Source organism: Balaenoptera borealis, assembly GCF_965194805.1.
Source record: "Balaenoptera borealis genome assembly, chromosome: 14".
NCBI lineage: Eukaryota > Metazoa > Chordata > Mammalia > Artiodactyla > Balaenopteridae > Balaenoptera > Balaenoptera borealis.
Genome location: NC_138875.1, coordinates 22,070,810 through 22,142,898, shown reverse-complemented (window position 1 = coordinate 22,142,898; position 72,089 = coordinate 22,070,810). Strand labels below are relative to the sequence as shown.

At 40.1% G+C, this 72,089-nt stretch overlaps 1 pseudogene across 1 annotated transcript; it reads right to left on the bottom strand.

Annotated features, from left to right (window-relative positions):
• Nucleotides 1-29,003: 29,003 nt before the first annotated feature.
• Nucleotides 29,004-41,155, bottom strand: LOC309610720 (phosphatidylinositide phosphatase SAC2 pseudogene; annotated as a pseudogene). Its single transcript has one exon. The product of its transcript is annotated as a phosphatidylinositide phosphatase SAC2 pseudogene (transcript).
• Nucleotides 41,156-72,089: the final 30,934 nt, after the last annotated feature.

The window sequence follows — 72,089 nt, the reverse complement described above, 5'->3', positions numbered from 1 at the left end:
TGATGAAGAGGCTTAAAGGGGAAAGAGAGATGCAATCTTAAGCTCTGCCAGACACAGAGAACTTTGGAAAGAGTCCAAGTCAGCTTGGTGTAGATTGGGTCACCACTGCTGCTAAAATAATTTCGGTGAAAATCCAGAGCTATAGAAAAGATATAAGTAAAAGTGAATCCAAATAAGGTATTGATCTTACTTCCCACTCACCTCTCTTCTGGTGATAAATCACCCTCATCTCAAATTGCAGCTCCCCTATGATGCGGAGAACTTTATTTCTTGACCACGAAGACTAACACAGTGGTCTCATCCCTTGTGTGAAGGGGCCGGGCATTTCAGTGATTGAAATGGAGGAGCTGAGGGCAGGGCAGTGACGTCTTGCAGAGCCCCATGTGGTGGCAGTGGTGGGGGCCTCTGTGAGAACAGCTGCACTTCCATGAGCAGTCATGGTCCCACAGTAGACGTCACCACATGGTGCAGAGCTAAAGGGCTGGGGCAGGTGCTTGGGCCCCAAGGGGAAGACACTGTTGGTTGCCTACCAACCACTGTCCGACCTGTCTCCGTTGTCCTCAAAGTCTTGTCTGGACCAGATAACAATGCACTCAGCAAACAGTGGCCCCCCTGGGCTATAGCTGATGCACTACGATTGATTTAAGCTAATTGTGGTTACCTTGTTTTCCTCTTCCTGTGATTGATTTAGCTGCAGGCACATGACATTATTCTGGCCTTAGAGACCTAAGGAGAAATTCACTGGAGCCTCCTGGGAAAGATCTTCCTACCTAGTTTTATCTTTTTAAGGAAGGGGATTATCAATGGAGGAGAAGAGGTTTTCTCTCTCAGAATCTGTTGTATGAGAAGGTGATACCTGGGTCTGAGACTGTCATTTTGTGACTGTATTAGTTTCCTATAGCTGCTGTAACAAATTACCACAAACTTGGAGGCTTAAAGCAACAGAAATTGATTCTCTCACAATTAAGGAGACCAGAAGTCCAAAATCAGTATCACTGGACTAAAGTCAAGCCCCTGGAGGCTCCAGGGGAGAATTCTTGCCTCTTCCAGGTTCTGGTGGCCGTCAGCATTTCCGAGCTAACGGCTCTATCACTCCAAGTTCCACGGTCGTTATCTGAAAATCTTTCTCTGTTCTGTCTTCACATCTTCTTCTCTTCTATGTGTTGCCAAATCTCCCTTTGCCTCCCTCTTATAAGGGTACATGTGAGTCCATATAGGGTCCACCTGGATAGTCCAGGATAATCTCCCCATGTCAAGATAGTTAACTGAGTCATATCTATAAAGACCATCTTGTACTATATAGAGTAATAGTCCCAGGTTTCAAGGATTAGGACGTGAATTTTTTGGGGGAGGGGGCATTTTTCAGTTTGCTGCAGTGACTAGGAGGATAGAGCCAAAAAAAAAAAAAAAAATCACTTAGAAGCCTCTCTGGAAACCTAGTGCCGCTGAGTTTTTCAGTTAAGCAGCCTTGGATATAGCTACCACTGGACTTCAGGGGTCACACGGTTGAGGAACCATCCAACATCAAAGATGACCCCAAGGGTCTTGGGGACATCCAGGTTATCTGTACAGGCCTGGGCGTCATCCAGGGGCAGGTGCACACCTCAGTGAGCTCAGCCTCCTCTGCCAGGCACCGCACCCTATCCCCCCATGCTGCCATCCTGGGCGTGTGTCACCTCTGCGGAGAACGTATTCTGGCTGGAGCAGTCAGTCCCACGCCAGACTTGGTTGTGGCTACCCGGTTGTTGATCAGATCAAAGGGGGCCAGGTGGTAGCCGCGCTCCTCCCACGCCTCCGTGATGGCCCTTTTTCTCCAGCGAGAGCCCGGGCTGGTCCACGAGCCTCACAGCTTGGATGTCACCTGGGCCGGGCAATGCCGTCCACAGCTCCAGAGCCTGTCAGGGTCCTCGCCTGCTTAGCAGCTAGCCAGACCCGCTTTACCAATACCACGCTCCTCTGAGGAGAGTTGGACACGAGAGTGGTCATGCTGTCATGTTTTGATGAGGTCCCATGGCCTCAGGGTGTCACTTGGGCCGCAATGCAATGTGAGAAGCCACAGGTAGGGGCCGCACGGTATGGGGTGCAGCACGGCCTGGGGCGGACATGGGCAGGGTCTGCCCTGGACTCCAGCCCCTCGCAGCCTTCTTTTTATATACGATAATCTACTCTCATTTTTAAAACCATGGTTTATGAGATATCTTGCTACTTGAACTTGAAAATACTTGGCTTGGGGAAAAAAAAAAAAAACATTTGAGATAACTTCTTGGCAATATCTTAAAATATCCAGGGGAGAGCAAGGGGAGGAAGTTACATTTTTGAAGCTGGTTGATTTTTTTAGCATATAAACTGTTAAGAGTTGAGCAGAGTTTCTCAAAGCTGGCACTGTTGATACTTTTTAACCAGATGATTCTTTGTTGTGAGGGGCCGTCCTGTGTGTTGTAAGATGTTTATCAACATCCCTAGCCAGTAACATCTCTTTCCCCAGTTGGGACAACCAAAAATGTCTCCAGACCTTCCCAAATGTCTTGTGGAAGGAGCAAAGAGGGGCAGGATTCTTCCCGGTTGAGAACCACCAGGCTAATGCGATAATATTGGAGATTCTTAACTGAAATATGTATATATTTTGTAATAAGAGATGCCTGACATCAAAACACTGAGATAACATTTGGAGAATACAACTTCTTGTTGAGGGACTAAAGTGGACTTACGTGGAAAACGTGCCTGAGGTATGAATGCCACAAGATTACTTGTGGTAATACAGGTGTAAGTTAGTTGATTGTGTTTAGGTATACACAACTAAAAGTAATTACATTTGGTTGTATAGAAATATTCATTCAGTGTGTTTTCTCTCGAGCTGTTGTTATGCCTCATGCATCTCTGGAAGATGGGAAAACTATCCGAGGACTATTGTGTGTGTGTGTGTTGTTTTTTTTTTAACATTTTTATTGGAGTATAATTGCTTTACAATGGTGTGTTAGTTTCTGCTTTATAACAAAGTGAATCAGTTATACATATACATATATCCCCATATCTCTTCCCTCTTGCGTCTCCCTCCCTCCCACCCTCCCTATCCCACCTCTCTAGTTGGTCACAAAGCACCGAACTGATCTCCCTGTGATATGCAGCTGCTTCCCACTAGCTAGCTATTTTACATTTGGTAGTGTATATATGTCCATGCCACTCTCTCACTTTGTCCCAGCTTACCCTTACTCCTCCCAATATCCTCAAGTCCATTCTCTAGTTGGTCTGCATATTTATTCATGTCTTGCCCCTAGGTTCTTCATATCCATTTTTATTTATTTATTTAGATTCCATATATATGTGTTAGCATACGGTATTTGTTTTTCTCTTTCTGGCTTACTTCACTCTGTATGACAGACTCTAGGTCCATCCACCTCACTGCAAATAACTCAATTTCGTTTCTTTTTATGGCTGAGTAATATTCCATTGTATATATGTGCCACGTCTTCTTTATCCATTCATCTGTTGTTGGACACTTCGGTTGCTTCCATGTCCTGGCTATTGTAAATAGAGCTGCAATGAACATTGTGGTACATGACTCTTTTTGAATAATGGTTTTCTCAGGGTATATGCCCAGTAGTGGGATTGCTGGGTCGTATGGTTGTTCTACTTTTAGTTTTCTAAGGAACCTGCATACTGTTCTCCATAGTGGCTGTATCAATTTACATTCCCACCAACAGTGCAAGAGTGTTCCCTTTTCTCCACACCCTCTCCAGCATTTATTGTTTGTAGATTTTTTGATGATGGCCATTCTGACTGGAGTGAGGTGATATCTCATTGTAGTTTTGATTTGCATTTCTCTAATGATTAGTGATGTTGAGCATCCTTTCATGTGTTTGTTGGCAATCTGTATATCTTCCTTGGAGAAATGTCTTTTTAGGTCTTCTGCCCATTTTTGGATTGGGTTGTTTGTTTTTTTGATATTGAGCTGCTTGTAAATTTTGGAGATTAATCCTTTGTCGGTTGCTTCATTTGCAAATATTTTCTCCCATTCTGAGGGTTATCTTTTCGTCTTGTTTATGGTTTCCTTTGCTGTGCAAAAGCTTTTAAGTTTCATTAGGTCCCATTTGTTTATTTTTGTTTTTACTTCCATTTCTCTAGGAGGTGTGTCAAAATAGATCTTGCTGTGATTTATGTCATAGAGTGTTCTGCCTATGTTTCCCTCTAAGAGTTTGATAGTGTCTGGCCTTACATTTAGGTCTTTAATCCATTTTGAGTTTATTTTTGTGTATGGTGTCAGGGAGTGTTCTCATTTCATTCTTTTACATGTAGCTGTCCAGTTTTCCTAGCACCACTTATTGAAAAGGCTGTCTTTTCTCCATTGTATATTCTTGCCTCCTTTATCAAAGATAAGGTGACCATATGTGCGTGGGTTTATCTCTGGGCTTTCTATCCTGTTCCATTGATCTATATTTCTGTTTTTGTGCCAGTACCATACTGTCTTGATTACTGTAGCTTTGTAGTATAGTCTGAAGTCCAGGAGCCTGATTTCTCCAGCTCTGTTTTTCTTTCTCAAGATTGCTTTGGCTATATGGGGTCTTTTGTGTTTCCACACAAACTCTGAAATTTTTTGTTCTAGTTCTGTGAAAAATGCCATTGGTAGTTTGATAGGGATTGCATTGAATCTTTAGATTGCTTTGGGTAGTATAGTCATTTTCACAATATTGATTCTTCCAATCCAATAACATGGTATATCTCTCCATCTATTTGTAACATCTTTAATTTCTTTCATCAGTGTCTTATAATTTTCTGCATACAGGTCTTTTGTCTCCTTAGGTAGATTTATTCCTAGATATTTTATTCTTTTTGTTGCCGTTGTAAATGGGAGTGTTTTCTTAATTTCACTTTCAGATTTTTCATCATTAGTGTATAGGAATGCAAGAGATTTCTGTGCATTAATTTTGAATGCTGCAACTTTACCAAATTCATTGATTAGCTCTAGTAGTTTTCTGGTAGCATCTTTAGGATTCTCTATGTATAGTATCATGTCATCTGCAAACAGTGACAGCCTTTAGTTCTTCTTTTCTGATTTGGATTCCTTTTATTTCTTTTTCTTCTCTGATTGCTGTGGCTAAAACTTCCAAAACTATGTTGAGTAATAGTGGTGAGAGTGGGCAACCTTGTCTTGCTCTTGATCTTAGTGCAAATGGTTTCAGTTTTTCACCATTGAGGACGATGTTGACTGTTGGTTTGTCATATATGGCCTTTATTATGTTGAGGAAAGTTCCCTCTATGCCTACTTTCTGGAGGATTTTTATCATAAATGGGTGTTGAATTTTGTTGCAAGCTTTCTCTGCATCTATTGAGATGATCATATGGTTTTTCTCCTTCAATTTGTTGATATGGTGTATCACATTGATTGATTTGCGTATACTGAAGAATCCTTGCATTCCTAGGATAAACCTCACTTGATCATGGTGTATGCTCCTTTTAATGTGCTGTTGGATTCTGTTTGCTAGTATTTTGTTGAGGATTTTTGCATCTATGTTCATCAGTGATATTGGCCTGTAGTTTTCTTTCTTTGTGACATCTTTGGTTTTGGTATCAGGGTGATGGTGGCCTTGTAGAATGAGTTGGGGAGTGTTCCTCCCTCTGCTATATTTTGGAAGAGTTTGAGAAGGATAGGTGTTGGCTCTTCTCTAAATGTTTGATAGAATTCGCCTGTGAAGCCATCTGGTCCTTGGCTTTTGTTTGTTGGAAGATTTTTAATCACAGTTTCAATTTCAGTGCTTGTGATTGATCTGTACATATTTTCTATTTCTTCCTGGTTCAGTCTCGGCAGTTTGTGCATATCTAAGAATCTGTCCATTTCTTCCAGGTTGTCCATTTTATTGGCAGAGTTGCTTGTAGTAATCTCTCATGATCCTTTATATTTCTGCAGTGTCAGTTGTTAACTTCTCCTTTTTCTTTTCTAATTCTGTTGATTTGAGTCTTCTCCCTTTTTTTCTTGATGACTTTGGCTAATGGTTTATCAGTTTTGTTTATCTTCTCAAAGAACCAGCTTTTAGTTTTATTGATCTTTGCTATCATTTCCTTCATTTCTTTTTCATTTATTTCTGATCTGTTCTTTATGATTTCTTTCCTTCTGCAACTTTGGGGTTTTTTTGTTCTTCTTTCTCTAATTGCTTTAGGTGTAAGGTTAGGTTGTTTATTTGAGATGTTTCTTGTTTCTCAAGGTAGGATTGTATTGCTATAAACTTCCCTCTTACAACTGCTTTTGCTGCATCCCATAGGTTTTGGGTCGTGATGATTTCATTTTCATTTGTTTCTAGGTATTTTTTGATTTCCTCAGTGATCTCCTGGTTATCTCGTAGTGAATTGTTTAGCCTCCATCTGTTTGTATTTTTTACAGATTTTTTCCTGTAATTGATATCTAGTCTCATAGTGTGGTGGTCGGAAAAGATACTTGATACAATTTCAATTTTCTTAAATTTACCAAGGCTTAATTTGTGACCCAAGATGTGATCTATCCTGGAGAATGTTCCATGAGTACTTCATAAGAAAGTGTCTTCTGTTGTTTTTGTATGGAATGTCATATAAATATCAATTAAGTCTATCTTGTTTAATGTATCACTTAAAGCTTGTGTTTCCTTATTTATTTTCATTTGGGATGATCTGTCCATTGGTGAAAGTCGGCTGTTAAAGTCTCCTACCATGATTGTGTTACTGTCGATTTCCCCTTTTATGGCTGTTAGTATTTGCCTTATGTATTGAGGTGCTCCTATGTTGGGTGCATAAATATTTACAATTGTTATATCTTCTTCTTGGATGGATCCCTGGATCATTATGTAGTGTCCTTCTTTGTCTCTTTTAATAGTCTTTGTTTTAAAGTCTATTTTGTCTGATATGAGAATTGCTACTCCAGCTTTCTTTTGATTTCCATTTGCATGGAATATCTTTTTCCATCCCCTCACTTTCAGTCTGTATGTGTCTCTAGGTCTGAAGTGGGTCTCCTGTAGACAGCATATATACAGGTCTTGTTTTTGTATCCAATCAGCCAGTCTATGTCTTTTGGTTGGAGCATTTAATCCAATTACATTTAAGGTAATTATTGATATATATGTTCTTATTATCATTTTCTTAATTGTTTTGGGTTTGTTATTGTAGGTCTTTTCCTTCTCTTGTGTTTCCTGCCTAGAGAAGTTGGATTTGGCCCCACCTCTGCGTGTAGGTCACGTGTGGGAGTCTGTTCTTCGCGCAGACAGGATGGGGTTAAAGGAGCAGCTGCTTCGGGGGCTCTGGCTCACTCAGGCTGGGGGGAGGGAGGGGTACGGAGGAGGCGGGGCGAACCTGCGGTGGCAGAGGCCGGCATGACGTTGCACCAGCCTGAGGCGCGCCGTGCGTTCTCCCAGGGAAGTTGTCTCTGGATCACGGGACCCTGGCAGTTGCGGGCTGCACAGGCTCCTGGGAGGGGCGGTGTGGAGAGTGAGCTGTGCTTGCACACAGGCTTCTTGGTGGCGGCAGCAGCAGCCTTAGCGTCTCCTGCCCATCTCTGTGGTCCGCTCTGTTAGCCATGGCTCACGCCCATCTCTGGAGCTCGTTTAGGCTGCGCTCTTAATCCCCTCTCCTCGCGCACCCGGAAACAAAGAGGCAAGAAAAAGTCTCTTGCCTCTTCGGCAGCTCCAGACCTTTTCCTGGACTCCCTCCCGGCTAGCTGTGGCGCACTAACCCCCTTCAGGCTGTGTTCACAGCGCCAACCACAGTCCTCTCCCTGGGATCCGACTGAAGCCCGAGCCTCAGCTCCCAGCCCCCGCCCGCCCCGGCGGGTGAGCAGACAAGCCTCTCGGGCTGGTGAGTGCTGCTCGGCACCGATTCTCTGTGCGGGAATCTCTGCGCTTTGCCCTCCTCACCCCTGTGGCTGCGCTCTCCTCCGTGGCTCCGAAGCTCCCCCCTCCGCCACCCGCAGTCTCCGCCCAGGAAGGGGCTTCCTAGTGTGTGGAAACCTTTCCTCCTTCACAGCTCCCTCCCACTGGTGCAGGTCCCATCCCTATTCTTTTGTCTCTGTTTTTTCTTTTTTCTTTTTCCCTACCCAGGTACGTGGGGAGTTTCTTGGGAGGTCTGAGGTCTTGTGCCAGCATTCAGTAGGTGTTCTGTAGGAGTTGTTCCACATGTAGATGTATTTCTGATGTATTTGTGGGGAGGAAAGTGATCTCCATGTCTTACTCTTCTGCCATCTTGAAGCTCCTCTATTGTGTTTTTATGACACTTGTTTTTTAGACTTTGTTCCATAGCCTTGCCAACTCCTCTGGCCAGGATGATAAAGATTCTTCTGGCTGTGGAATAATCTCCATGTCAAATTTCTACACTTCCATACTTGTTTTGCTTAGGATAACAGATGTGCAAACTGGATTATCTGCATATATCTACCAAACTCCATTTGTAAATGTCTGTCCAGTGTCCCCATCTCCGAAATTTGTTTGTTTCCTTTGAGCTGTCCTTCTGTGTAACTGAATTCTGGGCATCCTTCAGGAGCTGGCTATGCCTGTGCTCACTGCAGAATGTTTCCTGATAACTCCAGTCAGTACTGCACTCACACTATTTACTGCTTGGCATTTGTACAACTTCTTCACGTTTGATTGGAGATTTGAGATGGATATAAATCTTAGATTTTTCTTTATTTCCTGTGTCCAAGCCTTGTTTTCTCTGCCAAAGCATCAGCTCCTTGATGGAAGGACTCCCTGTCTTTACTATAATAATCTGTAACCCTCACTCCTAAGCAACTCTGATTTAAAAAGAGTGCTGAGCACATGGAAGTTACTCCCCAGGCAAGGTACTTGTTGAATGAAGACTATCTTACTAGGGTAGCAGCCTGGATTTTTATTTCACTCAGAAAAGACTGCTTCCCATGGTGACTGTCTAGCGTGACTCTCAGTCAAGAGTCCTGTTGGAAGTAAGCTGAGATGGAAGGGTTTTATTCCAACCTGGGATAGGCTCAGGTGAAAAAGTTTGACACATAAATATTACACGGCATATCAAAAAATAAGTCTCAAACCTTCAAAAGGCTGAGTTTGCTGAGCCTTATGTGCTACCAAAGCAGTTGACTAGAATCATCTATGGCATGATTATTCCTGAGGCAGCATCAAGATGAGCAGCTCAGGATTTCGAGGTGTGGTTTCCTTCTCTCTCAAAAGGAGAGTCTCCTTCAAAAGTATACTCCAAAAAATTTTTAAAAAACAAGGTTTTTAATCTCATAAAAGGGCTTTGTACATTGAGAAAGGGTACCCTTCTATAAACAAAAGTGTGGTTGTCCTTAAACTCAGGGGCATTGTTTCCCTGTGAACTCTCAGCAACAGTAAATGAAATTTCCATATTTCATCAACTCCGAGACACATTTGAGAAATATTTTTACATGTATGAATTAGGGTACATCTTGCAATCATAATAGGCCAGTGATATTGGGCTACAGCGGTCATTTTGCGGCATGCATGGACATCAAAACTTGCAGAATGAATGAATGTTAGGGACCTGGCAGAATATCCTAGAGATAACAGTTCTTCAATTTAAAAATCAATTTTGGGGCTTCCCTGGTGGCGCAGTGGTTGAGAATCTGCCTGCCAATGCAGGGGACACGGGTTCGAGCCCTGGTCTGGGAAGATCCCACATGCCGCAGAGCGGCTGGGCCCGTGAGCCACAACTACTGAGCCTGCGCGTCTGGAGCCTGTGCTCCGCAACAAGAGAGGCCGCGATAGTGAGAGACCCGTGCACTGCGATGAAGAGTGGCCCCCGCTCGCTGCAACTGGAGAAAGCCCTAGCACAGAAACGAAGACCCAATATAGCAATCAATCAATCAATCAATCAATCTTTAAAAAAAAAAAAAATCAGTTTTGATGAACTGAGTCATGGCACAGAGTAGAAATGAACACGTATAATGGAGGAGGCATGAAGTGACTGTTAAGAGTCAGATGCAGAATGTGAAGTAGTGATAGAATTGGCTTATTTTTCCTCTTGCTGGATGCCCAGAGTGATGTATGGAAACTGGCTAAGTTTAAGTGAGCTTAAAAGAGCTCCTTCTATAAAATTCTGCTTTTAGATGATACAAAATCATTGGACCATGTTTTTTTATTGGCAGAATTATTTCTTAGTGATACATCCCGTAATGGTACATCTAACATGCAGTGCTTTCTTAGATTCAGTGAAATTAGCATCAAGGGGGTTTTAATGACATGAAAAAATGAGTCAAAATTCTCATACAGTAAAAAAGACACAATACCTTAAGATTTAGGCATAGAATTTAAGAACCGGGAAGGAATCCCAATTTCTAATATCCTTAGTTACTATTTAGCAAAGATGTTCATCCTCTGAATGACTCTTTCTTTTCTCCTTGCTTAAGATTCTTGTATTTTAATTACTTCTGTTAATTGGGATTCCATTGCTATCATTAATAAGAAGGGAACTAGTAATGTTGGTGGGTCTTCTATGTTTAAAATGTGTAATCTTAGTACTGAAGTCTCAGCTGTCCTGCTTGCTGTGATTATAAAACAGAGCTTCCCAACCATGTGCCATGAATCAGTTCAGGTAGAAGAAAATATTCATCCCTTTAGCCATAGAGTCTGGGGTGTCCAGAACACATTGGCAGGCTGCTTCTGGCCACATAGAGCCTATATTTTCACTGCAGTATTGTACAAACATTAACCTTTTTTAGGTACATCCTAACATGGAAAAGGTTGAGAAGCACTGCTCAGATGGACAGATTGCTAGTGGCTGCTCTGAAAGAATATGGAATAGACAAAATGAAGAATGCCTTGGTCACCGAGGCCGTGCCACTGATGGCACAGGTTATGTCCAAAAGTTTCCCAGTAAGAGTCCATACCATTACTCCACTGGTCCAGGAGTATTTGTTTCCACATTTGCAATCCCGAGGAAGTCAGATAAGAATTTATACTCCTTTTGCCACCAGAGTGGAAGGAGGAACTTTGGTACTAAGCATGAAAGTACTGAAACCAGCATTAGTTCTACAAAGGGGGTCCTCAGAATGGGGTCTTTGGACCAGCAGAACTGGCATCACTGGAAGTTTGTTAGAAAGGCAGAATCTTGGGCCCCAGTTCAGACCTCTGAATCAGCCACTCTGGGATGAGATCCCTTCTTCTATCCTTTAAGAAGCTATGCAGATGGTTTTGATGTTTGCTTAGGTTTGAGAACCACTGACCTATAGTTTCCAAAACATAAAAGATAACGGAAAAAATAGAACTCTTGGTCTCTTGCCTGAAAGTCCCTGGAATATGGGCCCTAGAATAGGAGTCATATTTCTCCTGTCTTTTTGTGTGACTTTGGGCTAATTACTTAGCTTTATTGGGTCTCAATTTTTTTCCAGTGTAAAATGAAAGCATGTGATTAGATCTTTTTGTTCCTTGTCATTTTTTTCATCGCCCAGTATTTTTAAATTTCATCAAGTGCTCTGTAGCACCTTCTACAGAACCATGGAGGTGGGGGTATGAGTGGGAGTTGGCTGGTTTTCAAGACCCTTTCATGATGCTGATGAAGGGAGGAACCATCTTCTTTCCACATGGTCTGGCAGGAGTTCGCCCAAACAGGGCTTTTCCTGCTTGATGAGTAAGAAATGACTGTGAAAACGATGTGAGCCCAAGACTTCATTACCAGCTTCTGGTTTCTAATCCTGGCCCTGATATTAACTCTCACTGTGATATCAGGCAAGTCTTAATAACTATTTGGATCTCAGTTCTTTTACCTGTAATACAAGAAATCAACTGAGGAAAGAGAGCTTTATGTATCTAGAACAATGATCAGAGAGCAGATATCCAATAAATCCTCCATTTTCTTTCCTTCTCAATTCAAAAATTCCATGCTTTGGAATTCGTTAGGGTTAAAGATTGCTCTGCAGACATTGAGTCTTGATTACCACATTACTATTCAGGTTCCTAAACTTTTCCCCCGAAGGAAACACTTGTTGACAGTAGTCAGTGTTCTTGCTGGCTTGTGTAGTTGGGTAGGCATATCCAATGAAGTCTGCCTACCCACCTGCAATCTGCTATTTATTGCAAGCTGTAGGCACTTTTGACATGGATGTGTGGATATCAGTAATACGTCTTACTTTAATTAAAATTGTTTTACCCATGAGAGATTAGAAGCAATTTCTTTTTGGTATTTACATATTATTTATTTATGATATTTTTCATAGACTCTCACAATTTTTAACATCAGTGATGTACCAGGCACTTTCCAATAGGTTATTCTATTTAATCCTTACAACAGTTGGTGAAATAGGTGTTATTGCCTCCATTTAAGATGAAGAAACTAAGACTCAGTTTGAATAACTTTGCAAAGGTCACTCAGTATGTGACAAAACCAGAATGTCAACCCAAGTGTTTTCCTTTCCAGAGTCAACGCTCTTTGTACAGAAGCAAAGTTTTCCTAAAAACTCGTTTGCTGGGTAAATGGCTTTAGTGTTTACATAAGGGTTTCTCTAGTTGAGGAAGGTGCTGAGAAGGTGTTAAAATTCAAGTTTAATCAATCAGCCAATTACTATTTATTGAATGCCTGCTGGGTGCAAGGATTGCACTTGGCACTATGGGAAGTAAACAACAACAAAGAAGATCAAACTGACCACAGTGTAGTGGAAGAAGAGAAACACACACACATAAAGTGATGCTTGACCTCTGATGCCCCAGAGAGAGTTCCAAAGGAGAGGGAGAGGGGAAGAGTGGCAGGACACCAGGGCTACGCAGCTCCCTTGCAACTGGGCTGGTCAGGAAATGTTTTTTCTGACTTGGCATATGTATCAGTTTTTACTATGCTTCTGGCATTATCTTCATTTCTACAGCAGCCCTGTCCCCATTTTAGAGCTGGGTAAACCAAGTCCCAGAGAGATGAATTGAGCCTCACCCATACGTACAACTGGCAAGAAATAAGAATGGGAATCACACCTGGGTCTTTCAGAGTCCAAGTCTGATCCTCCTTCTATGACACCATTTATTAGAACTAACTCTAGACAAGACTTGTTAACATTTATGCTTTCCCCAAAGTAGACTTGTAATCATCTAAATGCCAAGAAGTGGGGATTTAAAGACCAGAAGATTTTATTTACTCATTCAGAGTTTCAAATAGTTACATGAGGAATGAGCAATGTTCTGTTGAAGGAGAGGTCTTTGGTTTTTGTGGTTTCTTTAAAGCGGTTATGCCGGTGTTTGTTCAGGTACGCGCTAAGGATTCAAACATTAAAAAGAGCAGTTTAGAATCTTGTACAGCTCTTTAGAGAAAGTCCTACTCCCCAAATATTTATCCATGCACGAAATTGCCTTCTTGTTTGGGAGGGAAGGTGGCAGCCTTAGGCAGTGAGGCTGGGCTGACAAGGGGTTAAACCTGATTGGGGGGGGGGGGAGGCCTCCTAGGGATAAGGGTCACCGCAAAGCTCAGAGCAATACCTTCTACTTGGGGAGTCACCAGCGAGGCCAGGCCGAGGAGCAATTTTCGAACATTTCAGAAAGTTCAGGCAGTTGCTAAGAAGCCTGTCCCTGGGGTGGTGCCAGGAGCCTGGGCAGTGGCATCTGTCTAATTACTTAACTGCGGTTATAACTTTCATGGGCGTCAGCCTGCAGGGCTTTGATGGGAGGCAGCAAAACCAGACAGTTAGCAAGTGAGGCTTGCCCACTGCATGAAAAGCAAATGTCAGCACAGCCCTGAAGAGTGAAGCCACCCCAAAAGGAAGCACAGGCACAAACTGTTGGCTCAAGGAGAAATTATTCAAGGGGAAATTTGAAGTGCTTGTTTTTATTTTGTTTTGCTGATAAAGAACATTTTTAAACTTGAAGTCCTTTTGGAAAGAATGCAGGTTTTTTCTATATTTTTATTACAGTCATCTAAAACTTATATATGCTTATAGAAAAAAAAAGAAACAGGAATAAATAGAAATTGAATTGCTGAGTTTAAAAAAAAAAAAAACTCAGTATTTTGGATAAGAATGTCTAACGTATTATCAAAGAGTAATCTAAGTATAAGGGAATCCTTACTGCTGATGGTACTTCTTGATAATGTAACAGAATTTACCTTCCATGGTAGGCATGGGCATGGTCCCAATTTGAAAAGTCAAAATGTATTAAAATGTCCTTTCGAGATCAAACAAACTAAAAACTTGAAACCCTGTAATACCTACCACAAAGATATATGTGTATTTAACACTCAATAAATATTTATTGCTAAATCAATCTTTTTTTCAGAAGGCTTTTGTCAGAATCCTAATCTTCTGGATTCTCATAGTATCTCTGTGCTTAGTCTGGTGTTAATTTTATTCTAATCCACAGGGAACTGTTATACACAACTATTCAGTTACTAGAAATACTCCATCACAGTGTCCCATGCCTGCAACATTATTGTTAAGTGGACATGACATAATATGCATAATTAACAAATATGAATACTGCAAAGTGGGCCAGCTAAGAACCAGTTTTTCCTAATGAATCACTGATAATGCAAAGTTCTCTTGACTGTTCTCATTGTAAAATATGCATGGGTCACTACTTCCTACTTTTTGATTCCACCCTGGCTTATTAGCTTAGATATCATGAAAGTTTCCCAAACGACACCCTTAAGCTATTTTGGCATATATATATATATATATATATAGAGAGAGAGAGAGAGAGAGAGAGAGAGAGAGAGAGAGAGAGAGGGAGGCTGGGAATTTAGATCTCCTCTGTTTCAGTCATCTTAAGGGTGGAGATATTAAAACCCATAAGAAGACAAGCAACTAAAAATAATTCAAGTAATTAAATTTTAGATCCAGAAAAAAACTAGTTATTATCAAAACCAGCCAAGCCTCTTCCTAGTGGATGTGGAATCTGAGGCCAGAGAAGGTTAGCGACTTGTTCAAGCTCACCCAGCTAGTGGCAGACCTGTGGTGACCACCCAGGACTCCTCAAGGTTATCAGATCAGTGCTTTACCCACCACGCAACATTTCACAGCAGTTTTTCTGACCATTGACTTGTGTTGCACGTGCCTCAGTAGCCGTGCTGTTTTCCCTTGGAGACAAAGGGATGGTTGATCAAGTCCCCTTCTGGCACAGGGGGCTGAGGCCAGCTGGAGAATTTCTGCAAAGCCTGTCATTTTCCTCACCAGTAAATAAGCAGTGCCCACACTTGCAAGCAAGTACCACAGGGTTATAAAAGAAAAAGAACCAACAGTAAACTTTAATCAACTTAGAGATATTTAGATGACTTCCAGGTTTTAGTTAACTTGAGTGTTACGTTAGCATTCTTATAGCCACCAGGCAAAGGTGTGACTCTGACCTGTTAGCAGAGGTCCTCTTGGCCCTGTGCTGTGGTTCTCTGACTAAGGACCTTTGGTCTCTTCTTTTTGGATCGTTCTTCTACCTTCTCCCAGTTGGAGTAATTTCTATCTCCACTTGGATATGAACAGCACTTTCTTATCATATGTTCTTCTCTTTTCCTCAGTGCTTCTGTGTTTTCTTGAATCAAAAAAATCAAGAGGGGAAAAAAAATCTGCCAACATTCAGTGAAATGATGAAGAAAGCTTTTAGCAGAGCCCTTCTCCTTTGTTCACAATTACTTCCATTTCCTTATTCTACATTCACTACCTAATCTCTTTAGTATAGCTTGTGCCCTTTATGATAGGTGGTCTCCCGTAGTCTCCACTTCCCCTTGTACATTAGCACCAAGACTTTCTTTAACCCAGTCTTTTTATCTGGACTCCAGACCATATCCACCTGCCTACCAGAAACTTTCATCGAATGCACCTCACACTCAGAGCCTCCAACATGAATTTCTCAATCCCTCATTCCCTTTTATTCCTCTAGAATCTAGGAAGTTACTCAAGCCATACACATAAGCTTTCATCATCTCTCCTTCACTATCGCCTCTTAACTCTACTTCCCAAGTAATGCTGCAAAAATCCCTTCCTTTCTCTTCCTGTTGCAACAACCTTTGTTTATCTTTTCTTTTCTGGAGTCATGTAACTGCCCTCCTTGCTTCTGGTGTTGCCCCCTGAAGGCCAGCATCCATCCTGTTTGAAGGGTCATCTTTCCTAAAACACAAACCTTTTTCTGCCATCCCCATGTTTAGAAGCCTTTGATGGCCATCATTGTTTTTTCAGAGTAAGTCAAAATTCCTCTCTCTGATGTGTCTCAGTTTGTTGTGTAGCTGATAGAATAGGTAAATTCTCAACATTGCTTCCAAATTCAGGGCTTTATTAACAGACATTTGATTAGAGGGATGATCTGAGTCCAGGAACATAACGCCTCCACCCCAGTTTTTTCCTGTCCCTCCTGGTAGAGAAATGTGCTAGGCAGGGTTAGGGTTTTTAACCCTGCATACAGGGATAGGATACCATACGGATGACTTGAGTTGAGGCTCTTTTGTGTCTGCCTCTGTTGTAACTTGTATGATGAAGTTAATTCTCAATAAATAGTTTTGTTTCTTGGTAGTCTAATTGACTTTCATTTTAATAGTTGGGCTCATCAGACATCAACCCTTTCATTTTAGGCAACGTCAAACCATCCGTATATAATGTGCTTTTAATAATGAAAGCATTTGAATCTTACCTAAAATAAGCAATTCTCCTACTAGTAAACTTTTTAGAATAGTACTAATACATAATTTATATTATTGGCCTTCCGGAAATTTCTCCCAGGGCAGTATGCACTGGGAACCAGATCAAAGGGACGTTTTCTGTTGCCAGCTTCTCTGTCACTCTATCCCTTTATTTTTTTAAAGTCAGGTTTATTGTGGTATAATTTACATGCAGTAAAATTCACCCTTTAGTTGCATAGTTCCATGTGTTTTGAAGGATGGTACATTGTGTAACTACCCACCATAATCAAGGTAGAGAACATTCCCATTACTCAGAAAGGTTCCCCCATGCCTCTTTGTAGTCAATCCCCTCCCCACACCTCGAACCCCTGGCAACCCCTGATCTTTTTGTCTGATCTTATACTGCCTTTTCTGTAAGATCACATAAATGGGATAGTTTAGCGGGTTGTCTTTTGATTTCGGCTACTGTCATTTGGTGTGATGCATTTTAGAGCTGCCCACGTCATGCATGCGTTACTTTATTCCTTTTTCTTGCTGAGTAGTATATTTCACTATTTGCATTTCACACTTCATGAGTACCTGTGTGCATATGCCACAGTGTGCGGATCCGTTCTCTAGCTGATGGACGCATGGTGTGGTGGATAGACTCTGAGGTGGTCCCCACAGTCCCTGCCTCCTGTGTTCATGCCTTTGATTAATCTCCTCCCCATAAGTGCAGGTGGGACCCATGACTTCTTCTTAACCAATAGAATATGGCAAAGGTAGTGCAATGTCACTGTACTGATTATGTTACCTTATATAAGATTGTCTTAGAAAACTCACTTTAGAAAGTCTCTTTGCTGGCTTGAGAAAGTAAGCAGTCATACTAAGGAAGTCCACATGACAAAGAGTTGAGGGTGGCCTCTAGGAGCTACAGACAGCCTCCAGCTAACAGGCAGCAAAAAGCTGGGGTGCAACAGTGTAAGTGAGCATGGAAGCAAATTTTTCCCCAGTCAAGCCTTGAAGTGAGATTGCAGCCTTGCAAGAACCTAAGCAGCTAAGCCATGCGTGGACTCCAGACCCACAGAAACTGAGATAACAGATATGCATTTTTAAAAGCCATTAAATTTGTGTCAACTTGTCATATTTGTTGTAACAGCAATAGAAAACTAATATGGGCTGGTTGTTTCCAGTTTTTGGTGATTACAAATAAAGTGTGGGTATTGACCTATATTTTTATTTCTTCTGGATAAATATCTAAGAGTGGGATTGCTGAGTCATATGGTTAGTTTAACTTTTTAAGTAATTGACAAACTGTTCCAAAGTGGCTGTGCTATTTTACATCCCCACCAGCAGTGTATGAAGTTCTAGTTGCTCCATATCCACATCAGCAGTTGGAATTATCTGATATTTAAACTTTTGGCCATTCTAATAGGTAAATAATGGTATGTCATTGTGGTTTTAATTTGCATTTCTCTAATGAGTAGTGATATTGAGCATTTTTATGTCGTTATTTTTCTATCCATCATCTCTTCTTTGAAGTATCTATTCAAATTGTTTACCCATTTTAAAAAATAGTAAGTTTTGTCATTGAGTTGTGAGAGTTCTTTATGTATATTGGATATAATCTTTTAACAGATATGTGTTTTACAAATACTGTCTCCCAGTCTGTAGGTTGACTTTTCATTTTCCTAACAACGTCTCTCAAATATCAGTAATTTTTAGCTTTGATGAAATCAAACTTAATATTTTTATTTTATGGATAATGCTTTTGATGTTATATCTAGGAAGTCTTTGCCCAATCCAAGGGTACAAATACTTTCTCCTATATTTTAGTCTAGCAGTTTTATAGTTTTAGGTTTTACTTTTAGATCTCTGATCCATTTTGAGTTAACATTTGTACAAGGTACAATGCATGTGTTAAGTTTTCCTTTTTGTCTACAAATTTCAATTATTTCATCAAAATTCATTGAAGAGACTATGCCTTTGCAAAAATCAGTTTCACACACACACACAGTTCTATTTCTAGGCTCTCTATCCTGTTCCATGTATTCGGGTATTTGTCCTTTCACCAATATTACACTCTCTTGATTATGGTAGTATGAAAAAAGTCTTCATAATCAGGCAGTCGATGTTTTTCAACTTTCCTTTTTTTTTTTTTGAAATAGTTTTGGCTATTCTAGTTCTTCTTCATATAAATTTTGGAATCTGTCAATTTCTACAACTCTGCCTACTAGAATTTTGATTAGTATTGCTTTTAATGTAGAGACCAATTTGAGAAGAATTCTCATGTTAACAATAGTAGGTATTCTAATCTATGAACATGGTATTTAGATCTTCTTTGATTTCTCTCAACAATGTTTTGGAGTTTTCAGAATACAAACATTACACATATTTCTGTTACATTTATCCCTAAGAATTACGTATTTTTTAATGCTTTAGTAAATGGTATGGTATTCTTAAATTTTCAATTTCTAATTAGTTATTGCCAACAGATAGAAATACAATTGAATTTTATGTGCTGAAATCCTGCAACTTTGCAAATTCAGTTTTATCGTTTTTAGCAGATTTCTTGCGATTTTTCCGTATTGATAATTGTGTTATCTATTAATAGAGATGGTTTTATTTCTTTTCTAATATGTATGTTTTAAGTTTCTTTTTCTTACCTCTTATTGCACTGACTGCAACCTCCAATGTGATGCTGAATAGGAGTGGAAGGAAGACATCCTTGCTTTGTTTCCCATTTCAGGGGAAAAGCATTCAGGCTTTCACTATTAAACATGATGTTAGCTGTAGATTTTTTTGTATATTACTTGTATAAAGTTAATTGTTTCCTTTAATCCCTAGTTAGAGATTTTTTTTTTTTAATCATGAATGTTTATTGAATTTTGTCAGAACATTTGTCTCCATCTACTGGAATGATCACATGGTTTTCTTCTTTAGTGTGATAATATGCTGAATTACATTTACTGATTTTTTTTTAAAAAGAATCTTGAATCAGTCTTACATTACCAGGATAAAACCCACTTGGTCATGATGTGTTATCCTTGATGTTCCCAGCTTTAATTTAGTCAACTTGAGGTCAACTCCTCTTTAATTTTGTCTTCCACTGTGCAATCCATCCTCTGGTCTCTCTGCAGTGCTTTTAGTTTCCTAACCTGGACTTACTGCCTCACATCTTGTCAGACAAATTTTGGGGTGTTTTCTTAGCCCACCAAATGCTCAACTCATTAAGAATTGTATCCTCATTTCTCCCAAGAGGGTTACGGCCTTGACAGCCATGTTTGTACTATATGACCCTGGCTATAGCTGATTGGACCAACAGTAGGCACCTGACCTAAGTTGGACCAGTCATTTCCTCTTTCCCAGGAACTTGGAGCTGAGATTCAAAGATACCAGCTGGTTTGAGCTGATTGCTAGAAGTGAGAACATGTCAAGTCAGGAGCAAACTACCATTTTGGGATAGCCAAGTTCAGCCAATGCAAGAATAATAGAGAAAATAGTTTGGTTTGGACAGAGACAGGAGACGATTGAAGTTCTTCTTTTCTTTGGGTTTCATGATTCAATCCTATATTCTTCCTTCCCCATATATTTCCTTTATTTCTCAAGCTACTTTTGAATCAGGTTTTCTACTTGGAAACAAAACTGCCTCGGCCAAATTATACTTCAATGACTTTGCACGCTCTGTTCCTACAGCTTAGAATGCCATACTCTAACTGGTTTGCTCCTGATTCTTCTAGAGATCTAGGCATCTTATGCTTGGGTTAAACTTATCCTGACTCTCCTCTCAGGTAGAGGCAGTGTTTCATTATGATACCTATCATTTACCCCTTCTATCACACTTATTAAATATTATTATAATACTTGAGCTAGATTCTGAGCTCCAGGAATTTGGTCTTTAAAAGTATTTTGTACCTCCTGGGACTAGTGTTTGGCCCATACATATATCCTGGTAAATGCTTGGAATTAATAAATTTATCCAACGAGTTAATTCAAACACTCTGCTTTTGTAACCACTTCAAGGGCCTTTTATCCCTCACCTTCAGAAGCAAGGGTTAGAGAGGTAACACTTCCAACTTTTCTTTGTCTCTGTCTTCCATAGCAGTGGTTCTCAAAAGTGGTTGTATATTAGAATCATCCAGTGGCGCTTTTAGAAAATCTTGATACTTAGGCTGCTCCCTACACCGATTAAAGCAAAATCTCTGGGGAAAAGACCCAGAACTAGATTTTTTAAACCGTAATCACTTGGCAGATGAGGCTTATATAATATAAGCAATGCAGTACTGATGCCTGGATCACACTCCCATAAATGCTGAAGTAATTGACCTTGGGTGTGACTGGAAGGCAGGGGTTTTAAAAGCTCCCCAGATAATTCTAATATGGAGCCAACTTTGAGACCTACAGTCCTAGCAGTGTCCTTAGTCTCTGGTTCATAGAACAGTTCTTTAGGAACTGAAAATGCATGGCAGTAATGGAAAGTTACACCTTCAGTGTTGCATGGGAAGCAGGTGGGGAAATCTGCAATTCAGATCATATGGCCTCGTTTTGCAGGCCGGGGAACTTGGTACTAATTTCATTTGTCGGATGCAAGAATATCACTTACACACCTGCCCCAAGTTTTTCCCTCTCACAAACTGTATCATAACCCTGGTTATAGTTCACAAGGATCCATAGCTTGGTAAATACAAAGTAGGCCTCAGATGCTGAAGGCTGGTAACTTGGAAGCTGCTGACAGAAGCAGCCCATATCCCTCTTCATTGCACTGTCCTTGGTGCTGACTCTGGTAAGGAAAGCAGTGCCTCTACATCTTGTTGATTTCTCTGTTTTGACTTTAGGAATTAATGGTGTTTCTTTGCTTAACTTACAGAAATTAATGGTGTTTACACTGGTGAGGGAAAATTAATGCTATTGCATTGTTATGAAACACAAAGTAAGGATAAGAAATATTTAGGTTAGTAATCAAGAACATATCTTCTGATGAGTTTGACTTGCCCCCTTTTAGCTAGTTTTATGCATGGCTGCTTCCTAAGACTGCCCAGTGGGTTACAGCTGACAGAAAGGAACCAAAAATTATGATCACTTTACTGAGGCATGGCAAAGCTGCACACGGGTGGAATGGAACAGTGAAACAAACCCACGGTGGGATTTCTTTGTTCTCAGCATTCATTCTGGGCCTCCCTTTGTAATTTGCCTTTTGAGCATCTTAGAATCAGTTCTTTTTGTACCTAAATTTTTTCTTGTTACTCAGCTACTATGGTTTTACTGTTTGATGTCTCCCTAATTGTCATCCTTTCTGGACTCAAGCCTGATCTCTCTCAGGTACTTGATTTTGCAAAACCCAAAGCCTTCAACCTTGTTGCTGTTGGGCAAACACTTACAAAGCAATATCATAACATACTCCCTTAATAACACAGTACTCTGTTTCAGATAATTAGAATATACATTTCTTGCCTAGTCCTTTACTCCTTCTAACCAGCCCACCAAAATGATAGTCTTTATCATAGTGGAGTTCTGTTAGTCACATCTCAGTGGTTTAACCAGCCAAATGTTTACGTCATACTCATGGACCATGTTGATTGTTGGTTGACTAGGTTCTGTTCTGCTTTGTCTACTCCCAAACTCAAGGCATTAGAGCAGCCACTGTCAACAATATTGTCAGTATCTGTGGCAGAGGGGAAAATAATGTAGAAAGTTATGGACTAGCTCTGTTATCACTGGTCACATTTCACTGGCTAAAGCATGTTGTAAGATCATGCCTATTTCAAGGAGACAGAGAGGGACCTTCAAGGTGGCAGAGGAGTAAGACGTGGAGATCACCTTCCTCTCCACAAATACATCAGTAATACATCTACATGTGGAACAACTCCTACAGAACACCTACTGAACGCTGGCAGAAGTCCTCAGACTTCCCCAAAGGCAAGAAACTCCCCATGTACCTGGGTAGGGCAAAAGAAAAAACAGAGACAAAAGAATAGGAACAGGACCTGCACCAGTGGGAGGGAGCTGTGAAGGAGGAAAGGTTTCCATACACTTGGAAACCCTTTGCGGGCGGAGACTGCAGGTGGCAGAGGTGGGGAGCTTCGGAGCCACGGAGGAGAGTGCAGCAACAGGGGTGCGGAGGGCAAAGCGGAGAGATTCCTGCACAGAGGATCGGTGCCGACCAGCACTCACCAGCCCAAGAGGCTTGTCTGCTCCCCCGCTGGGGCGGGCAGGGGCTGGGAGCTGAGGCTCGGGCTTTGGAGGTCGGATCCCAGGGAGAGGACTGGGATTGGCTGTGTGAACACAGCCTGAAGGAGGCTAGTGCACCACAGCCAGCTGGGAAAGAGTCCAGAAAAAGTCTGGAAATGCCTAAGAGGCAAAGGACCATTGTTTCAGGATGCATGAGGAGAAGGGATTCAGAGCACCACCTAAACAAGCTCCAGAGATGGGCACAAGCCACGGCTATCAGTGCAGACACTAGAGATGGGCATAAAATACTAAGGCTGCTACTGCAGCCACCAAGAAACCTGTGTGCAAGCACAGGTCACTATCCACACCTCCCCTCCCGGGAACCTGTGCAGCCCACCACTGCCAGGGTCCCACGATCCAGGAACAACTTCCCCGAGAGAACACACGGCAAGCCTCAGGCTGGTGCAATGTCACGTTGGCCACTGCCGCCGCAGGCTCGTCCCGCATTCTGTACCCCTCCTTCCCCCTGGCTTGAGTGAGCCACAGTCACCTAATCAGCTGCTACTTTAACCCCATCCTGTCTGGGCAAAGAACAGACGCCGTCAGGCAATCTACACGCAGAGGCGGGGCCAAATACAAAACTGAACACCAGGAGCTGTGCGAACAGAGAATAGAAAGGGAAATTTCTCCCAGCAGCCTCAGGAGCAGTGGATTAAATCTCCACAATCAACTTGATGTAGTCTGCATCTGTGGAATACCTGAATAGACAACGAATAATTCCAATATTGAGGCAGTGCACTTTGGGAGCAAGTGTAGACTTGGAGTTTGCTTTCTGCATCTAATTTGTTTCTGGTTTTATGTTTATTTTAGTTTAGTACTTAGACCTTATTATCATTGGTAGATTTGTTTATTGATTTGGTTGCTCTCTTCCTTTTTTTTTTAATATATATATATTTTTTCCTTTTTCTCTTTTGTGAGTGTGTATGTGTATGCTTCTTTGTGTGATTTTGTCTGTATAGCTTTGCTTTTACCATTTGACCTAAGGTTCTGTCTGTCCCTTTTTGTTTTTATTTAGTATAGTTTTTAGCGCTTGTTATCATTGGTGGATTTGTTTTTTGGTTTGGTTGCTCTCCTCTTTCTTTTCTTTTTATTACTTTATAACTTTTTTATTTTTAATATTTTTTTATCTTTTATTTTAATAACTTTATTTTATTTTATTTTAGTTTCTTTCTTTCTTTCTTTCTATCCCTATTCTTCTGAGCTGAGTGGCTGACAGGGTCTTGGTGCTCCGACCAGGTGTCAGGCCTAAGCCTCTGAGGTGCGAGAGCTGAGTTCAGGACATTGGTCCACGGGAGACCTCCCGGCCCCATGTAATACCAAACAGTGAAAGCTCTCTCAGAGATCTCCATTTCCATGCTAAGACCCAGCTCCACTCAATGACCGGCAAGCTTCAGCGCTGGACACCCTATGCCAAACAACTAGCAAGACAGGACACAACCCCACCCATTAGCAGAGAGGCTGCCTAAAATCATAATAAGTTCACAGGCACCCAAAAACACACCACCGTATGCAGTCCTGCCACCAGAAAGACAAGATCCAGCCTCATCCACCAGAACACAGGCACCAGTCATCTGCACCAGGAAGCCTGCACAGCCCACTGAACCCACCTTACCCACTGGAGGCAGACACCAAAAACAACAGGACCTACAAACCTGCAGCCTGCGAAAAGATCCCAAACACAGTAAGTTAAGCAAACTGCGAAGACATAGAAATACACAGCAGATGAAGGAGCAAAGTTAAAATCGCACCACACTAAACAAATGAAGAAGAAATAGGCCACCTATCTGAAAAAGAATTCAGAGTAATGATAGGAAAGATGATCCAAAATGTTGGAAATAGAATGGCAAAAATGCAAGAAACGTTTAACAAGGACCTAGAACTAAAGAGCAAACAATGATGAACAACATAATAAATGAAATTAAAAATTCTCTAGAAGGAATCAATAGCAGCATAACTGAGGCAGAAGAACGGATACGTGACCTGGAAGATAAAATAGTGGAAGTAACTACCACAGAGCAGAATAAAGAAAAAAGAATGAAAAGAATTGAGGACAGTCTCAGAGACCTCTGGGACAGCATTAAATGCACCAACATTCGAATTACAGGGGTCCCAGAAGAAGAAGAGAAATAAAAAAGGGACTGAGAAAATATTTGAAGAGATTATAGTTGCAAACTTCCCTAATATGGGAAGGGAAATAGTCAATCAAGTCCAGTAAGCACAGAGAGTCCCAAACAGGATAAATCCAAGGAGAAACATGCCAAGACACATATTAATCAAACTATCAAAAATTAAATACAAAGAAAAAATATTAAAAGCAGCACGGGAAAGGAAACAAATAACATACAAGGGAATCCCCATAATGTTAATGGCTGATCTTTCAGCAGAAACTCTGTAAGCCAGAAGGGAGTGGCAGGACATATTTAAAGTGATGAAAGGGAAAAACCTACAACCAAGATTACTCTACATAGCAAGAAGCTCATTCAGATTTGACAGAGATATTAAAACCTTTACAGACAAGCAAAAGCTAAGAGAATTCAGCACCACCAAACCAGCTTTACAACAAATGCTAAAGGAACTTCTCTAGGCAGGAAACACAAGAGAAGGAAAAGACCTACAATAACAAACCGAAAACAATTAAGAACATGGTAATAGGAACATACACATCAATAACTACCTTAAATGTAAATGGATTAAATGCTCCAACCAAAATACATAGACTGGCTGAATGGATACAAAAACAAGACCTGTATGTATGCTATGTACAAGAGACCCACTTCAGACCTAGAGACACATACAGACTGAAAGTGAGGGGATGGAAAAAGATATTCCATGCAAATGGAAATCAAAAGAAAGCTGGAGTAGCAATTCTCATATCAGACAAAATAGACTTTAAAATAAAGACTATTACAAGAGACAAAGAAGGACACTATATAATGATCAAGGGATCGATCCAAGAAGAAGGTATAACAATTGTAGATATTTATGCACCCAACATAGGAGCACCTCAATACATAAGGCAAATACTAACAGACATAAAAGGGGAAATCGACAGTAACACAATCATAGTAGGGGACGTTAACACCCCATTTCACCAATGGACAGATCATCCAAAATGAAAATAAATAAGGAAACACAAGCTTTAAATGATATATTAAACAAGATGGACTTAATTGATATTTATAGGGCATTCCATCCAACAACAACAGAATACATTTTCTTCTCAAGTGCTCATGTAACATTCTCCAGGATAGACTATATCTAGGGTCACAAATCAAGCCTTGGTAAATTTAAGAAAATTGAAATTGTATCAAGTATCTTTTCCGACCACAATGCTATGAGACTAGATATCAATTATAGGAAAAAATCTGTAAAAAATACAAACACATGGAGGTTAAACAATACACTACTAAATAACCAGGAGATCACTGAGGAAATCAAAGAGGAAATCAAAAAGTTCCTAGAAAAAAATGACAATGAAAACACGATGACCCAAAACCTATGGGTTGCAGCAAAAGCAGTTGTAAGAGGGAAGTTTATAGCAATACAATCCTACCTTAAGAAACAAGAAACATCTCAAATAAACAACCTAATCTTACACCTAAAGCAATTAGAGAAAGATGAACAAGAAAACCCAAAGTTAGCAGAGGAAAGAAATCATAAAGGTCAGATGAGAAATAAATGAAAAAGAAATGATGGAAATGATAGCAAAGATAAATAAAACTAAAAGCTGGTTCTTTGAGAAGATAAACAAAATTGATAAACCGTTAGCCAGACTCATCAAGAAAAAAAGGAAGAAGACTCAAATCAATAGAATTCGAAATGAAAAAGGGGGAGTAACAACTGACACTGCAGAAATACAAAGGATCATGAGAGATTACTACAAGCAACTATATGACAATAAAATGGACAACCGGGAAGAAATGGACAGATTCTTAGAAAAACACTACCTTCTGAGACTGAACCAGTAAGAAATAGAAAATATAAACAGAGCAATCACAAGCACTGAAATTTGAAAGCACTGAAATTGAAACTGTTATTAAAAATCTTCCAACAAACAAAAGCCAAGGACCAGATGGCCTCACAGGCTAATTCTATCAAACATTTAGAGAAGAGCTAATACCTATCCTTCTCAAACTTCCAAAATACAGCAGAGTGAGGAACACTCCCAGACTCATTCTATGAGGCCACCATCACCCTGATACCAAAACCAGACAAAGATGTCACAAAAAAGGAAAACTACAGGCCAACATCACTGATGAACATAGATGCAAAAATCCTCAACAAAATACTAGCAAACAGAATCCAACAGCACATTAAAGGGATCATACACCATGATCAAGTGGGGTTTATCCCAGGAATGCAAGGATTCTTCAATATACGCCAATCAATCAATGTGATACATCATATTAACAAACTGATGGATAAAAACTTTATGATCATCTCAGTAGATGCAGAAAAATGTTTTCATAAAATTCAACACTTATTTATGATAAAAACCCTGCAGAAAGTAGGCATAGAGGGAACTTACCTCAACATAATAAAGGCCATATATGACAAAACCACAGCGAGCATTGTTCTCAATGGTGAAAAACTGAAACCATTTCCACTAAGATGTGCAACAAGACAAGGTTGGCCACTCTCACCACTATTATTCAACATAGTTTTGGAAGTTTTAGCCACAACAATCAGAGAAGAAAAAGAAATAAAGGAATCCGAATCAGAAAAGAAGAATTAAAACTGTCACTGTTTGCAGATGACATGATACTTTACAGAGAAAATCCTAAAGATGCTACCAGAAAACTACTAGAGCTAATCAATGAATTTGGTAGAGTAGCAGGATACAAAATTAATGCACAGAAATCTCTTGCATTCCTATACACTAATGATGAAAAATCTGAAAGTGAAATTAAGAAAACACTCCCATTTACAACTTCACAAAAAGAATATCTAGGAAAAAAACCTACCTAAAAAGACAAAAGAGCTGTATGCAGAAAATTATAAGAAACTGATGAAATAAATTAAAGATGATACAAATAGATGGAGAGATATACCATGTTCTTGGATTGGAAGAATCAACATTGTGAAAATGACTATACTACCCAAAGCAATCTAAAGATTCAATGCAATCCCTATCAAACTACCAATGGCATTTTTCACAGAACTAGAACAAAAACTTTCACAGTTTGTATGGAAACACAAAAGACCCTGAAAAAAGCCAAAGCAATCTTGAGAAAGAAAAATGGAGCTGGAGGAATCAAGCTCCTGGACTTCAGACTATATTACAAACCTAGAGTAATCAAAACAGTATGGTACTGGCACAAAAACAGACATATAGATCAGTGGAACAGGATAGAAAGCCCAGAGATAAACACACACACGTATTGTCACCTTATCTTTGATAACGGAGGCAAGAATATACAATGGAGAAAAGACAGTCTCTTCAATAAGTGGTGCTGGGAAAACTGGACAGGTACATTTAAAAGAATGAACTTAGAACACTCCCTAATACTGTACACAAAAATAAACTCAAAATGGATTAAAGACGTAAATATAAGGCCAGACACTATCAAACTTTTAGAGGAAAACGTAGGCAGAACACTCTATGGCATAAATCACAGCAAGATCCTTTATGACCCATTTCCTAGAGAAATGGAAATAAGAACAAAAATAAACAAATGGGACCTAATGAAACTTAAAAGTTTTGCACAGCAAAGGAAGCCATAAACAGGACGAAAGAGAACCCTCAGAATGGGAGAAAACATTTGCCAATGAAGAAACTGACAAAGGATTAATCTCCAAAACATACAATCAGCTCATGCAGCTCAATATCAAAAAAACAAGCAACCCAATCCAAAAATGGGCAGAAGACCTAAATAGACATTTCTCCAAACAAGATACACAGATTGCTAACAAACGCATGAAAGGATGCTTAACATCACTAATCACTAGAGAAATGCAAATCAAAACTACGATGAGATATCACCTCACGACAGTCAGAATGGCCATCATCAAAATATGTACAAACAATAAATGCTGGAGAGGGTGTGGAGAAAAGGGAACCCTCCTGCACTGTTGGTGGGAATGTCAATTGATACAGCCACTATGGAGAACAGTATGAGGTCCTTAAAATTCTAAAAATAGAACTACCATACGACCCAGCAATCCCACTATTGGGCATATACCCTGAGAAAACCATAATTCAAAAAGAGTCATGTACCACAATATTCATTGCAGCTCTATTTACAATAGCCAGGACATGGAAGCAACCCAAGTGTCCAACAACAGATGAATGGATGAAGAAGATGTGGCACATATATACAATGGAATGTTAGCCATAAAAAGAAACAAAATTGAGTTATTTGTAGTGAGGTGGATGGACATAGAGTCTGTCATATAGAGTGAAGTAAGTCAGAAAGAGAAAAAGAAATACCATATGCTAACACATATATATAGAATCTAAAAGAAAAAAAAATTGGTTATGACGAACCTAGGGGCAGGTCAGGAATAAAGACGCAGATGTAGAGAATGGACTTCAGGACACAGGGAGGGGGAAATGTAAGCTGGGACAAAGTGAGAGAGTGGCATGGACATATATACACTACCAAATGTAAAATAGCTAGTGGGAAGCAGCCGCATGGCACAGGGAGATCAGCTCGGTGCTTTGTGTCCACCTAGAGGGTTGGGATAGGGAGTGTGGGAAGGAGACGCAAGAGGGAGGAGAAATGGGGATATACATATATATATATAGCTGACTCACTCTGTTATATAGCAGAAACTAACACACCATTGTAAAACAATTATACTCCAATAAAGATGTTAAAAAAAAAAAAAAAGGTGGCAGAGACATGTAATCTTAGCTCTGCCCAGAAAGAAAAATGGGGACATTTGGAGAACACATGGGAAATCGCGTTTTGGGTATTAGGATAACAGTTTACCCAGAAAAAACACTAAGGATTACACATAAAAATAGCTAAAAAAACACATTAGCTAAAGACACAGTTCTGAAAGCAGCACTCTAAAATGAGAGACCATATCAGGCATTCTTAAAGATGAAGTGAGGGTTAACAAGGTGAGTGTGGATTTGACCTTGGGAAAGAGGCCTAAATATTTAGGGCCCACATTAGAAGTTTGTCTATGTAATTAACACTTAAATTGAGAGCCAAAGAATAAAACTGCTGGATGCAATAAAAAGACAAGTTTGAAAACTACACTAATAGATGAAGTAATTGGGGCCCAGAAAGGGGAAGTGTTTTTTCCCCCTAGTATCCCAAAATGAGTAAGAGGCAGAACTAAACATAGAACCCAGTTCTGATTCTGGGTCCAGTGGTCTTTATGTCATATAGTAGTATTTGTCTTAATTTACTGATTCTAAAGAAAGTTTGAAAAAGTAGGTTCTCATGTTTTCCAACTATAACAGCTATGGACTCAGACTATGTAAACTTGAAAAAGGTTTTCTTCCAAGTGTTCTTTCTGACTCTGCTCTTTGGCTGAGGACACCATCCAATTTCTAATAGGACTTAGAATTCCTTGCTTATGGCTTCTAAGTATTAATTTGCAGTGTAGATTTTTCCCCTGCATTTTGTTTAATGGATGAATTAGGTTTGATCAACATTCTAGTAATGTCTTATAAAAATATAAGTTTAGAGTACATAATCCGGCAGCTTGTGAGAAAATCATTTTCAGGGGAAATAAATTCATCCCAGTCAGAAGATAGGATTAGTCAGGCTTGACCTGCCAAGTTGAATCAGACAGTTCTATAGCATCAGATGTTCCCGGCATTGACTTTTTAATGAGAAACGGGTCTGTAAGATCTGTTTTACTCCTCTGTAAAATATTTTATGAATTTGAACAAAGCTTTCCATCATTTAGATACTGTCAGGAGCTGAAGATGGGTTAGGCTGAGACCAAGTAAAAATTAGCTTTCGATGGCCTGGCCAGGGGGAACATGTCTAATTTGTTAACGTGCTGACCCTTTCTTCCCTAAGCCAAAAGGCTCAAAAGACCATACACTAGTAAATACCTTTTATAAAGAGAAGAAAAAGACCAAAGCAACCCAGCAGAAGCTCTTTGGAAAAAATCTCATAAAGTATGCAGTCCCTCCTGCTGGCGGGGGAGGGTTGGGAACAAAGCATCTGGGCCTCTTGGCTTTCATGTCACATCCACAGCTCCAGTCCTTAAATACAGCTTCGGGGCTTGACAACTAGAGTTGACTAGTTAAGTGGGTCGTAAGTTCCATCTTTAAATCACCCAGCTGTTCTCTTTTCTCAAGAATAAAATCAACCCAGCTGGTAGGTGGGAGTTTCCCACTGTGACCCAGGAAGCCAAGGTCTGGAGACAGGTGTGTAGGGGGAAAGTTGGGGAGGGAAGAGGGAGCAGCGAGGGGGAGGCAGGGACCTAAACCTTCTCCTGGTCTACTGGAGCACTGTGCTGGGGCTGCCTGCTGACAGGGGTGGAGGTGCCCCAAGTCGTTATTTGGAAGGAAGCTTATTTCTTGCTGTGCTCTGCAGTAGGGTAGGAATGGAGGGATGGGGCATAATAGGATCATTGAATGTTAGAGCTGGAAGAGGTCCCATGAACTGAGTCTAATCATTTTGGAGATGATGAAGCGGAGGTCCACAGGGGGACCTGCTTGGCCCATGGACACAATTGGAGCCTAGTTATTCTAACTCCACTGAGATCTCTTCTTTGTCTAATAACTCGCAAGGCAGTATGGGACAGATGCATACAATCCAGACCCTGGCATTAAAGACCCTGCAAGATCACTGGGGAGACAGTATAATAATATAAACAACTTATAATAAATAATGTTGCTAGGCACAGAAGTCCTTATTGCTATACCACCGAATATGCTGAATGTACCTGAACAAGGTACTTAACCTCTCTGTTTCTTGGGTGCTACCTCTGTAAGAAGATATTAAATATTTACATACACACAAATATAGGTAGTAACTAATAGAATTAAATATAAAAATTTAATATTTAGAGAACTTATGCTCATGGCCCTGGGGATGGGGAGAGAAGGTCTACAATTTACTTTGGAACTTTCCCCAACAGGGTTGTTCACAGATCAGAGAGAACGCTGAGGTTCTACTGTGGCATTTACCCTCTCCTGGCCCTCCCTCAAAACAGGGTCCTTCTCTGACCATCCGTCTTTGGGGTCTTACCTCTGATGTAGCCCCAATGTATTCCTTTGTGATAGACTCCCATACTGCCCTTACCCAAGACCTTGGTAAAGGAGTGTGTATCGCTCTCTCTTTGAAGCACACAGGTGACAACATAACTAGTCTACAGAGTGATCGGTGTTAGAAGGTGAGGGTCAGAGATGAAGTGGCTAATCTTCCTTGTCCTCCCCTTTGCAAGGTGACAAGTGATTTAGTGGGTACCTTTGTGGTCTAAGCCAAAAAATGAGACAAATGATAGTAACCGAGGACTATGTCTTGAGAACTCTGACAATCCTTTAAGGATTCCTGCATTGATTCAGTGAGTCCCCTTGTCTATATATAAACATTATGCAGACAGGTGTCGAATGGAGCCGGGAAACCTGGATTTTATTCTTCCCTCTGCCACAGCTGTGTGATCTTGGTGAGAACTTATCTCTCTGATTCCCAGTTTCTTCATCTTTAACAGAAGACAATTTTTCTTCTCTGTGTGACCTATAAGGTTGTTAAGGGAGCGTAATGAAATAATGTATGTGAAGGCACTGACTATAAAGAATATCACACCTGGGAGAAAAGGAACCCTCCTGCACTGGTGGTGGAAATGTAAATTAGTGCAGCCACTATGGAAAACAGTATGGAGGTTTCTAAGAAACTAAAAGAACTACCATATGACCACCAGTTGCACTCCTGGGTGTATATCTGAAAAAAGAGAAAAACACTAATTTGAAAAGATACATGGACCCCAGTGTTCATAGCAGCATTATTTACAATTGCCAAGATATGGAAGCAACCTAAGTGTCCATCAACAGATGAATGGATAAAGAAGATGTGCCATTTGCAGCAACTTGGATGGATTTGGAAGGCATTATGCTAAATTAAATAAGCCAGAGGAAGGCAAATACTGTGATGTCACTTATATGTGGACTCTAAAAAAAAAACACAGTAAACTAGTTAAAATTACAAAAAAGCAGACTCACAGATATAGAGAACAACCAGTGGGGAGAGGGAAGGGGGAAGGGCAATATAGGATTAGGGGATGAAGAGCTACAAACTATTATGTATAAAATAAGCTATACACAGGATATGTTGTACAACATAGGGAATATAGCCAATATTTTATAGTAACTACAGACTATAACCTTTAAATATTGTGAATCACGATATTGTACACCTGTAACATATAATGTACAGCAACTATCCTTCATTAAAAAAGGAAAAAGAATGACACATCTAAAGTATCTGTTATCATGGATGTTGGTGAAAGGGAACAAGGCTCACCCAGGGTTAAACTGCGGATGCTGAATGGGAACGTTCACAAAATAAGCCTGACTGTAACTCGGTAGTGACTTTTCTCAGGTCCATTTTCGGGTGGGGCGTGCCCCTAGAGCCTGCAGTGTGGGTGGGGAAAGCAACCAGATGGGAAGATTGATTGATATTTAGAACTCCCTTTCGTTTTCTCTCTACTCCTCATTCTCCCACCTCCCCTCCTCTACTCACTCATCCCGACCCCCTCTCATGTTTTTCCTCTCCTTCCCTCCCTATGTATTCTCCATCAACATCGATCATTGCCCGTATCAAGTTGCCCAGCTGGGCTGCAAAGTAAACCTCAGATGGATGTACCTCTGTCTCCCTGCACACGTGCTAGGAAAGAGCTGTGCACCACGGGGCAGGGGGCAGACTGCGACTGACCTGCTGCCCCGTGCTCACGAGTCCAATCTCCTCTCTGTGTCCCACACACACTGCCCTCCTCTGATCGTAGCACATGAATTGGGGCCACGAGGCAGCAGCTATGCATTTGGAGGAACAGCTGGCCCAAGCCTGCACTTGCCCGGATGCTACGACTGTGAAAGGATGTCTGAACTTCCCTTTCCGATGGAGGGCTTGACCCATGCGTGGTTTCTCTGGACAGCCCATCTTCTGACCAAAGCAATCAAAAACTGTGAAAGTCTAAAAAGGCTATTTTGAGGACTTGACCAGTAACCCCAGGCCTCCGGCCACGGAAGTGGTGGCAGAGAACCGCTGAAGTTGAAGTTCGAGGAATATACTCCCTGGCAGTTGAATACAGGACACAGAAACAGTCCTTCACAGGGAGGGGCATGATGGCTAGTCATGGTGTTTTGATGAAGAACAGCTGCGGGGGCATCCGAGGCTCTGCGGGACCCTTGCAGAGTAACTATTTTCAGGTGTGTTCTCAGGCAGAAAGAAGCAAAGGAGAACGTCTTTGACTTCTGCTTCTGGCAGGCAAACTGGCTGCAGTCAGGCGGGCCTCAGTTCTGCAACCGTCTTCCCTCCTAAACTTGAACTTCCATTTCAGCACAGTTCTGCCTGAGGATCACCTATTCAAACCAAAACAAACCTCTAAACAAAACCAAAACAGACAAAAACCAAACAGCAGGCAAAACCTAACAGTATTTCAACCTAGCATTTTCAGGTTATTGCTTTATTCGTCAAAGCATTTATTCTTTGTCCATCACATATTTGAGTTTTAAGATGTGCTGGGTACAGCATAAATAAACCAATACCTCTTGTCCCTGGTCTCACAGAGAGTGCAGCACGGGGGCTGGGGATGGGGGAAGCACATACGTAGTTCAGTGGACACTCAAGTGAGAATCCACATCTCAACACGTCGGGTGAAGTCACTCTGATTTGGGGCAGGGATCAGTTGTAGGAAACACATTTGAAATATGCAGTGTGTTACACTCAAATCTTAGGACTAATAGGTTGCCCCCTGCAAGGAGACTCTTTGAATCTGCTTTAATCAATGGATAAACTACTTGTAACTAGTTCATCTAGTTACAGGGCATGTTACAGGAATGAAAGTCCCAGGGTCTTGACAAGCCACCCTTTCTGAGAATGGGTTTAGAAACTTTCAATTGAAGGCGTGGGGTTTGAGTGGCTTTCAGGGGAAGTGCTTTGTGAGAGGGGGAGGAGTGTGGCATTGGCCCCAGCAATAGCAAAGCAGGAGGCAAACGTGTGCATCAGGGTTTGCACGTTAGGCAGGAAGCAGATGGCCCTGAGGAGTCCTGCCTCGTGATTCTCTGAGCTGGTTACAAACCCAATTATAGCAAGTAAACCACTCTGCTTATGAGGACGGCTCCTGTAGCTGCGGTGCACCCAGCCCCAGTACTGATCGGACAGAAGTGCCAATGAATCCTCTCTCACTTGGGAAAAGTTCGCTCAAGTCATCTGCCTCATGGCTAGATCCGATCACATACATTTCCCTGAACTCTAAGGGCATCAGCTATCTGGAGGCAAATCAAGTTGTTACAGCTTTAGAACAGAGAGAGGAGAGCTGAGATCAAGAAGTTACCGAAGTCTTTGGGGCAGTGGTCATCACCCTTTCTCCACCAAGGGAGAAACTTTTTCTTTCTCTTGCTCGTGTTCTAGCCCTGGGGGCAGCATTCTTGTGCTCTGCGTGCCCACAGTGGGTCCATGGGGATAATCAGCTTCCAGGCCCTGCCCTGTACCAGACTGAAGGTGTGTGAGGCCCTGAGGATGGCCGACTTCCTATAGCTTCTCAACTCCTGACGGCTGCAAGTGCCTGTACAGCGGCCCGTTGGTGGGTGAAAGGCTTCCTACCATGTTTCTCTCGGCCCAGCATTTTACACAGTGAAATCAGACTCAAGGGATGATCACTGCAGCTTTGCACATGAAACACAGTTGCAGGACACGGAAGAGAGAAGGAACGCTTCCCTCTCACGTTGGAAAGCAGAGAGAAGCTGATTATCTGAATGCGCACGTGCTTCATGTGTGGAACTCTGAGTGAAGCACTGTCCGTGCCGCCAGGCCCAGGGCAATCCCCCAGTTGGCTGATTCCTAGGGATGGAGGCTTTTGCTGGCTACAGACCTGCCATCTGGCCTCTGGAGCAATTTCAACAGCATCACTTATAAGTTATGTTTACTAGGACATGGCAAGAAGGGATTTCTGCTAGTCTGAGCCATGGCTGCAGCCAGGACCCACACCTAAGGCCATGCCTCTCACTACGCACAGCTGCGCAGAGCTTCCGCTCTGAGAAGGAACAGCAGGAACCCGGACAGATGCTCAGTGTGATCTCAAGAGTAGGGAATGGAAGAGAAGATCAATTTAAAGACGCGTGAACAAGGGGTGTGTCTGCAGCCATCCTGCTGCAAACTCCAGCAGCAGCCTGCCTAGCCTCACTCCAGAATTAGGGGGCATGAGGTGCTCTTTGTGATCGGAGTGGGGAGGCATTGGTTAGAGCCCACGTCTTCAGGTGCCGTGTCCCATGCCTGACTTTGCTGTCTACTCTCATAGGTACTCATTTCAGTTCAAGAAGCATTATTTAGGACCAACGATGTCCTGAGAACTGTGCTGGGTGATGAACAGGCCATCCTCCCTGACAACAGGAACCAACAGTCCATCACTTCCTTGCTTCTACATCAAAGAGGCCATATTCGGAGATTGATTTTTGTCCTAGAAAGATGTTCGTGACCATTTCCTTACTGGGAAATCCAAGGTGGTCTTGGCATTAATACAAGCTCTTTTGTCTCTTGCCTATTCTTTTCCGCCCAAGCGATTTCTGTGCTTATTATTTTTTTTTATTATTTTGTAATTTTTTCTGCCTAACCAGTTTCTATGATTTAAAAAGATATTTATCTATTTATTTATTTTACTGTCCAACCAGAAGTTTGACCACAAAGTTTCCCTTGACTCTTAGTCTTTATATCCTGATTTATGTTGGTTCACTTGTTTTCACTGCTGTTCTTAAAATCTTACTTAGGTCATTATTTCAAATAATAAAGGTAAAAAAATTATTCCTGACAGACAGGAGCATAGAAAGGATACATGTGCTATCAAATATTAATGTTGACCATATTTGCTTCAGCTGTTTTTAAAAAGATGAAATGTTACAGAGTCGAGCCTCTGTGCCTCCACCTAAATTGTGAACTCCTGCTTGCCTTGAAGACTGACCTATAACTCATAAAATGAGGAATAGCAGAATGGTCCTTTGCCTCCTCAATAGGGAGTCAAGAATCTTTATCCAGCTAATCTAAGGGTTCTTGATTCTGCTCTCAAGGCATTTCCCTCTTGTTGTCCTTTGACAGCTGTGCTTTGAGAGGGACAAAGACAAGGACACCAGTTCTTTAAGAAAAACAGAATACATTTCTAAAGACAGCTTCTTCAATACGTGGTGCTGGGAAAACTGGACAGCTACATGTAAAAGAATGAAATTAGAACACTCCCTAACACCATACACAAAATAAACTCCAAATGGATTAAAGACTTAAATGTAAGACCAGACACCATAAGACAGAGGAAAATATAGGAAAAACAGTCTCTGACATAAATCACAGCAAGATCTTTTTTGACCCACCTGCTAGAGTAATGGAAATAAAAACAAAAATAAACAAATGGGACTTAATTAAACTTAAAAGCTTTCGCACAGCAAAGGAAACCATAAACAAGACAAAAAGACAACCCTCAGAATGGGAGAAAATATTTGCAAATGAAACAACAGACAAAGGATTAATCTCCAAAATATGCAAACAGCTCATGGAACTCAATATCAAAACAACAAACAATCCGGTTAAAAAATGGGCAGAAGACCTAAATAGATATCTCACCAAGGAAGACTTACAGATGGCCAAGAGGCACATGAAAAGATGCTCAACATCACTAATTATTAGAGAAATGCAAATCAAAACTACAAGGAGGTATCACCTCATGACAGTCAGAATGGCCATTATCAAAAAATCTAGAAACAGTAAATGCTGGAAAGGGTGTGGTAAAAAGGGAACCCTCCTGCACTATTGGTGGGAATGTAAATTGATACAACCACTATGGAAAACAGTATGGAGGTTCCTTAAAAAACTAAAAATAGAACTACCATTTGACCCAGCAATCCCACTACTGGGATATACCCTGAGAAAACCATAATTCCAAAAGAGGCATGTACCACAATGTCCACTGCAGTACTATTTACAATAGCCAGGACATGGAAGCAACCGAAGTGTCCATCAACAGATGAATGGATAAAGAAGATGTGGCACATATATACAATGAAATATTACTCAGCCATAAAAAGAAACGAAATTGAGTTATTTGTAGTGAGGTGGGTGGACCTAGAGTCTGTCATACAGAGTGAAGTCAGAAAGAGAAAAACAAATACTGTATGCTAACGCATATATGTGGAATCTAAAAAAAAAAAAAAATGGTACTGATGAACCTAGTTTCAGGGCAGGAATAAAGATGTAGACATTGAGAATGTACTTGAGGACATGGAGTGGTAGGAGGAAGCTGGGGCGAAGTGAGAGTAGCACTGACATATATACACTACCGAATGTAAAATAGTTAGCTAGTGGGAAGCAGCAGCATAGCACAGGGAGATCAGTTTGGTGTTTTGTGATGATCTAGAAGTGTGGGATAGGGAGGGTGGGAGGGAGATGCAAGAGGGAGGGCACATGGGGACATATGTATGCATATGGCTGATTCACTTTGTTGTACAACAGAAACTAACACAGTACTGTGAAGCAATTATCCTCCAATAAAGAGCTATTAAAGAAAAAAAAAGAATACATTTGTATAATAATGTTTCACTCCAAATAAGGTGAATGCAGGAAGCAAACTAGTAGTTGAAATATTACTGCCTAGTTTCTTTCTGTTTTTTTTTTCTTTTTAAATTATAATGATATTTTATTTTAAATAGTCACAACATCTGACACTTCAAAAAAAGATACCACTAATAAATAACAAAAGTGGAAATATCAAAGTTACAACAATGTTTAGCTGAGAATCACTTCAACAGAGTAAGGCTCTAAAGATATCAGACAAACCAATACTTGTTTGGAATAAGGTGTACAACTTTCTTACTGTATAGGCTTACAGACAAGGCCCTGGTTCCACGTGGTCAAGGTTACAGTCATAAAACCTAAAGTTTTAGCACAGTTGTGTTTCAGACTAAATTTTCAACAGTTGTACTTGTCTACACAGGATGTTATGGACTGCCCCCTGCAAAAAATTACAACTTGAAAGACTTCTTTCAAGCATTACCGGTATCCAATATGTATACATTCTTAACATTTCTGCAAAGAGAGCAAAATTAATAGGTGCTGGTATTAACATCTGACATCTCAGGTTTTATGACTGACAAGTCTTAATGCTCCTAGACTTTGGGGTGTACAAGGTAGCAGTATTTTAAATTTAAGTAGAATGTGGGGAAAATTAGGATCAAATGGGCATTCATTTCTTGACTGTAGTGCCATTAGCCCTCAATTAACTCTTTATAGGGAATGGTTAAGCCATCAAAAACGAAACCAATAGTTTTTATATTAAAATGCTTCTCCATACTAGTAACACTTTGAAGTCACTGAAAACTAAGTATATACCTTGAAATGAACTGACAGAACAAAAACAAATTATGAAAAATGCTAATCACCTAAATGGATCCATGTCCACCCTTTGTGTCTACTTCATACATTCTACCCACCCACACCACTCCAAAAAAGGTTCAGGTTATTACGTCCCAAAATAATCTATTCCTGAATTACTTTTAAAGAGACAAACTGCTCTGTAGTGTATAAGCTACTTCGGTCTACACATTCTAGAATGATGCACTTCCATTGTCCTAACTCTCAAATTTGGAAATCTCCTCAGGTTCAGTTTCCTTTTAAAACCTTTCCAAATAAACATAATTAGAATTTGTGATCCCTAGATTCAAAGACAGTACAGGTTATATGACACCTCCTTTTTTTTTTTGGATTAAATAAAAGCCACAGGATTCTGAGTGGCTAAAAACTAAATCTGAATTATTTGTGTCTGCATTGAGTAAACATATTTTTAAGTTCATTCTGCTGGACCTCATTAACTACTTCAGGTTCTTCAGGGCTCTTCTGAACCTTTGCCACGGCAAAGCTTATCCCCTGGGTTAATCCAGCTTGGGTAATATTAGCAACCTGGACCATGGAACTTCGAATCTTTGCAAAGGGAGAGACTGCTCTGTTGCTACAGCTCTCTGAGGGAGAAGGAGTTACGTGAAGCCCTCCCTCAAGTTCAAGTGTGCCAGATTCGGAGCCGGGGGTCTTTTGAGATACAACTGAATGCACTGGTTCACCCGACAAAAGCTGTGGGCCTGTTGCAGAAAAAGACACATCTAATTGAGATGGTTGAGAAGGTATCCGTTCCGTTGATTCAAATTGAATTTCTTCGTTAGAAACTTGATTGGTCATTTGATTTCCTTCCTCACTAGCCTGAGAAACAGACCTGGTTTCTGATAGCTGGGTCATTTTGTTTTGTGCATCTTGAACAAATCTGTGGCAATAAATATCCACGGGCTTGGCAAAGCCAGTCAATGTCGTTTATGTTGTCAGCAGAAGGACTTTTCTTCAGAGAAGACTCAGCCTTTTCCAAGCCCACTTTCATGAGCAATTGTAACCTCTGAAGGAACATGAATGCTAAAAACAGTGTTGCTAATAGACTGGGATCGACTGCCTAATCGACGTATTGAAGCAATAACACCACAGCTAGGAAGCACGTAGTCTACTGGCCCTGCATTCTCTAAAGAGTTAGCTAGCTGCCTGTCTTCATCAGACTTGGAATTTGTAAGGAATTCATCAGAGAGGTATGAGTCATTATCTGAAGACATTTCCCCATCTGACTGCCTGGGCTTTATTATCCATCATACTAGTGTTTTCCATGGTTTCAAGACAACTATCTGATTCCCAAAGATTTACTTTAAGTTTGGCTTTAGAGAGTTAACTTTCATTTCAGGTTTTGTAAAGTTCCCTAGCTTTCGTAGATTGCCAATATTTATATTGGATTTGGTCTGTTTCACTTTTTGATTTAGAGATGAAAATTTGCTCATTAAGTTTTTTTTTCCCTGGGCCAAAGAGCCTTGGTTTTGAGATCTGATGCCAATGATGTCTTCATGAGGCTTACTGCTCTTCCTCTCAAGCTTTCTCTCTGTTTTAGGTACATCTAATCCCATGGCTTGCTTGGTGATCTGCAGCATCTCTGCAGTGCACTGAAGGGTATCTTTTCCATCCTCTACTGGACTGCGCACTACAGCTCTCAGGGTGTGGAAATAGCCACTTGCTTCTTTATATCTGTAGTAAAGTCGCATGCAGGAGAACCTTGCCTTACCAAAAAGAGTGGGTTCAGGACCTATTTCAATTTTTTCCAGGTCTTCTGGACCTAGTCGTTGATACTGGTTTACTTTGTCAACTTCATCCTCATAGTAGGCTACGTAGTAGGCAGAGTTAGAAAGCAGCAACAGCATATCCACATCTCTGTGAGAAGCATCAATGAGGGTGCACTCTTAAAACTGCTGCTTGAGCCAAGCTATAAAAATTACCTCACGACACGTATTTTAATATGAAATAAATTCTAAACCTACTAATTAGTGTTACTTTATCCTAGCTTCTACTTTGACATTAATATTTGCATCGGTCAAACATGATCTCAGTCAAAAGCATTTTGTCCAGAACGAAAAGCACTTGGCACGTAACAGGCAGTCGAGAACAATGTCAGCCCTCCCTTCCCCGCCCCGCATCTTTACCGAAGTATAAGCTGCAGTAAATAGTTAATTTCCCTCCCCGCCACCCTCCACCCCACTTAAACAGAAAAAATTCCAAAAAAACAAAAAACCCACACTTTTTTTTTTAAACACGGACAAGAAAAAAAAGAAAACCGTTTTCAGGGCTTCCCGGCCACGCCTGCAGCTGGGAAGCAAGGGCTGTGCTCCTCGTTTTTCTCTTCCCGCCGGTCAGGCATCCCCTCCTTCCACGCGATGAACACGAACCGCATGCGGCCTCGCCACCGCCACAATGGTCGCATAAAAGCCACCGTCATCAGGGGACATTAACAGGAGGCTTTGGAAAAGCAGTAATTTACAGGACAAATACAACCCCATGGGAACTTTAACCGTAAGTCCTGCAGAAGGGAGAAAAGTCTTGAAAGTCTTCGCCATGCTGCCTGCCTTCGGGCTGGAGCTCGGCAGCGTTGCCCATGGCTTTCGCCGGCCGCTGGGCGGTCGGACGTTGCCTCTCGTCAGTCTGTCCGTCCGTCCGTCTGTCCACCAGGCGAAGCTCAGTCGGAGCCGCCTGCACCAGAGCTGACACCTGAAGCGACTGCGGAGACTGGGGGCAACTGCCTCTCTCTTTTTTTTAATTGAAGTATAGTTGATTTACAACGTTGTGTTAGTTTCAGGTGTACAACGTAGTGATTTAGTTACACACACACACCAATATATATACACACACATATATATATTCTTTTTCAGATTCTTTTCCATTGTAGGTTATTAAAAGATATTGAATATAGTTCTCTGTGCTCTGTGTTTATTTCATTTATTTTATACATACATTTAGTTCATTTATTTTATTTGTGGTGGTGTATATCCATTAATCCCCAACTCCTAATTTATCCCTCCCCCATTTCCCTGTTGGTAACCATAAATTTGTTTTTATGTCTGTGAGTCTGTTTCTGTTTTGTAAATAAGTTCACTTGTATCATTTTGTTTAGATTCCACATATAAGCAATATCATATGAAATTTGTCTTTTTCTGTCTGACTTACTTCACTTAATATGATAGTCTCTAGATCCATCCACGTTGCTGCAAATGGCATTATTTCATTCTTTTTTATGGCTGAGTAATATTCCATTGTATATATGTACCACATCTTTTTATCCATTTATCTGTCGATGGACATTTAGCTTGCTTCCATGTCTTGGCTATTGTAAGTAGTGCTGCTATATACATTAGGGTGCATGTATCTTTTTGATTTAGAGTTTTTTCTGGATATATGCCCAGGGGTAGGATTGCTGGATCATATGGTAACTCTATTTTTAGTTCTTTTAAGGAACCTCCATACTGTTCTCCATAGTGGCTAGTGCCTAGCCTCTTTTAATAAAAATCAGCTGATATTTTTGAGCCCTTAGTATGTGTTAGTCACTGTTCTGAGAGTTTAACATGCAATCTCACTTCATCTTCACAAGGGCTTTTTGAGGAAGGTATAGTTTTAAGCTCCATTTTACAGATGGAAAACTAGGGAGTACAGATGTTATTTGCCCAGAGCCCCACATTTAGGAAGTGATGGGCTGGGGTTCAATCCAGGCAGTCAGCCAACAGAAACTATACTATTAGCTAGAGATTTCTGTGAGTCCCTGAATGTAGGCATATGGGTAGTTCTGTACCCCATGATGTGACTTGATGGGCTGAGTGAAGGCCACCTGCCCATAACTTTCTCCTTGTGCAAGTGTCATGATGTTTCAAATCCACCGTATTGGTTTCCTAGGGCTCCCATAACAAATTACCACAATCTTAGCAGCTTAAAACACATTTGTTCTTTCATAGTTCTGGAGGATAGAATTTGGAAATCAGATGTCATTCGGGGCATACTTCCTCTGAAGGCTCCAGGGGACTTTCTTGTCTTTTCTACCTTCTGATGGCCCCTGGTGTTCTCTGACTTATAACACCATCACTCAGTCTCTGCCTCCATCTTCACATGACCCTCTTCTCTGTCTTCTCCTCTTCCTCTAAGGCACCAGTCATTGGATTTAGGGCCCACCCTAAATCTAGGATGGTTTTGTCTCAAAATCCTTAAATATTTATATCTGCAAAGACCTTATTTCCAAATAAGGTCACAGGACATTACACTCACCACTTAAGATATATTCTTTTAGATTTAGAATCACTCTGTCCAGAGTCCAATTTTAACAATCAAAAAGTAGGAAAGACTTTTTGTGAATGGATGTGTTTTGGGGTCATTTATTCTGGGGCTACAGCAACCAGGAATCTTGAAAGAAGACAGGAAGTGAAGATGAGACACAAAAAAGGGCAGATGAGAGGGAAGGAATTGAACACAAATTTCAGTTTATTTGTAGTTTGGATAAAGGATTTGCTGAGAGTATATTCTCCTGAGTGGCCTTCATAGAAGGGGATAGAAGAGTCAGTCAACCACCCAGTGAAAACCTCCGTCTACCAGTTTTCTAACATGAGCTCTAACTCACACTGGGGCCTGCATAATTTTTTGAAACTGTATTCAGAAGTACAGATTGTTAATCTCACTTGCAGCAACAAAAACAATTTCTAATTGCATAGAAAGCAAACTGCCACCAGCAAGGCAAGTCCACTGCCCCCTCATTTTATGGAACGTGTAAATTGTCTCTGTTACTCTTAAACCTCCAAAACGTCAGTTTTCAGAATCCATCTGGCTCTCTCCATGAATATTTTTTTGTAGCATTTTAGGAAAAGCACTGCTCAATGACTAAGAAAGGATAGTACTGAACATGAGACCAAAACCATATCCCACTGAGATCTCGGTGACTGAAGGCCAGCCTTTTACGTCTCATTGCCTCGGTCTCTCCATGAGCCAGTTTACCTCCCAGGGATCCTGTGAGGATTACAGATACACATTTAGACAAAAGCAGGCAACCTCAATGCCAAGAACGTGTAGGGAGCTCTGTGTGTAGTTGTGTGACTAACTGCATATATGTGCCACGGTGGGAGGCGTTGCCATCTTTCTAAACAGGCAGGGGTTTGTACATGTCTAAGAAGCAGGTCTTGTGTAGTAAAATATCACCAGTGCCCTCATCCTTGTACTATACAAGAAGAGGCTCCAGAGCTAGCACTTAAAAGTGTTAAACTGGAAAGAGTACTGTGCTGAGTTTGCAAGTGTTAAGAGCGTCTCGATTTTAAACTGATGAAGATGACGCCGAGTTAAATGACTTGCCCAAGGTCAATGATTGCATTATGCCATTTAGATTAAAATGGAAAGACTTGTATTATAATGTTCATTCATCCAGCATTCATTCCAGTATTCTACCTTCAAAATAAATCCTAAATCCAATCACTTCCTACCATCTGTACCACTACTGGCCTTTTCCAAAACATCATTCTTCTTGCCTGAGTTTTTGCAATAGCCTTTTAGCAGTTCACACTTTTCCTATCCTTGTTCATTCCCCAGCCTCTAATCTGCATAGAAATCTGAGTTATCTCTTTAAACTGTTAAGTTATGTGCTTCTATGCTCAGAACATTCAATGGCTTTTCGCCTTACCGAGAGCAAAAGCCAAAGTTTATTAAATGATCTGCAGTGCCTTGCACAATCTGATCTAGTCTCCTACCTTTCCCTGCTTTGTTCACTTCAGTCCAGCCATACTCACTTCTTTTCTATTCTTTGAAAATGCCCTAAATGCCCTTATTTCAGGACCTATAATGCTCTTTTTTTTTTTTTTTTTTTTAAGGCAGCCTCAAGTTTTGCTCCATCATCTCCTAAAAGTCTCGGGTCTTCCCTCACAGCCCTTTATAAGGTAGCACCTCTCATACCCTTAATCTTCACCTACACTTACCCTAAATCATTGCTATCTATAGCATTTATCACTTCAGGATATAATATATATTGATTTACTTTTCATTGCCTGTATCTCTCTTAAAAATGTGAGCTTCATGAGATAGAGTCTAGGACTGTTTTTCCACCTCTGTATCCCCAGTGCCTAGAAAGATGCCTACCATGTAGTGGAAATTTAATAACCCATTAGGTAATTGAATGATCTCCATTTCCTTGGACCTAATGGGAAATGACAGTACTGCCTTTGCTTTACTTTCCTTAGGGTTCTCTCTGTGTGTATGTGTGGAGTCATATAAAGTCCTAGAAATGAAAGCGCTTCATAAACTGTTAAACTGCTATATACAAATGTGAGATAAGTTATTATTTCTAGTCTATGGTCTCAGGTGATTCTAGAGCAGAACTTTGCCTTAAATTCAAGAGAGTAGGGTGGCATTCCCCTGGATAACTTTGGGATACACTGTGAATTATAAGCGAATTTAAAATATTAGAATCTGTGGATTTGTAAAGAATATAAAAGTTAAAATAAGCCTAAATTTAAATTTGATATTTAAATTTGTTTCAGCCCATCCCTGACATCTAGCCTCTGCTTGAACGCTCCAAGTGGCTGGGGGTTATTCTGCTCTTCTTTAAGGCAATCCTTTCTGGTGATGGATATTGTAGTTGCTAGAACATTCTTATCTGTGGTAAGTTGGTATCTGCTTATCTGTGACATCCACACAGTAGTTCCCTCCCCCCAGCCCCTGCTGCTGAATCCATGTGGAAATCTTCTATTCTGACCCTCCAAGGTTTCTCTCTCAGCCATCTGTATCAGTTCAACTTAGGACATACCTCTTCCCCCACTAGAAATCTGAGGACTGCTGCTTTCTGAATACACTAGACCATTCTGACAAGAATGACAATGATCATTGAAGCTACAGTTCAGGAAAAACGTGTGCCAGCTGCCTCCCACCAGGGCTCCCATTAGCTTGTCATTTCCTTGTGCTACTTTACTGCTTCCATGACAGGGACATACCAACTATCAGACATTCCCTCCGGGTCCCCATTTCGTCTCTCCTCAATTGCTCCCAGTTGTAACCACTTATTTTCTTGCTTACTTCTTTGCCCTGATGCTCTCCCAACCCTCCCCTCACTATCTGCAGGAGGAGAAATTGTTGTTCACCTCCTACCAAAGTGGCCTGATTCCCCCACTGATTTTCCTAGCTCTGACAGTAACTGGCTCTGTGACCTTGAGCAAGTCATGTCTTCTTTCTGTAACTGGCTATTCTCTCAGGTCTTCCCCAGATCTGAAATGTTAAATTTAAAATTCTGAGTGAATCCTTGTTCTAAAAATTAGAATGAAAAAATGCTTGGACTCAAAGCCGGTTAAGAATTTAATTGAATCAATATTTGAGCACACATCAGGGGCCGTACACGTATGGTTCCAGACACTAATGTGGATACAGGACAATCCTGACCTGCTTTCAAACCAATTAGTTTTCCTAGAGAAATAGATAAGATGTGTGAAACAAGAAACATTAATTTTGGAATTAAATTCTACTTGGATAAATCAAAAAGGAAAAAGTGATAGAAAACTGTTGGCTGTCTATCTTGGAAATTTGAATTTCGTATTCATTTATTATAGCAAGGCTTACTGGTGAAAGGCACAGAATTTAGAATCAGAGTGCCTGGTTCTAAAACTTAGTCCCCTTTTCACTAGATAAGTGGAAAAGGGCCACATTATTTGATTTCTCTATTGCTCAGTTTCTTTATTTGAAGATAGGTATGATAAGATTGCTTTATAGATCTGTTGTGAGGATACATGCAGTAATGTATACAGAGTCCTGGGCAAAAGCCTGCACATAGTGTGTGTTAACATTGAGTGGTTGCTTTTTCTATTCTTGTTGGTGTCCTTAATCCCTTTATTTCTTAGAGTCTGTGTTGTTTTTCCTTTGATATCTGTTCTCCTCCTTTACTAGTGCTTCTAGTGTTTCATACAGTCCTTACAATCTCAGTGCTTGAAATTCTAAGATACTTTCAGAGTATGAAAAAGCTCAGCCCATAATTTGCAATTTTGGAAGACTTGTGGTAAAGTTGTTGGAGTCATAAGCTTGGAGATGGAGGTGTAAGTCCTAGGATGTGATGGTAGCTTAGGGTGATTTAAATTATGTAAGTAGAAAAAATCAAGTCCCCATAAAAGATATGTTATTATTTCTTTTTTCTTTGAATTATTTTGTATTAAACAAGAACAGCAGGAACTTTTTTTATATTTCAAGCAGAAGAATTGTGTTGGCTAAATATGGTCATGACTCTTTTGTGAGGGATCAGAGATTTTTCTCCTTTTATGATTGAAGACATATTACCAAAGAATATAAGGAAAATACCTTAATGCTAGATGCATGTTATTCAAGGTCCTGAGTATGACATCATAGTACTTTTGTTGAAGAAAGGAAAGGGTAACCATAACATTCAAATTTAGGCACACATAATGGTCTTCTAGTCAATGGTGTGTAAAATAGAAATGAAATATTCTGTTTCTGGATGTTGGTCTTTCTTGCTTGAAGATTATACTGCTCTTACCCAGTTTCTAGCCTCTCTTTGTCTCTGGGTGAGGAGAAAAGTCTCATTGTTTAGTCAGTCTCCCTCCCTTATGCATCCACAATTGCATTAGGTGGGTGGATTGACAACGGCGTAAAACCTCCCTACAATAAGAATTCTACACTTCCACTCGTGTTTGGAGGCAGGGATATCTTCCATGTACCTCTAAGCCCCTACTGATAATGATAATTATCAGTACTGCTGGCAAGATGTAGTTTTCAGCACCAAGTAGAGCTCCTACAAAGTGAGTTATAATGAAACAAAGCATTATTATCTTGGGCAGTGTAGGTCTATACTATTGGAATCTACTTCCTGGGTCTATGTTCTCACTTGTTTATTCACCAAAAGTATTTCCTAAGTGCTTACTAAGTGCCAGGAATAATGCTAGACCCTAGGGCTATGATGGTTAACACAGCATGTGCCATCTTGTCCCATGATTCTCTAGACATCAAAGGACAAGCACTCTCAAACTAGTCTATAATCTTTTAGGGTCAGGTGGCAAACAGTCCCTTAAAAGTGAAGTCATTTCAATACTTAACAGCTACTTACTGGAAGTCTCATAGAAAGGATTTTTATATCTTTTGGCTACTTATCAGTATAACCATTAAGTCTCTTTTATGGTCAAACAGCTATGATGATGAATATGAAGAAAAGTGAAGTAATAAAAACCCAAGCAGAGGCTACTGTACAGTGTCACTTCCACCATATTCTATTGGCTTAAGCAGCGCTCAACTCTGCTCAGAAACAAGAGGAGGGGACAAAAGCTTTACATATTGATGATGTGATCTTGAGTGGAATGATCACACTATAGACCAGCATGTGGCATGGGGTATACTGTGGCCATATTTTGAAGATATATACTCTTCTAGTTCATTTTATCTTTCTGTAATTAGTCCTAATATATTTAATTTTACATATGGTAAAACTGAGTCTGAGGCTACTTAAGTATTTAACTTTCACATATGGAACTTCTCAGGGAAAAGGAAAAAAAAATCCTGTATCTATCACAGATTTTCTTATGATACACAGAGATTCTGTTTTGGTTACTAATGCTAATTATATTGGCATCCAAAGACTCAGTAAATATTTGTTAAGTGACAGAATGAACAAAGGATTGAATGAATATAGATTGAGGTGCCTGAGTCTACCTGGCTGTTGTAGACATATATAAAATATGGTTTTGATATTTAATGACAACATTCTAAATTTTATGGTTTGATTGTGTATTGATGAAAATCATATGAGCAGTAAGGTCAGGACTAGTTGGTTACTAGACCTGTCTTGTATCACCTTGGGAAAGGCAATTGTTAAATATTCAGGAATTTTGCCTTCTGGTGATTAAACAGTTGGTAATGGAAAGTATGTGCACCACAAAATTGACAAATACTATCTATAAATATAAGCTTATTTTTTGTTTTGTTTTGATTGGTACTAGTTTACCAGAATGCCACTGGACCATGGTGGTTAAGATTCTTTGCCTCATTGGGGTGACATGATTCCCACTCTATAGAAGTATAGACAGTGTAGTATAAATATACATGGTAAAGTATAACTGTATATATAGAAAATTACAAGTGGGGCTGTCATAAATTGGCATTTAAAGTGTTTGAAGACCTTATTCTTTAGATCAATGATGTGCTTGGTTTTATACAAGTTAGTTACAATTGTGGTGAAGTTGGAAAAATATACAGTAAAGCAATAGTTTGGTCATGAAAAATCTCAGGAAGGATTGAATGTCCCTAAGAGGGGAAGAGAGGGATGTCAACTGAAGATGGTGTTGACATTTTGTGAATTCATCTAGAAATCTTGAAAGAAGATGAAGTGTCTCAGTATTCTATCTGCATTAGATCAAATACACATCTCTCAAGCTAGCTGTAGAGTCATCATTCTTGGGGACAGGCCAATATCAAGCAAAGATGAGCAATATTTTGTTCAGGGTCTCAGGATACATCAAAATGTCTTCTAGATATGCAATTATGTAGTAGTCTAAAAGGTCAAATAATGCATTATTCATGAAATGCTGAAATACCTATATTGTATTATTGAAACTGAACATATTGTGATATATCTAAGGGGGATATACTGTATACAAATCCCTGTCATCCTCTAAGTTCCCTCCCTTTTCTGAAACAGATTATACATTTTAAAGGAATCTATTTAGGTGTAAATTATAGCTATTAAAATTTTTTTAATAAGTTGTGTATTAGGCTATGTTGAATAGACTGAACATCCAGAAGTTGTTACAAAAGATGAAGTTCTACACTATTTTAACAAATAAATTTAGATCTCTATAAGGAGATCAAGTCCACATATATTTTTGCCTATGAAGTCTCAGCATGCCCTGGTCTGGACTCGTAGCAGTAAATACATATCTTTCTATAGGTTACACATTTGGAGTACAATGTCAGTAGTGTGTGGTGTGCAGAATGTGGGTGGTAGGTTCCTAGCCTATGGCGTAGAACATAATCTTGAAGACATGATACTTCTTGGGAAGGATTAGTGCAGTTTTCATAATTGTTACCTTGTGTACCCCACTAGAGTAGTTTTAACAATTGTTAACATCAATAATTAACATTTTGTTTTTCTCTCTCTCTTCTCCTCCATTTCCTCCATCTCTCCCTCTTCCCCACCCACCTACCATTTATTCTTTTGTTGAATCATTTAAAAATATATTACAGACATTATGATACTTTATCGTTAAATATGTCTGATACATGTCCTAAATATAGGGACATTACCCCAACTAGTTATATTACCATTATCGTACCTTAAGGAAATTAACAATAATGTCTCAGCACCATCTAACATCCAGTCCATATTCAAATTCTCCAATTGTCACCCCCCCCAAAAAAAGTTTCAGATTTTTTTTTAGAAAACAAAGTCTAATCAAGGCTCATAGATTTGGTGCCCATGTTGAATATTACAGTTGAGAACATAGGCTAAAAAAAATAAGGTCATGCAATCAACCATATGCCGTGAGTTGGATTTAAACTGACTGGCTCCAAGGCCCTTATTCACTTCATGCTGTTGGAGGAGACTCCCAGTGATTATGAGGGAGACAGAGACACAGAGAGAGACAGGCTGACTATACCTTGAGGTCACATCTTATTGGGTTATACTTTTAGGTAAGTTTTTGGTGAGAGAAAATTAGGTGGCCATGATCCTCTATAGGTTCAGACAGAATATAGGCTAGAGGTTTAGCCATGTTGAAAGAAGACAAGAAGAGAGTTTTGTTTTTGTTTCTGTTTTTTAAAAACAGCATGAGTAAGAATACCCAGTTAGCTGAGGTCTTTTGGAGACCTGAAGAAAATACAAACGTTTGCTTTGGGCACTTCAGGACTTTTTCAGTTCTCTCTGCTCCTTCTTAGACCTTAAATGTCCACTGTAAGTCATTGCTGTGTAATCCTGAAGAAGGAATGTCAGTGTTTTCTATCTGGGGGGCCCCTGTTTGTGTCTGACTCACCAGTGAGTTCCCACTGGATAATTTGGAGCTTTCACCAGCTTTGTGATGATGAATTTTTCTAATATTACAGAGTCCTAGTTGTTGATGTCTCTTTCTCCATAATTTGAGAGCCCTTAGTAGTACTTGCCAAATTTCCAATAATTAAGCTATTTTTCAGAGTTCTCTCATCTCTTAGGATACTTCTATTGTGTTTCTTTTGTTTAAATAAGTGATATGTGATCTTCTCAGTGATGTAGACTTGGCCCATCATTTGTGCCAAGGCAGTTACTTGGTTATATACAACAAGTTAAGGCGCCTTAGGGGCTGAGATCCGTTTTAGAGCAGCTTAAACTTCCTTGGTGAAGCCATACTTCTACCTACAGCTTTTCAAAGCATGTGAGTTAGTTTCTTGTGGAATTAAGCCTGCTACTAAACCCCAAAGTCATGTTGTCTCAATATTCATCTCACAGTATATAATCTCAAACTTTCTCTAAAAGATAATCTTCATTCCTGAAACTGTCCATGAGGAATTATGGTATTTCACAAATATTTTTACTTAAAGGGTGTGAAGTTGTTAATAAGGACTACTTAAGAGACAATGCCTCCAGCACAGGTCTGTGCTATTTAACATTCTGATTTTTAAGCCCTAGCACCTCCCCTGTGATTGGATGAAGACTCAGAAATCCCTTGTCCTGGAGAGATATTTGGGGCAAACAGAACTTTGGGTACTGTTTCTACTTTGTGAAGTGAGAATTTACTCTCTTCATTGTGATGGTGACACTGGTAGTCTGCTACACTTAATATCAGAGACGCAAGCGAGAGAAATTTTTATTAGTAGTTCTCTTGCAGAGATGAATAGTATTTCACTTAGGCCTGCTTAAACTAATATGTCAACCTCCCGAGATAATGCAGAAGTAAAATCATGTCACAATTACTAAATAACAGGTATCTAATTTAGCATCTTCTTATACTAGATGCAGAAATACTAAGCTTTCTATTAGTTGGTATTATGGAGCTCCATGATAATGTTGACCCCTCTAAGGGCATATATGTCCCTAACTATTTGACAGTTGCATTGGTTTGTGTTGAAAAGAGGTGTCAGTACTCAGATAACTGCAGTGACGAAGGAGTTAACAGAACCAGAAGCCAACAAAGTGAGATGCTGGCAGCAGATGGTGTTGTCAAATAGAGGTATAATTGCATTTTAAAAATCCCTTCAAAATAGTCTCTCAAGCTTACTTAGATGACATTTAGCAGGCTCTGGAAATCACTTAAATGGGTACAGAAATAAAAGAATTACAGAGGAAAATGTCACCATCTGAATTTGTCTTGAGTCTTATTGAGTCAAGACATCTGAGGCTCTTGTTAATACTTCGGAACTATTTACAGCCCATTCAATAGAATGTGTCATTGTTGCATTAAGTTTAGCTCATTTTGTGGGGAAGGACTTTTGTGGCAGTCTAGAGAATGTAATGGATTTAGTGCACTAAAATATGAAGTCTATGGGAAAAGAAGTATAAATTATCTTAAATTCAAATACAGAAAACCTCACTGGAGCTTTTAGAGAAAGGTAATTAATGCAGTTGAAAACTACAAGAAAAATAGCTTCCTTTTGTTTTTTCATTTTATAGTTTGTCACTCTTATTGAATATGGCACAGCAAGAATGAAATGTAAAGTGCTTTCATAACATTTAGAAATATTGCCAATATTGATAGGGAATATAAGATTTTTTTGATTGGGTGAAGGTATAGAATATATGAAAGACCTGAGAAGTATACTCACAAAAATTTAGAGCTAGGACATGTGCAATTATTAAATTTGACTTTTTATTTTACAGGTAAGGAAAGTAAAGCCCAAACATGAGCCTGAGCTAAAACTCTTATCTGGCTTCAAGGATATAAACCCTTTGCAATTATTCAAAGTTTAAAAGATTTTACGGTCAAATATATCTATATGAACCAGTTATCTTACTACAACCATAAGTATAAGCCAACCCCAGCATTTTGCCCCAGCAAAATCCTAGCGGGGGCAGGGGATGGTACTGATGAGGGTATAGGCTTGGTATTAAGTCCTGACTCTATTCCTTATTAACTTAAATGAAGTTACTTAACTTGTCTGGCCTTGTTTATTTTTGTCAAGTACACAGTTATTACCATGGTCCAAGAGCTGTCTTTCAATGACAGAACTATGGTAAATGCTGAAGAAGACATGGTTTTACCTCCAAACTCTAGGAACCACCTTTTTGATTCTCCATTTGTGGCTTGCAACAGGTTATATACAGCATTCTAACTTGTCACAATTTTTTTTTTTAATATCACTGGATCTGTTAGATCAGCAGTCCCCAACCTTTTTGGCACCAGGGGCCAGTTTCATGGAAGACAATTTCTCCACAGACAGGGTGGGGGATGATTTCGGGATGACTCAAGTGCATTACATTTATTGTGCACTTTATTCCTATTATTATTACATTGTAATATATAATGAAATAATTATACAGCTCACCATAATGCAGAATCAGTGGGAGCCCTGAGCTTGTTTTCACTAGCCACTCACTGATAGGGTTTTGATGTAAGTCCACAAGCAATTGATTTATTATGGTCTCTGTGCGGTCAGACCTCTCTGCTAATGATAATCTATGTTTGCAGCCGCTCCCAGCGTTAGCCTCACCACCTCAGCTCCATCTCAGATCATCACGCATTAGATTCTCATAAGGAGAGTGCAACCTAGATCTCTCGCATATACAGTTCACAGTAGGGTTCGCACTCTTATGAGAGTCTACTGCCGCCGCTGATCTAACAGGAGGTGGAGCTCAGGTGGTAATGTGAGCCATGGGGAGTGGCTGTAAATACAGATGAAGCTTTGCTCACTCGCCTGCCACTCACCTCCTGCTGTGCGGCCTGGTTTCTAACAGGCCATGGACCAGTACATATCCGTGACCCAGGGGTTGGGGACCCCTGTGTTATATCAGAAGTAGCAAAGATACTTACATTAGAGACTGAACAAACTGAAGAACCTTTTTTTCTTTTATAACATTGGTTCCCAAACTCTGATCCCTGGACCAGCAGTGTCAATATCACATGAAAACTTTCAGAAATGCAAATTTTTGAGCCACACTCCAGACCTACTGAAACAGAAACCCTATGAGTCGGGAGCATCAGAAAATTTTAAACCAGAAATCTGTTTAAGCAAACTCTCCAGGTGATTCTGATGTGTGCTAAGGTTTGAAAATCACTGTTCCAGAGCACAAAGTTGTCAACTTTTTTATCATCTGGTACATGGGTCAGAACAACATGTCCAGATGTGTTAAATTTTGCCATCATAATACAAATAGACGTATTACAATTGTAGAGTGGGCAAGGAGTTACTTGTCTTTCTCTTTAGGGTGTATTTCTTGACATCAACCAGGTCATTCCCCCAGAGAGTCTGCTGAAATGTCAGGCCACTGTATTTTTATTGAATCATCTCCTACCTGCTGGCATGTAGGTATTGTACCAAGTCACTTAGGAACTGTTAACTCCAGTTTACTTAGCATGTCTCAGCATGAACTTATCATTTTATTGGACAAACCTGATGTCCTGTAGGGATGGAAAGATGACCAGGACCCCCATAAACTAAAGTGTGGCCAGAACCAGATAGCTGACATAACTCTGAAAAATAGTGAAGCGTGGTACACCTTCTGTCTTTTCCATGGGAAATCACCTATGGAACCTATGGTTACTTCTCAGGTTCTGCCACCCATTACATTATCCAACCTATCTTGCCTTTAGAAGAAAAGTGATGGTACTTGGCCATCGCCACACAGGGATCCTAGCATTTCCTCTGTGTTTTCTTAGGTTTTTTTTTCCTGTAATTGATTTCTAATCTCATAGCGTTGTAGTTGGAAAAGATGCTTGATATGATTTCAATCTTCTTAAATTTACCAAGGCTTAATTTGTAACCCAAGATGTCATCTATCCCGGAGAATGTTCCAAGTGCACTTAAGAAGAAAGTGTATTCTGCTGTTTTCGGATGGAATGTCCTAAAAATGTCAATTAAGTCTATTTGGTCTACTGCCTCATTTAAGGCTTGTGTTTCCTTATTAATTTTCTGTCTGGATGATCTGGCCATTGGTGTAAGTCGGGTGTTAAAGTCTCCCATTATTATTGTGTTACTGTCAATTTCCCCTTTTATGGCTGTTAGCATTTGCCTTATATATTGAGGTGCTCCTATGTTAGGAGCTAGCATTTCCTCTGAAATAAGGACACCAACATTAGTTGTGATGACTTTTCCCAGCATATAGGAAATATGGCATTCCCTCTTAGGGAATGTAAGAGATGAGTGGCTTACACAGAATAAATTCACTCCAACATTTCTATCTCTCTGATTCTGCATTCTTTTTGTACATTGTATGTTAAGGAATTTATGGCATCTCAACTTCATTTACCCTGGGCTACTACTGAATCCAGGTTTTGGTCAACCAACTGAGCAAATAATTAGAGGCACTCCCGGTTGTTTATGCCAACACATTGAATCCAGTGTCTGATAACTGCACCAATATTGATGCATTCACCCCATTTCAAATCAACTTTCTACTCCTTTCTCTAGTGTCCTCAGAACCTCTTCTTATACATGTTCTCCAGATTTTAAATTATCAATATTCTAGAAGTTTCTTTGAATAAACCTTTCCTCCAGGGTCTGATTTTTGTCATATCTCTGAGGCATCCTAGTTGTTTGGAGCTCTTATGGGGCATTTGAGTAGAGCCTGATGAGAATTGCATCACTTCTGTAAGACAGATGCTACAACCTGGGTCATTACAGGGTCTTCAAGCAAGGAAAAAACCACTGAAATGGCAGGGGAAAAGGTCTCCTGCCAGGGGAGTCATGGTAGGTGTGGAGTGTCAGGATATTTTTCCATCTATATCTTCCCATATTCCCCTATCCCAAATTCTCTATATTTGCTTCCTTCTTACTATTTTAACTTCCCTAAAGAGACCTGATGAATTCATCTGACATTTTTCACTAACCTGCAGGATCAAACCCTGAGTGATTTTTCAGCTATCTTAACCCTGCAGCTATAAGAGATAAGAAATTATTTTAGTACATCCATAGAGAGTTCCTGATTTTTTTGGCCTGTGCCTTAAGCCAAGAATTTAGTATTTTGCACTTGTCATGCTATTTCTTTAAGTTGTCCAATACTGTTAGGAGCATACCCCTCAATTCTACAAACCTGGAATTTCTGAAGTTCTTCATTTTAAAAAAAATAGAGGCCAGAGGGTTCTGCCTAAGCCTTGCCTTCAGTGGACATATCATTCCAAGTGACCACAGGAGATAACTTCGATTTCTGCACTGCGTATCATGAGCTGTCTGATTCACAAATCATCATTTCCCTGAGGCTGTATTTTCCCTTTTCTCTGAGGCCTTATTTCCTGTATCAATCAGGTTTCTTAACTGCAAGCACCATAAATCAGTATATGCTAACTTAAGCCCCCCCCAGAATTAACTAAAACATACTAGGCAATCCAATGCATCTCTATAATATTCAGGGAACCAGGCCACAGTTGTGAACAGTGTAAAAATTATTTTACTGCTCTTGACGTGCCACTTGCCCCATAGTATATAATACGAGTGACAGCTGTACTATGACAATCAGGTAACGGACACGGATGCTAAATGTCTTTATAAAAGCTTTCAACATGGCTGCTTTGTGTCTTGGGAGTTTAATTAAGATTGTCCTTTTGGGTTCACAGAGGCTAAGTTTGCTGCATTTCATGGCACTGTGCTATATATTCCTTCAACAAATATGCTTTTGCTATTACTTATCTGTTTCTTCTTTAGACTATCATAAGGAATTGAGGGAAAACACACCAGAGAGTACTCACTACTTGTTCTCAGACTCTGTATAATCCAAAGAGCAGAGAAAGAGGGACACAGGCTTTTACTGAGTATGCATTATGAACTTGGGGGGCGTTACACACATTCTCTTATTTACTCCTCTCAGTAGCCCTGTTGGATCTCCATTTGATAGGAAATGGGAGTCTCAAAGGGTATATAATTAACTTGTCCAAGGTCATACAGTTAGGAAAGGGTAAAATCCAAATCATGCCAAACCTGGCTCACAATTTGAGGGTTAGATCTCAAGAGTTCGAAGATCTAGTGTAGAGGAAATAATGTGGGATATGAGAATTTGGCCCCAAATCAAAAGATTCTGACCTTAGCTTCAGAGGAAACTAAAAGAGGAAACTTTTAGTGGAAGGAAACTTGTGGAAACTTCAAAGAGGATATTGGCAGAAAAGCTGAGTAGATTGTCTTTAAATTGTCAAGACTAGAGTGAGTCTGTGCCTGAAATACTGGCTGCCCCTCTTATCACTGAACTTCCTAAAAGATGAAGAGAACCCATTGCTCAGGAAAAAGGCCAGGTAGGCAGTCTGGACACACCCCCTTGTGAAATGAGCCAGCCACAGGATCATGTCCTCACCGGTATCCACGGGACCTTTCCAGCACGGAATGGCTCATAATAACTAACCACCTCCTTGACTATTTCCAGATCCAAATTACTAGTGGGTTGATTGATCTGGCTTATGTTGATTGGTTCAAGGACTGAGCCTGCATGTGACTGAAAGCCCAGTAGCCCACTGGGATTTATCCTGAAAAATCCAGGGACTGGTAGAGGGCAACAAGAACCACTTCTCATCAAAGAAACACAGGGGCTCTGGTCAGAAGTAGACAGTGGCACCGGATGGATTGGAGTAGTTTGTGGGGTAAGCGTTGTGGAGTGGTTGTGATGAGTGGTTAGTGGTCACAATTGTATTGGTGGTCATGGCAGGTGCAGGGCTGGCATATGAGAGGTCTTACCAGTGTGATAACTATGATGCTCTTAGAAAACCCCTAGAGAAAATTTCCTTAAATAAGGCACCAGAGTGACTCAGCATTTACGAGATAGAAATACCTCTTTTGGACTTCATAGCTACAGTTATGAGGCCACATTTCTTTCCAGTACAATTACGAGTGAAAAAATCCTGCTGGCTGTCCATAATAAATCAACTGAAGAGCTTTAAAATTCTTACATTTTGCCAGACAATTTGTATCCTCCAAACAAACTTTTGTACCTTATAGGAAATAAAGTAAAACTCTTTATTGCCTTATATTCCCAAATTTTAGCTATACACGCCTATAAATATATATTACATACATACATGCATATGTTTATATTCATATTTACATGTGCATATTTAATCATAGGACTTCAACTTTATTTTTTTTAATTTATTGAAATATAGTTGATTTACAATGTTGTGTTAGTTTCAGGTGTAAAGTCATTCAGTCATACACATACATATACATATATAGTTTTTTTTTCAGATTATTTTCCCTTATAGGTTATTACAAAATATTGAGTATAGTTCCCTGTGCTATACAGTAGATCTTTGTTGGCTATCTATTTTATATACAGTAGTGTATATATTTTAATCCCAAACTCATAATTTATCCCTCCCCACCCCTTCCCCTTGGGTAACAATAAGTTTGTTTTCTAAGTCAGTCTGTGAGTCTTTTTCTATTTTGTAAATAAGTTAATTTGTATCATTTTAAAAAATTAATTAATTTTATTTTATTAGGCTGTGTTATGTCTCCGCTGCTATGCGTGGGCTCTCTCTAGTTGTGGCAAGCAGAGGCTATGCTTCGTTGCAGTGCACAGGCTTCTCATTGCAGTGGCTTCTGTTGTTGCAGAGCATGGGCTCTAGGTGCATGGGCTTTGGTAGTTGTGGCTTGTGGGCTCAGTAATTGTGGTTCACAGACTCTAGAGCACAGGCTCAGTAGTTGTGGTACACAGACTTATTTGCTCCGCAGCATGTGGGATCTTCCAAGACCAGAGCTCGAACCTGTGTCCTCTGCATTGGCAGGAGGATTCCTAACCACTGCGCTACCAGGGAAGCTCCATATCATTTTTTTTTAGATTCCACATATAAGCAATATCACATGAAATTTGTCTTTTTCTGTCTGACTTACTTCACTTAGTGTGTTCATCTCTAGGTCTATCCGTGTTGCTGGAAATGGCATTATTTCACTCCTTTTTATGGCTGAGTAATATTCCATTGTATATATGTACCACATCTTCTTTATCCATTCATCTGTCGCTGGACACTTAGGTTGCTTCCATGTCCTGGCTATTGTAAATAGTGCTGCTATGAACATTGGGGTGCATGTATCTTTTCGAATTAGAGCTTTCTCTGGATATATGCCCAGGAGTGGGATTGCTGGATCATAGGGTAACTCTATTTTTAGTTTTTTAAGGAACCTCCATAGTCTTCTCCATAGTTGTTGCACCAATTTACATTCCCACCAACAGTGTAGGAGGGTTCGTTTTTCTCCACACCCTCTCCAGCATTTATTATTTATAGACTTTCTGATGATGGCCATTCTGACTGGTGTGAGGTGATAACTCATTTTAGTAGGACTTCAACTTTACACCTAGATTCTGGATTCTTGATCTAGGGTACTGTTGCATTTGCATTCTAATTTGCCTATGAAACATTGTATAGTATTTAGTGCAGTGTGTGTATCTTCTCAGAGGCATTATTTGTATTTTTTGCCTATGTGACAGGCATATGGAATTTTAAAGAGAGCATTCTTAGTCTCCCCTACTCTGGGGATCTAATGACACAGTGTCATTGTCTGTTTTGAGACTGGAAGGGAATTGGGAAGCATTGTGGTTTAGAGCTTGAATCTTGGCTTTGCCATTTACTAGTTGTGTAATCTTGGGTAAGAAATGCATCCACGTGGCTCAGTCTCTTCATCAGTAAGATGGGATTAATAATTCTTCCTCCTTCAGGTTGTTGAGAAGAATAAATGAGCATAGATGTTACATAACATGGTGTCTGGCATGTAGTGAATATTATAATACAATGTCTGAACTGGAAGGAATCTTAGAATTAACAATATAGACCAACCTCCTGCTGGAGGATGAAGAGTATGAGGTCCAGAGGGATAAAATAACTTATCCAGAGTTTTTACCTAATTAGTGATAGAGTTTGAACTACAAACAACTAGATTCCCATGTAATTCCAAGGAAAAGTCAATGTCTTATTGTCAGGGAGCAGATGAATCATGCAGTGGGGTAAAATGGAAGATACTTCTTTTACCATTTCCAGAGTTGGAAGAAAATTCTGTTATATTAGCAAGGCTTCCCAAATCAGAAACCCCCTTTTGGATATTGGAATATATATTTATTGCTTGCTATCTGAGCTCTTTTTCTAGAATTTCCAGTTAGCAAGCAACTTAGGAATTTTAGAAAGCCTGAGTTGGCTTTTTTAAAAGACACATTTATTGAGGTATAATTTGCATACCATAAAATTTACTTCTTTTAAGTGTATGATTCAAAGATTTTTAGTAAATATATTAAGTTGTGCTACTATCAACATAATCCAGTTTTAGGACATTTTCATTAACCCATTAAGATCCCTTATACCTGTTTGTGGTTTACATTTTTCACCCCCAGCCCCAGACAACCACTAATATACTTTCTGTCTCTATAGATTTGCTTTTCTGGGCATTTCATATAAATGGATTTATATAATACATGGCCTTTTTTGTCTGGTTTCTTTCATTTAGCATAATGTTTTTGAGGTCATCCATGTTATAATGTGTACCGTGTTTTGCTTCTCTTTATTGCTGAATCTGTGTCGACTTTAAATACAGGTTCTATTGATAAAATAGGGAAGTCGGCCGAGGGGCAAGAAATCATTTCAGCCTCTCCAAATTTGTCACCGGATAAGCCCAATTCTACAGTTACTCAAGGAGCAGCTTCCCACAGGGAATTCACCAAGGTTGAGTCCTCTGGCCCTCTTCCCAGGCTGCGGGGAGGAAATGTTTACATCCTTGTCTCTGATGATTATGCCACTAAATGGTTGGAAAATTGCCCAAGTAGGAGGTGGCAGCTCAGATTCCAGCGGGTTAATAACAGCCTTGAAGTACACATTAGTGAGCGGACACTGATGCACCTGCCATTGAACTTGGGAGTTTGGGGAAAGGCATGAATCCTCACAGGGAGGCCATAAAATGGGTTGTGTAAGTGTCACAGCTGGGAGTGATCCTGGCAGCGGGCAGGTGTATTTCCTGGCTTTTCTGGTTGTGAGACCAAAGTAGGACTGGGTTGGGGTTCAGCACACAGGGTCGGAAATCAGACAGAATGGGTTGACCCTGTGAGTTTGGGCAGATGGTGAAGTCCCTTGGAACCTTTGTTTTCCTCATTTGTAATGGAATATATGGTCCATACCTTAGAGAGCTGTGAGAATTAAATGAGATGGTGCAGGCAAAACGCTGAGTAGGATTTTAGCGCCTAGAAATTATTCACTAGACATTGGCTCTTAATTTTTATCTCGTTGACACTAAAAAGTCAAATCTAATCCAGTGTTTGGTTGGCTCCCTTTCTAAATGTCTTGAAACTAAAATTAATTATCTGGAATGAAGAAAGTCATAAACTTCTAAAATAATAAAAAGATTCAAGGGATTAACAGAAACAGTTGTACCTTAGAATTAATAAATTAGTTGGCTTCTTTATTCCCCTCCATGTCCTTGCTTTCACTCAACTTCCCTCCTTCCCTCCCTCCTCCTTTCCTGATAATATAACTGAAATCATAAGTATAATTCCAACCGCTAATATTTATGGTATCCATTTCAGATTATAAAGCATTTTTTAAAATAACTTCACCACATTTGGTGCTCACAGCCGTTCTGGAGAGAGCCATCATTACCATCCCTGTTTTAGCGTTGGGGATAATGTGATCTGTCCAAAGTCACACTGCTCATAAATGGTGGATCCCACCAGCATTATTAGATACTAGGAATTAGATATTGTATTCATTTCCTAGGGCTACTGTAACAAGTTACTACAAACTAGGTGGCTTAAAACAACAAAAATTTATTCTCTCATATTTCTTGGAGGCTGGAGGTCTACAATCAAGGCATTGACAGTGTTGATTCCTCCTAGAGCCTCTGAGGGAGAATCTGTTTGATGTCTTTCTCCCAGCTTCTGGCAGTTGCTGGCCATCCTTGGTGATCCTGGGCTGTAGCTCTGTCACTCCAGTCTCTGCCTCTGTCTTTACGAGGCATTCCTCCCTGTGTGTGTGTGTCTTCTGTGTTACTGTGTCTGAGTCACTCTCTTCTTCCTCTTAATAAAAACACCAGTGTTTAGATTTAGGGTCCACCTAATCCAGATGCCTCATCTTAACTAATTATATCTGCACAGCCTTTATTTCCAAAGAAGGATACATTCTGAGATTCCATGTGGGAGGAATTTTTTATCGGGGGTAGGGGAGAGACACTATTCAATTCCTGACAGACCTGGAAACACAATTCTTAGTCTAACATGAGAGATGGGCATTTAAATAATTATCATTCATGTAAAGTTTCATCAGTAGGTTAGAGACTGAGAACAGCAAGGAGGAGATTCTGGGTAAAGGTCACGCCGGAGCAATGGGTTTGTTGAGTAGCTGCCTCCTTCAGGCCCCACAGAGAAACTGACAGGGAAGGTGCAAACACCAGATGTGTTTCAAGAAATAAAGGACCTTACATGTTTCCCAGAGGAGTAGAAAATAGTGGAATCTTTTGGAAGTTCTCAGTGACTTGGCTTATAAACCATTGAGAGATGACCTTCTTTGATTTTTGTTCATTTACTCAAGAGCTGGGTGGAGTCCGGAAGAAAGGAGATGAAGTGAGCTCAGCTGGTCTACCCAGCAGAGAGGAGAAGAGAGGGGAGGGAGTAATGGACAGGGTGGGAAGGGGAGGACACACTACCCCCTGAGACACCAGGGTTTGTACTTGGCCTCCTTGAAGGAGAACAAAATTTGACCTTCCAAAACTTCAAACGGAGAAGGTGGAGCTGTCTGAAGGAGTGAAGGGCATATGATAAAGTCCCAAACAGGCATCTAATATAGAGGTAAAACTCCAATAAAATATCATCTAAAGAGGGGTGTTTGAAACTGATAAGCCAAGAATAATAACTGTCGCATTTTACAGGATTGGTTGGCAGGAAAACCTTAAAGAGTGAAGGGGCTGAGTTCATGGAGGGGGAACTGGGGAGTCAGATTCCTGCTCCAATTTTGGATGGGAAACTCTGGGAATAAAATGGATACAGACAGCTTTATGGACTGATGTCATGCTGGGTCAGTGCTTTAGGCCTGTGAGACGAGCCCAAGTGTTCATGGATCCCATGGAATCTGAGAGGTCAGAGACTGCATCTGCCATGGTCATTGCTGTGTTCCCACTGCAAGAGAGTATCAGAATTTAGCAAGTGCTCAGTGAATATTTTAAGCACAGGAGTTGAAGGGGCAATTCAGAGGTTCCATCATAGTCTGGGGGCAGGGCAGAAAAGAGCAGAGTGATTGAGTGTCAGCTAGGCCTCTATCACAGGCAGATTTAAAGATGCTACTCATCTGGGTCTAAATTCCTAATCAGCATCCTCAAATCTGCTAGGTGTGCTCTGAACAGAGGCTAGTCTGGCTCATCCTTGCTGACCATGACAAAGTTCTAGAACTGCTCTATTTGACTTGTTCTTAGCATATAGCTCTATCTGCACTTGACACTCTCAGATGCCAACTCTCTCTTCTTTTTTCTATGTCTACATGTTGCCTTTGAATTAGACTCAACATTTCATTCCCAGCTGGAACTTTGTCTCCCTCTACTTTGTTCCAGTCATGGATACCTGGAGTCTTGAATCCATTTACCGTGAGTACCACACTGGGTACTGTGTTTACTTGGCTACCCCTGGACTCAGGAGTGGGACCTGGACAGATAAGGTCTGGAGAATAATGAGAGGCACATGCAGTCCCATATAATAGAGGACTAGACAAAGGACCCTGTTCTGAAAGGAAGAGGGGAGAGGAAGCTATTGAGTTTTGGGGAAATTCGTCTGTATGTTCAAGCACAGTATTGATAACAGGGTTTTTATCCATTGTTTTCTTCATGTTGAAATAATGAGGTATCAACAGTCCCCACAATGTAACCCTTGAAAGTACCACAAGATTGAGTTTTATGAAAAATAGGATGGCTACACTGCAGTTCATTCATTCATTCAGTAATCGATTCTTCAATGTCTACCATGTGCCATGTGCTAGGCTTCACACAGGGAAATAGAGAAGAGGACACAGAATTTGTACTTCTTCTCCCCCACAGATTCAATAGATAGTAGGGGCTCCTGAACTGTGTACACTTAACTAAAATACAGGACAGAAAAATGGAAGGAGGGGCAGAAAGATGACACTGAGCAGGGGATTCCAGAACTGAGACTGAATCCAGCTGCAATGTGGCTTCCCTAGCCAGCTGACGCAAAGGGTGGCTGGACAGGGAAGCCGGTTCTGTTGTCTAGAATTCTAGATCAAGGGCTGCATTCTGCCTGGCCTGGGAGAGCGGCTCTCAGTGGGATTGCCTGCCTGTACCTCCAGACAACTGCTCTCCAAACTTGCCCAGGTGATTGACAGAAGCGCACAGTTGACTGTTCTGTAATTAACCCTGCCCATGGCTCCCCAGGTCACCCTCCTGGCAAGCAGCTTCATCAACAGTTGCTCAGCAGGATAACCCCCCTGCTCTATGCTCTTTCAGTACGGGAGGTCTTATTTATAAACTGACATGTGCCTGAAGAGATTTCTTCCATCCAAAAGCAAGGAGGGGTATAAGGGCCTTTTGCAGATTTTCCACCACTGAAACCACAGAATGAGAGTGGAGAGAGACATTAACCTACATAGTTTGTCTCCTGGGGCCCAGCTTGGGTATTTTCTTCTGTATGTTTGTCCATTCTCTGCTTGCTGAGCCCCAAGACATCAAGCCCCAGAGCTCTTTCTGTCTCCAGTGTTTCTTCCGGCCCATTTACTTTTTCTTTGGGCCCTTTGGCATTGAATTCATTTCTACATCACACGTGGAATAACGATTTGCTCCCCACTTAAGAAGATGAACTAAGACCCAGTGCTTGGTCCCAGATTGTTCCCATTATTTGCCATGAGGCAGACATGCCTTTTTCTTTCCTAAACCCCGCAACACTCACAGGTAGATTTTTATTACGGTATTTGCATATGTGTCCTTTTTTTATCTTTTAATAAACGAGAAACATGATGTAATAAAAATAACCTTTGAGTCAGAAATCTCAAGTCCAGCCATAAGACTTAGTATTTATTAGCTGTGTTGACCTCTTTGATTCTCATTTCCCTTACGTATAAGATGACAGGGCTGCTCTGAGGATTCAACTAAAACAGCGCGATGCAGCAGCAAAATATATGCTCAGGAAATGTCTGTTCCCCGCTCCTTCCTCTTCGTCCTCCCTAGAGAGAGAAATGACATTTGTCCATGTTCTTTCCCTTTCAATACCTTCATCTAAGCCTTCCACATGAAAGGCACAGACTAAAAAAGTCCTTGTTGTCTAAAACAAGTAAATTGAATGAGTGAATGAATGAATGAAAGTATGTCTCCCCTTTTCAGAGGCAGGGCAAAAGGAGGAGCGTAGTCAGACTTAGGAACAAGGGCAGAAAGCAGAGGCAAAGAGGGCTTTCCATTGTGGAGTCTTTTTTTAATTGAAATACAGTTGATTTACAATGCTGTGTACTTGAAACTAACACAGCAAAATGATTAATATATATATATTATATACTTTGTCAGATTCTTTGCCATTATAGGTTATGACAAGATGTCAAATATAGTTCCCTGTGCTATACAGCAGGACCTTGTTGTTTATCTATTTTATATATAGTAGTGTGTATCTGTTAATCCCAAACTTCTAATTTATCCCTTTTCCCCTTTCCCCTTTGGTAACCATAAGTTTGTTTTTTATGTCTATGAGTCAGTTTCTGTTTTGTAACTAAGTTAATTTCTATCATTTTTTTAGATTCCACATGTAAGTAATATCATATGATATTTGTCTTTGACTTATTTCACTTAGTATGATGATCTCTAGGTCTATTCATGTTGCTGCAAATGGCATTATTTCATTTCATTTTTTTAATGACTGAATAATATTCCAGTGTGTTCGTGTGTGTGTGTGTGTGTGTGTGTGTGTGTGTGTGTGTGTGTGTGTGTGTGTACATACCACATCGTCTTTATCCATTCATCTGTCAGTGGATACTTATGTTGCTTCCATGTCTTGGCTGTTATAAATAGTGCTACTATGAACGTTGGGGTGCATGTATCTTTGGGAATTAGTTTTCATCTTTTCCAGATATATGCCCAGGAGTGGGATTGCTGGATCATATGGTAGCTCTATTTTTAGTTTCTTAAAGAACCTGCATACTGTTCTCTATAGTGGCTGCACCAATTTACATTCCACTGTGGAGTCTTGAAGGACACCACTGCACGTGAGCACAGAACCCAGGAGAGAGCTAGGTCTGGAATGGTGAGTGAATGCTGTCCATCTGGCTACGCGAGGGCCATTTCCAGACCCTTCTGGGACAAGGTCTATTGAACAGGGAAATAGGCCTTTTATCTGACTTTGGGTCCTTGTCTAGGGGTCCAGCTCCTTCTGGCTACTTGGTGGGTGCCCAGCCTTTCCTACTGGTGAGCCTCAGTGATCTGGGCTCACACCACACCCTTCTTCCAGTACATCCTTAAACTCAGGCAAAAGGGGCACATGCCCAGTGCCCTGTAATTAAGAGAGCTCCGCAAATAACCACAAAATACAACATTTTAAAAATACTTTGTTACTGCTATCATTCAAGATCTAGCAACACCCATAATTCTAAACAACTCTTCGTTGACTATCACTGTTCAAGCCCGGTGGCAAATTTTCTCCTCATCTCTTGCACCGTATCTTCAAAACAAAAGGTGACTACGAAGGAATAGTTGAAGGTTTATTGGTTGTGATGTGGCTGGTGTCATAGATTCTGTTTTGGCATGCAGGAAGGATTTTGAGCAGAGGTGGTAAGTAAAAGACATTAATTTGTCAAATCTTTCAGCATGAATGCAATAAATTCTTGAATAATAAACCATCATTTTCCAGGAGTGCCAAATGTCCATTTTCTTACTTCTCTTCATGTTCTAATCTGTAGTTTTAGAAGTAGTCAAGGATTAACACAATATCCTTGACAGTTAAACATGATGGAAAAAGGAACACTTTACAGTATTGGATAATTTCTATTTTAAAGTTGTTTTAAGGTAGTTTACATATAATGTGCATGAAGTGTAATACTGATTTTTACATTACTCTATGGACTTAAATATTGCTTTAACTCATAGTGAAAATCCTGGTATAAGTCATAGTGAATTTTGTATTGAAATTAAAATATAATATTTTTGCCATATGATTTGTTCTTATGATGTATACAAAATTTAAACATGGTATGTACAATTCATTATTCATTTCTGAATCTAAATATTGCTTTGAAATTGACAATTCCATTTACCAAGTACAAGAGCAGAGTTAGTATGTGCGTGACCCTGATAGTGAGCGCCTCCTTAAATTTTGCACCCTACGTGCCTCACCCTAATCCTTGCTCCGCTGTAAAGGGCTAGCTAGTAAATATTGCCTGTTTTGCAGACCATATACAATCCTGTCAAAACTATTCAACTCTGCCCATGTAGCATGAAAGCACTCATACACAATATATAAATGGACATGGCCGTGTTCCAACAAAATTTTATTTACAAAAGCATGCAACTGACCTGACTTGGCCCATGGGTTATAGTTTGCTGATTTTTGGTTTAAACAACAAAACATTTCTTTTTCCTGCCACTTACCCATTTTGGGTCACTGGTTTCTTCCCCACATTGCTTTCTGAAATCCAGGTGGATGGAGCTGTGATCATCTTGAATATTGGTTATTGCTGTGCCAGGGGAAAGGAAAGGGCTTTTCACTTGCCTTAGCAATTGAGTGCTCAGAGCCAGAAGGGACACATACCTTATTTCAGCTCACAATTCATTGGCTAGACTTAGTTCTGGACCCTCATCCTACCACAAAGGGGTCGTGAGAGCTATGACAAAGTTTCAAATTAGGTATTGTGAGAGGACAGACAAAGGAGAGAGAAAATCTAATTAGTGAGTATAGGGAAGGATTCACAGAAGTTACATTACTCAAGTGGTTTAATTGATAAATTAGTATAAATTGACTTAAAGTATAAATAAATTTTTCATATTTCTACCTCTTAAATGCTCAGCAAATGAATTTTAGGAACATAAACACTCAGCAAATATGTTTTAAAGCTTAATTTTGTTGAGATTTTTAACCTTCTTGACGATTAGAGCAGTATCTTCTTTATTTTAAAATAAATGTCTGTTGACCAACGATTGTTCCAAGCATTTTTCTAGACACTGGAGAACTAAATGAAATGGACAAATTCCCTGTCTGCAAGGAGCTGAAGACGTGTGATAAATAAACAAAAACATTCAAATGATGAGCGAGTCTATGAAAAAAAAAAAAAGAAACAGGATGAGGGAGTCTAGACAGTTACTGGAGAGGGGTGTGCCTTAGTTTTATACAAGGAAGTCTTCTCTGAATAAGTAACATTTGAACAGAGAGCTGATGAAAATAAAGGAGCGAGCCATGAAGATCTCTGCTAGATAGTTCCCATGGTAATATTGTACAGTTGCACATACAATATGATAAAATATTGCATTGGATTGAATTCATGAATATTAATAGGCTAGAAAAGGTTGAGGTTATTGTGCTACCTCTGTTTGCTCTTGATTAGGAATTTGAGATAATTTGTGAAGAAACCCGCTTTTCCTGTTTCCAGGATTCAGAGACAATAGACATTGAGAATTTGTTTCTTAGGAGGCTGATCTTACTAATACAACTCCCAGTGAACAAGCCTTTTCTTTCAGAAGGTTGAGATTATCTGAGAGGTGAAAATATAGCTCCTGATAGACTGAATTCAAATGGAAAAAGTAGTAGAATGAAAGAAAAGGGCACAGTCCCGGATAGTGTATGAGGTGGGTAGTATCAAGTGGAAAGCAGAGTAAGCAGAAGACTTGCTTTAAAGATCCCAAACAAGAAAACAAATTCAAACAGAGACATTGGGCTCAAAGGTGTGACAGCTAATTTACCAGGAAAACAAGGATTCAGGGACATGGGAGTTACATTTTAAAGCAGTTGAAGAGAACCCATCAGTGGGAAGGGGGTAATAAAATCAAACATGTAGACAGACCTAGGTCTCCTTGGCCCATAGAATGTCAAATGCTGATGCCAGTCTCCTGAGTGAGGAGGGATTTTTCCTAGTTTAACTGTGCATACAGTAATACAAGCTCTTTTACTTATGAATGTTTTATTTATGTTCATACTACATTAATTGTCATTTCATTAAGGAAATAGAGAGTAATCAGTAGGAGCACTGACTTTGGAGTCAGACTTCTTGGTTTCGAAGCCTGGCTCCGCCCCATCTAGTTATGTGACCTCAGCTCAAGTTTCCCCATCTCTCTATGTCTCACTTTCCCCATCTGTAAAATAGTATCATAATAGCACACATCTCCTTGGGTTATCATGAGGATTAAATTAATTAAAATATCCAATGCATTTAGATAATATTGGTGTTGTTTATATTTATCCCTTTTGATTATGTTTCAATTTAGGAAGCTAAGCATAATATTGTTTAGCACGATACCTGGGTGTGCAAGGACCTTGCTATCCTTGTTCACTACTTTGACATCTAGGCTGAGAATGACAACTTGCTTGAATCTACCTGTATGTAATGACTTGGTACAAAAGGGGCTGAGGTATAACTATTTTTTTGAAACTTAAAGAGGGATGACAACAATTGCACAATTACAATTTCACCATTAATCACTAAAATATGTCAGCAGTCTCAGGCTACCTGAAGATTAGAATGATAAAGGTGTTACTTAAAATAACAGAAGCTCTATCAGGAGAGGTATTGAGTCTATCCTGATTGCTATTGTAGCTCAGCATCAAGTTCAGTGTAGAAGCTCAGCAAAGATTTGTTAAAAGAATAAATACATGTGTATTTTCACCAGTGTACCCAAACTTAGAAACCCAAGGGTCACCATTAACAGTTAGGCCTGGCCCAACTGACGTCAGAATGACCTTCAGATCCAGATTTCAAAACATAAGACAGAACCAGTCACATTTAGAACAAGAAAAGCTCTAATGCTGGAGTGCTGTCACCTGGCTTTCATCATTAACCTTATTCAACACACTTGGATTATTATAATCAAATGGTCATTTTTTAAAAAATTAAGTTGCCCCTCAAATATAAGAATTGGTCCACTGATGGGTTGTTTAAACTAATGTGTTTGGGGTGGTGAAGGCCCTCTTCTAAACTAGGTCTCAGACAGCTGGAATTTTAACACTGGGAACGTGGGAACAGACTTCCAAAGAAGCCATTTGAAAGGGTGAAGGTGCGGACACTCCTTTGGATGTGCAATTTCTAGAATGTTTGTTAGGAGGTCATTCATGCTATCGTTATGCCTTACATTGCATCTGTGAAAGAATTTTAGTCTAAAATAGAAACAGAGGATATGAAATAGGAAATTCCATGCACGTGCCCTCGGGAGAACAAAACTTAAGGACTGAGAGACTGACTTACAGAAAACTGATAATATTGGAATTTTCTTAGACAATAGGGAGCTGGTCAGGGGTTGCTGCATTTCAACCTTGGGAAATTTCTCTTGTGGTTTCCAGAGGCATGCACAAGGAATGACCCAGGTTGGGTTGGTCCCACAAAATAAGCTGAATTGAACTTTGTATGTAGCAGACTGCTTTTGTCTGCTCAGGGAATTTTCAAAGCTGGTCTCTATTTGTTTTGATGTTAACAGACTAACTAAACTCTCTACTCTCTACCTGCCCTGCCCATAAATACAGCCTACTCCAAACCCTCAACAGACTTGCCTGTAGCTTGCTACAGTTGGCATGTCCCGAATTGCAATTCCTTTGCTATTCCCAGATAAACTCATCTTTCTGACAATTTTGAGCTTGCCTCATTTTACCTTTTCATTGAGTTGATACACCTCTGAGAAGAACAAATGAAAAAAGGTGTGAATTTAGAGTGAATGAGTGAATCACTGCAAAGCTCTGAAAATCTCTGGAACTCTTGAGAAAGTATGTGGAAATATTGGTAAATTGAACTTTTTTTCAGTGGGTACATTATCTAGCTGTAATTATCTTTTAAAATCCATCCTATGCATTATGTGAGAGGGAAAAATTTTACTTCCAGTTGAGTTTCCTGTTTCATGATTTAAATATTTATGAATGAAGGCTCTATGTTCAGACATAGTGGCCCTCGGCAGGTTGGTGGTCTGATCCATTCTCAGGAATTAGATGATGAATTCAATTTTCAGGCCAAAAAGAAATTACCATTTAGCATCAACTAATATGACAATTTAAAAATGGAATTGACCTCAAAATGTTTAGTATAGTGTTCAGTATAGACAAAGATACAATAGTTATTCTCTAGAGCAATGGTCCTTAAACTTTGAGTGCAGCAGACTCACCTGGATGTCTGACTCAGTAGGTATGGGTGGGGCTGGAGAATTTGCATTTCTAACAAGTTCCCAGGTGCTGCTGGTTCAGAGATCACACTGTGAGCAGCACTGCTCTCTAAAACAAGACAAAAAGAAAAAGCTATATTTTAGTTGAGCTTAACATATCAAACAGATATAAATTATAACAACATTTTTCAGGCAGGAGAGATTTGAACTGGGGTTACATTTAGATATAGACTGAGGGGTATGGAATATGTGATATTCACACCCCAAATCTTGAATATCAGGTAGCAAAATTAACAGTTATACCCCCAAACTCTTGTTTAATAACCAGAAATTCCTGTTGATTGAACATAAAGATAGAGTACATTTCAAATGAGGCCTTCTGGACATTTCAAGTTATTGGTAAAGAAGAGTTCACTTTTAATAAAATAAATGAACAATAGTAAATATAAACAATGAAATCATGCTTAAATCATGATAATTTGCCTGTGCACTGAG